The 72,089-nt window shown below is 45.7% G+C and overlaps 1 protein-coding gene across 1 annotated transcript; it reads right to left on the bottom strand.

Moving 5' to 3' along the window:
• Positions 1-1,024: 1,024 nt before the first annotated feature.
• TRM11 (tRNA modification 11 protein) lies at positions 1,025-59,246 on the bottom strand. The gene is made up of 6 exons (XM_087377155.1): positions 58,889-59,246; positions 58,440-58,651; positions 57,617-57,934; positions 19,360-19,434; positions 3,578-3,652; positions 1,025-1,907 (listed from the first exon to the last, which is right to left on the bottom strand). The coding sequence occupies exons 1-6, from the start codon at positions 59,121-59,123 to the stop codon at positions 1,353-1,355; spliced, it is 1,470 nt and encodes a 489-aa protein (XP_087233281.1). The 5' UTR covers positions 59,124-59,246; the 3' UTR covers positions 1,025-1,352.
• Positions 59,247-72,089: the final 12,843 nt, after the last annotated feature.

Consider the following 72,089-nt stretch of genomic DNA (forward strand, 5'->3'; position numbering starts at 1 on the left):
GCCAATGCATGCATACTCATACTCTCGACTCATCATCCAATCGATGGAGGATGGGCAACAGGAGCTGAAGAGACAATGCCTAATGTGCCTAGACCTAGCGCTACAACACTGACATTTGGTCTTTTCGCTCCTCCCCAGCAACCCCAACAAAAATCTTCTGGAGAATAGCTCTACCCAAATATAGAATCCAATGGGGCAAGACCCTCTTCCCAATCTCTAAAATGAAAGATCGTCATTGGATTCGCATACATTGAATTGTGGAGGATTCTAGTTGCTGGTTGGAGTTGCATGCAATTATAGGATTTTTGAACGGTCCTTGTCCCCTCGTGGATTTCTTGGAGGGTTGGGTGAGGAATATGAGGAATAGAAGGGGCGATGAACATCCAATAGCTCATAAAGTGTCATGAGATAGTATTTTGACATGACAAGAAAGAAAAGAGAACATAATTTTGAGCAAACAGCGTTGATTTTGATCTATAGGAGAAGCCTCTTTCATGTCTAGGTGGGGGAGGGGTGGAGCAGAGGATTTGAGGCACGTGCATAGGACCTTGCGAGCGCCTCCTAACTCTTTTTGCAGGTGCTGAAAGGGCGTCTCCTGGTCTACTACTAGTCGTTTTCTCATATACGATGCCATGGGCATGTATGTGGCTGTCCTCTGCAAAAACCGTGAAGGAGAAGAGTCACAAGGTTTTTGTTTTGACGTAAGTGTCACGTCAACATTTTTCCTAAAATTTTCAAGCTGATCTTTAACTGGGGGGATGTCTCCCTCGAAGTCTTGTCTCCATCTCCCTTGTTTGTTTATTCTATCTTGATATCATTGAGTAGCATTTTTCAAATCTGGATTTCCACATTAGTATATTTTTAGTTGTGTGTGCAATAAGGCTTGGAGCAAACATTCGACAATTCCAGTCGTAGTCAGAAGCATGCAGATTGGTTAATCCAGTCCAACAATATCAATTTAAACTGAGACGGACAAAAAAGATATAACAGATAAAAATAGGGATAAATTGCATCTCATCTACAGTGTAAATTGTGACTCTTCCCCCTACACGAATCTGGACAAAAATACACAACAGATGAAAATAGGGATACGATGCATCCCATCTACAGTGTAAATTGTGACTCTTCCCCATAAAAGATTCTTTTGTGATGAATTTCAGCATGATCCCATGACAATCTATAAAGCTGCAGAGATAGCCATGCAAAGAGGAGCTAACTGCAACACTCGCACAAATGATGGCCTCATAGTATCAAGTCCAGCTTTGTGGAACCTTTCCATGGATGAAAAGGATTGAAAAGAATGGTTGACACATCCCACCCAAAAAAATCGAGCCAAATCCAACAAGATATTGTCACACATATTTGCCCCTGTATTTTGGTCGAGAGTCGAGTTTACTACCTGGGGCTCCATTCACATAAATTTCCGCTTCTACAGAGGGAAACACAACAGAATGAAGACTTCCATCCTCTTCAAGCATTTGAGCATGCTTCTTCTTGAATTCCAGGTGCTTTTGACGGGCAGATAAAGCAATCTCCTCCGTATACCTTGATGTCTTCTCCATTGTCAGTAAGCATCTACTCCACCTACTACTTAATATCTGTTCACTGCTTGCAATGAGGGTCAAACATTTATGCTTAGGGAAATGGTCTTCATAGCATTCATCTCTGGAAACAGGAAAGAAAAATACCAATCTGCCACCCATCACCAGCAATCGAGAAGCCATGTCCAATAGATCATGGACACACTCAGCAAGCGTGTATGGAGCAGTAGAGGGGATGTGATCCTTCCTTTTGTCCTCGGGTATTACATAAGGCTCTTTACATCCTTTCAAGAGCTTTCTACCACCAGACTTCCTGCCTCCAGCTCGTACTCCATAAGGCGGATCACAAATGATTGCATCACATATCTAAGACATTGACAAAGACACCTACAAAGTTATATTCATTTCTCCTTGTACTCATAAATTTTTTTATTTCCACAGCACTGCCAACATCATGAGTCTATACATAGCTAAATATTCAAACTAGCAACATCATGAGTCTATACATAGCTAAATATTCAAACCAGCAACATCATGAATCTATGCACAGGCAAATCTTGACCAAGCCTACTCCTTGAGGTCTCAACACCCCCACCCTCCCACCCACCCACACCCACACCCACAGACACATACCCACCCACCCCCCCACACCCCCACATACATGCATATATATAGCTACAAAAAGGAACTGGAAGGAGGCAAGACGACACCCCCAACACATTAAGTTTTAACGATGACATGGAAAAAGCCTCTCCTATGTGGCCTCCAAGAAGTAGATGGCTCAGATTTAAAACATGCAATGTTGAGATACCTACAGTCCATTGTGCTCAAAATCCCAATCTCCTCATGATACCCGCCCACTCTACCCTTGTGCAGCCCTTCTCGAATTCAAGAGGACTATGAGAGGCTAAGGCTCTTTTGAGCCCAGTCAATAGCCTCCCCTAAATTGCATTTAACCATCTTAGTGTCATGCATCATATATGGAAAGAGAGGTCACCGAAACTAGAGACCTTAGCAAAGACCTTGTAGGCGCCGTGTCTAGGGATCTTCCCTACTGGACGTCAAATTTTTCCCCCTTTGGGAGTGAGGCATATCCATCCTTGTGATAGACAAAGAGGCATCAACCTAAGTCGAAGATCTCCAAGAATGCATCGTGGAGCAGGGTGCCAACCAAATCCTAGAAGCACCAAAAGAAGACAACGCCCCTCTCCTAAGTAATACACACTCGTAATGTGTTTAGGACCTCAAGCATTTTCCTATCTGGAAACTACGCCTACAACCTGGTCATCACCGCCTACGGAACCACTCAGGAAACCTAAGGCCACATTTCCTAAAACACAGCCTCTATGTGGGGCATAGAGGCCTCTTCTGGCGGTAGTCATATATCTAGATGAATCCAAGAACATGCCCTCTTCTGGCTGTAGAGTCATCTCCAAAATCTCTAGGGATTTGTGTGCATTTAGACCTCCTCATAGCATGGATGCTGGAGCTACATCCCTGCTGACCTAGAACTTGGTCTCAAAAAACTGGCATCATAAATTAACCTTCTAAGTAGGGATACACACATCTATATATTTAAGAAGAAACGCAACCCTGCCTCTCAACAACTAAACACGCGCATACACGTGCACGCACAAACACACAGATACATTTATGGATCAATGAATCCATACATTTAAGGATCAATGAACATGCTGAGCTTCCAAAATGAAAGGGATCCTAGATATAGCCACTGCTAGAACCACAGAGATAGCTACCTATGTACCATCCTTCTTATCCCTCACTATAACATTTTCAACAACAAAAACTCCACAAAAGATTCAAACAAGAAAGCTGATTGGCAAATGCAGCAGAGGGATGTGCACCCATTCTATTGTGATAGGTTTTCTTTGTTGCATACAGAAACTTGTCTATCAAGTGATGCAAGCACAGGTACTTAGATCACATCCATATTCATATATAGCAAGCTTCTGGGACAGGATGAAAGAAGGCACCAAACACAACAAACGGACAATATATTTTGCAGAACAGGATACCTCTTCCAAGCTTGAACGCCAAGGAGGAGCATTGTTGTCAGCCCGAATCAGACCAATCGGTTCAGGTAAGTGGTACTGCAAAAATGCAAACGTAAAGCTCTAATAATGCCATATGAATAGTGGGAGGCTAATCATACATCGCAGGACTATTTCCATTTCCTTCTTACATGAAAAGCAGAGCATTATACCAGAAATTTAACAGACTGATCGAGTGCAATTGCAAATCATTCCATCTGAACTGACCATCTACATCCCTATAGGCTGAGACAAACACCCATCCACATCCCTATAGGCTGAGACAAACACCCAACAGCAGAATCAAGAGTTTAGCACCATGACTCCTAAGGACCAATCAAATATCTCATAAAGCAAAGAGTTGGAAACAGTAAATCACACCAAGAGAGAGAACACAAAATCAGTAAGCAGACTATATAAGCATTGTTGAAGGCCTCAAGCCACCACCAATGGATAGCAGTTCTAGTGCCTTATTACAATAGTACATGCAGCCAAAGAAGGAAATTTGATATGAATGGGTGTCCTCCTTTTGCTAGAATTATTTGTTAAAGTGAACACACAGCTCACATACTCAACGCACACAATGTTGAGGAGAAAAGACACCAACCTGTTGGCTAAACAAAATGTACTGTCTTCTCTCTCATCTCTTCCAAAAAAAAAGATGTTTATGATACAACATATACTGAACCCGAATGTGGGTTACCCTAAATACATAAAGACTATTCACACGTGACCTAGGATCCCCCACATATGTACGTGGATGATGACCAATCCAATGATACATACTGCAACATTCCCCCGTCGTTGGAGGGTCTCTATATCACATAGAGATAGATTGGTTTAGAACATTTCAACCTTCTCACAAAGGCAACGTTTTTGTGAACAAATTACTGCCTGGTCCTCTAAATTGCCTGAACAGTTAATTCTTGCACTTGATGTCATATGAAATTTAGCAGATTTCAGTGTGCTTTACATCTCATGATCTTTGTCAAGGCAATGGCACTATAAATATCACAAAAGATCATGGTAGCACCATATTGGACTGTACCAAGATTCTCCAAGAGCCTCCATAGCCAAATTGCTTCACATGCACACCATGCCAAAGAAATGTACTCAGCCTTTGCTGTAGATAATGCCACGATTGCTTGCTTCTTGCTAGACCAAGACACAAAATAAGCATCCAGCATGAACCAAGACACACAATAAGCATCCAGCATGAATGTGTATCCTGAAATAGGCCATCTTTTGGGACCTCCTCCCCAATCTGCATCATAGAACCCCTTAAGTTGTGGTTCTGCACATGGGCTCTCTTTTAAACAGCCTATGATTCGATGTCCATTTGAGGTATCGGAAAATTCAGTTCACTTCAATCCAATGATCGACACATGGCTTTACCATGAATATGCTCACTCGCCCTTTTGTGTAGCAAATATCAAGCTATGTTGATGTCATCAAGTCGATGAGCTTATCAACCACTTGTTGGTATAATGTAGAATCTGAAAATGATGCACTTTCCAACTTTTGCATTTTGTGTCCGATCTCAATACGTGTACTCAGAGATATAGCAATGAACATTCCAAATTGCTCTAACATGGAGTCAATGTACCTTGTTTGGCTCAGAAATATGCCTTCCTCTATTTGTTCTATCTCGACACCCACAATGTAATCCCAAATCATGCATTTCAAATTGTCGGCGAACATTGATGTTGTTACTACCCGCTATGACATAGAGTGCAATGATTGTAAGAGCATCTGCAATTCTCTTTACATACACCCCATAATCAAGTTTACTTCTCATCACTTGGGTCTTGGAGACTCTGGTTGTATGGTGGTTCCCCCATTAGGTTCTTGCAGTGGGACCCAGGGGAGTGGGAATGGATTGATGAAGGGCACCGAGAGAAGAGCATCCTCTTCTTTCGTTACACAGTCAAAAATGCCAAGAGATTTCAGCTTAGCAATAGAGATTGGAGGCCCTCTAAAGCTCCTCAATGGGATAGTTTTCAGATTTCTGCAGAGGTGTGGAAAAACTTTTGGAGGAGGCTCAGGAAATCCCTCAGGAATAGAAAGATCACTCTCTTTTTTTAGCTTTCTATTCATGGAGGGATTGCTATGAACTTGTGGAGATCCAGGTTCGGGGCTGACCCTACTTGTCCTCGATGCCACGCGGCAGTTGAGCCAGTTCAACACTGCCTTTGGGAGTACAAACAGGCGAGGAAAATCTGGAAGGGTGTTGCCAGGATATTTAGCATATTTCATAGAGCACCCTTCTTCATGACTTGGGGTTCAGTGGCATAATTATCTCTTACTGGCCCTCAAGTGTTTTTCAAGGGACATGACTCAAACTCAGCCTTCATTATACCACGACACTCTGTGGAGTCATGTTCTCTCCAGGATGTTCCCTTCACTCCTTTCAGAGCTGCTCATGCCTCGGTAGACACATCATGGGAGATTCTTGCTAGCATTGCAGCTTGGCATATTTGGAGGGTCAGGTGTACAGAGGCGATGAGGCGTTCCCAAGTTCGCCCTTCCCAGTCTATGGCCAGCCTATGGACTGATACTACACACACACACATTCATGGCCATCTGGGCGAGCATGCAGGGATCCTCCAGAGCAACTACAGCCAAGAGAGATACTTTTTTAAGAGTTTGGAGCGGATCTCCTCTCTTCTGTGAGTCTTTTTCAGGGTCGAGGTGGCATTTTCAGCCTCCACCTTCGATTTTTGTTAGATCTTTTTGAGCTGGTTTTTTTTCCCATGCATGGCATGATGTACTCCCACATTAGAGCTTGCTCTTGCGGTTTTCATTCATACTTAATGAAGTAATCTTTTTGGGGGGAAAAAAAAATTTATATCTCATGAACCCTTGTTGCTTAAAATATGTGTCGATCTTGCTATATGAAGGCTCTGAAAACAATCCACTTTCCAAAGTGTGCATGTTGTGTCTGTTCTCAATAGGTGTACTCAGAGGTATAGTAGCCAACCTTCCAAAGTGCTCCAACATGGAGTCCATGTACCTTGTTTGGCTCAAAAATATGCCTTCCTTTGTTTATTCCATCTCAACACCCAAAATGTAATCCTAGCGAAGACCTTGGCCCTTCGTTTGAAGCCTATGCTGCCAGATATCATCAGAGCTACTCAAACAGGATTTGTCCAAGATAGGAGTATCTTGGATAATATCTTCACTTTTTGGGAGGCCACTCACTGGGCGAAGGAGAGTCAGCAAGAGATTGCAGTTCTCCTTCTCGATTTTGAGAAGGCCTATGACAGGGTGGACTAGGGTTTCTTGGAGGGCACTATGAGGAGGCTAGGCTTCAGTGATAGATGGATTTTATGGGTCTCCTCACTTTACTCTCACTCTTCTAGCAGGATGGTGGTCTGTGGAGGCAGAGGACCGGCTTTTCAGCTATCCAGATCGGTACGACAGGGATGCCCGCTTGCACCTTACCTTTTCCTTTTCGTAGCGGAGGCTATGGAATACCTTATGCAGGCTACCAGTCATGGTTCTTTGGACCTTCATCTGCCTATCCGGCACGAGCAGGAGCTTCTGGACACTGAGTTTGCTGATGATACGGCACTGATAGTCAGAGGAGATGCATATAGTCTTGCTACTGTTGCGGATGCAATTGACAAGTTCTGCCTAGCCTTAGGGAGACTTGTCAATTGGAACAAATCAAAAGGCATCTGGACTGGAGCTCAGCAGGATACCCCAGCATGGGGAGGAGACAGAGGCTTTGTATGGATACCCAAAGGCACCTCCACGAGATATCTAGGCTTCCAGGTTGGCATTGAGGTGTCCCTGACGCAACAGTTTGCCCCAGTTCTTGAGTATCCGGAGAAAGCTAGCCTACTGGAGTACGGCTAGACTCTCTTTGGCCGGTAGAGCGCTGGTACTCAACCAGGTTCTACTAGCGACTATGTGGTATGTTGTGTCATGTTGGTGCTTTCATGCTGACTCGATTCGTCAGGTGAGGAGATTGCTTCGGAATTTTCTGTGGAGTGGTGGGGATGGTTCTGAGGACACTAGGGCCAGAGTTTCATGGGATACTATCACTTTACCTTTCTCGCAGGGAGGACTTGGGGTTCTTGATCCGGAGATGCAGAGCAGAGCCCTTTTAGTCAAACTTCTTGTTAGAGGTTTGACTCCAGGAGATCATCCGTGGAAGCAGTTCCTACTGCATGGGATTCACCAGTGCACCCCCAGAGCAGCAGGTCAGTGGGCAGGTAGAGTCAGTTGGATCTTCCTGACGGACCAGCATTCTCAGCCTTCCTCACCATTTGTGAAAAGGCTTGTTCAGATATGGGATCTTCGACAGCACCTCATCAGAGCAGTTCCCTCCTCCAGAGAGGAAATTGCCCGACAGCCACTTTACCATAACCCCCTAGTTCGGTACCAGGGATCTTCCCTTGGTACAGAACTTAGGACTCCCTTGGCCAGATGGCATGCTCAGGGGGTTCTGACAGTCGGAGATTGGTTCAAGGAAGGTGTGGAAATGTCAGAGGAGGTGATCAGAGATAGACATGGGCCACTTGGACAGATTGCTACCACCAGATTACTGATCATGCGAGCTATTCCTCAAGAGTGGAGGGATGTACTTACAGATCCAGCCTATGTTGATCCCATTTCTACTTGGTCAGGTTGTTTTAGTGAGGCTGGGCTATGTATTGGAGTTCGCTTAGGACCGGCACCATTTATTTATTTTGAGACAGACTCCTCTCACAGATTGTATCCCACTCAGCCCCTGGATCTCGTCAAGAGCTTCTTTGGCAGAGAGCCAGGGTCATTGGTTGCCTGGGTAAGGAATGGGCCACAGATCCTTCCAGGTTGACGATTGCAGAGGATATTAGATGGAGACTTTGGATTTTTCAGGGTCGACCTCTTGTGGAGCTTGACTGGGACCCAGGTGAGTAGGCATGGCCTGCTCCGGTGTCAGGCGTTCGTCCTCTTTCTTTCTTCCAGTACTCGACGAGGGCAGGTTACAGGCTTCAGTAGAGAGACTCTCATCACATTCCATCTGCCTCCCAGCATTGGCACGCACAGGGACTTACTGCAGAGCTCTTGCTGAGCTACTGGACTCACTTTTGGGGCATCAGTAGAGCCAGGAAAGTCTCCTACTTTCTTTGGCTCACTATACATAGGGGCATACCTGTGGGTACTTGGCTCCAACAGATGGGTAGACCCTCCTTGTGTATGCGTTGTCAGCTTGCAGAGGAATCTAGCAAGCATTGTTTATGGAGTTGCACCAGCTCTAGAGTGGTATGGACAGGTATCTTTAGGTTGTTCTCATATGTTACATCTGAGTCCTTTCTGATGACGTGGGGCGCTGCTCTTTGGGGGAGAGGATCTGGAGCCTTTACTCTCTTTGAGTCAGACCCAGGAGACCTCGGTTTCTTCATGCAACGTCGCCAGAGATGGGGTCCCACGGAGGCCAGCATCATGGAGCCGCAGGATTTACTTTTGGTACCGATACCAGCACAGGATTCCATGCCTACTTCAGCTGTAGGGTCAGCCTGGGAGGTGATTTCCAGCATTACCTTATGGCGGATATGGTGTTCGCGATGTTCTTTTGTCCTTGGGGACCATTTATGCACGGAGGCTGACACTCTCGCTTCCATTTGGGCAGAGATTATCTTCACTCTTAGGAGTCAGTGGGAGAGGTGTACAGGCACCTCTTTGGCAGCTCGTGGGAGACTTTTATCCTTCATGAGGACATGGGACTGCTCTTTATTTTTTCACTTGACCCCTTTTGGGATGTCGTGGCATTTTAGACCACCTCCATGGCTTTTTTGCCACATTGTTGAGGCTAGGGATAGAGTACTTTCTCTCCCACCTATTGTATGATTTGTTTTGAATGGAATATATCACTCTTTATTTTAAAAAATCATGCATTTTAAACTGTTTGCGAAGATTGACTTTGACCTCCTTGATCAACTTCTTGTTACTACCGGCTATGATGAGATCATTCACATACAATGCAATCATTGTAAGAGCATCTGCATTTCTCAAGTTTACTTCTCATGAATCCTTGCCACTTAAAAAATATGTGTCAATCTTGTTGTACCAAACCCGTGGGGCTTGCTTAAGACCATAAAGTGCCTTCTTTAACTTGCACACTAAGTGCTTTCCACAAATCCTTTTGGTTTGCCACATATACACCTCTTCTAGCAATTCTCCATTAAGGAATGCAGACTTAACATCCATTGATATAAATGTAACCCATACTGCAAGCAAGAGAAAGAATAAGGTGGGTTCTCTTCATCCTTGTGACGAGTACAAAAGTCTTCCCATAGTCTTGTTGAGCATATCCTTTTGCCACCAATCTTGTCTTATACTTGTCTACACTCCCGTCAACTTCATGCTTGACCTTGTAGACCCATTTGCAGCCAATGACATTCTTCCCTTAGGTGGTTCCACCAACTCCCAAGCTCTATCTTTCAAAATGCCATTATATTCTCCTTCCATGGCATCAATCCATTCCTTGGAGTTTATTTCCTCTCATCGCTTCTGACATGTGTCACGCAACACCTAAAAACTATTTGCAGTCTTCTAGGTTTCATGTCTTTGACAATGCTCTCTACTTCAACTACTAATTTCTTTGCCCACCTCAACATATGCATGGATGATGTGGCTTCTTGATCATGTTGATCATGAGATGTATCCTTTAGCTCAGAATTTCTAAAATGTTTAGAAGATGCTCCCCCATTCTGTTGACTGCTCCTACTCCCACTTTTAGCATGTCATCAAATTCTATGGATGTCTGCAGACCTACATCTCTAGCATTGTAATTTGTCAACCACTTGTTTGTCTGCTCTTCCATTTGAATTCTCATAAACATGATGCAAAGTAGCTTGCTTTACCTTCTCGTCAAACACCACATCACATGAGGCAAACCTTTTATAAGCTGCAGAATTGTACAGCTTATAAGCTTTAAGGTAGTTGATCCAATCCCGGATGTTAGACGTTTGGCTTATGTCCACTCCAGCTTCCTCTAGTGTCATATCACGTAAAACATTAGGACACCGGTTCAATAAATAAACCGTTGTGCAAAATACTTCCGCCAAAAACTTATCAACATGTCCTTTGTTTGCATCATACTCCTTGCAACTCAACAATGGTGCACTCCCTTTCTCTGTCTTTCAACCTCTTCGAGATGGATAGAGCTCAACATTCTGTTTCAATTGTCCTTTCACCTACGATTGATGAATGGCACATTCAATCAATCCCCAACCGCTTCCACCGGCTGCTAAAATGTGCACATTCTCAAAAGACGAGTTAATGCAGCTTCAGAAAGATGTGGAATTGGAATCTTCCACCACTCTTTTCCCTCTCATCTATGGTTCTCACCCTTCAAGACTTCAAGCCAGAGATTGGATGCTTATGGCCTTACCCGCTAACCTTGCCCCATGCCTTAAGATGTTCGTTTATTGGGACAAGGGTTCTTCCAAGTGGTCTTGCATTCTCCAAAGGCTATGGGCACGGTTCTCAAAGCCAACCCACTATAGTTGGGTTATAGGAGGATCTTCTTGGCTCCTTTCAAGTTGGGCTTTGACCTAGTAGAAGAAGATAGTCACGGCACTTCACTCTTCATCAAGTTCCCCGGCCTTCTTCAAGTTTACCATCTGCTACTCGCTTTGATCGAAGAGCCGTTCGGAATTGTCAGTGAGATCCCCTCTCCCTGATTTACCCTCTTTAACAGCAAAGGCGGTCAGATCGGATGGGGTTCCTAGAGTTAGAGTTATCGTTGATTACCCTAACTTATCCAAAGATCTAATCATGCTCCAACACCCTAATGGTTCTTTCTTTTGGCAAAGACTCGAGATTGCGGAAAAACAAGACCAGTGTAGGACCTTTGGACATTTTGCTAGGGATTGCCCGAAAAAGAAAAAGAGGCCTAAAAAGCCTTCTGGTGCAGCTCCTCTGTGACCTCCTCAGACTATTCCTCCTTAGAGTGTTTCTCCAACACTGCCCTCCACCACTTGCAAATCAGGAGGGCCCCTCACACATCCCGACGCTAAAGGCTTTGGACATTCCAATTCTGGTTGTGGCTAGTGACTCTCACGATCCTCCTCAAGCTGTGACCACAATGGTACTTCAAGCTTCAACAATAGTGGTACCTGAGGTTACCCCCTGCTTACCTCAGGATGCTGCTCCAGACACTGCCCTGATTGCAGTTGCCCTCCCTGACCCTATTGCAAATCTTCATGGTCATGGTTCTTCCGAGCAGGCCCATCCTTCATCTGCGTCCTCCCTCATTGGATAGAGGGAAGGGGGTTGTGCCCACCATCTCTCTAGCTTGGCCTCAGGCATTTTACGTACCCAAACACCAAGCCCGATTTTCAAGAACTCCTTTAAGACCCTAGCAGATCTAGCTGACTTTCTTCATGAGGAATTCGTGCCCTTCACCTTTGGTGAGGCAAAGGTTGGTATTCCTCTTGATCCCAGGGTGGCTTCCTCCTCACTTGGACGAGTTCTTTTACCTGTAGATTTTCCTCTGCTTGGTCCTCTTCGAGTTGGAGGCCTTTCCCCACTACCGAGGGGTTTATTTCCGCCACTAGGTCGGGTAAGGTGTTCCATGCTACTTCCTCCCGCCGATGAGGATTGTTAGTTGGAGCATATAGAGCCTCGATGGTATACCACATCGCCACGATAGTCAGCTTCTCTGTACTCAGCTCCATCAAGGTGTTATAGGGGGCTCCATTGACATTTTTTTCATTCAGGAACACAAGTTGGATGCCAAAGATCGTGCTTAGTTAGGTAAATTGCTTTCAGGTCACACGTTTTGGTCAGTTGCCTTAGGCACTAGGGTGGGACATGCATTTCAGTTTCAGATTCTTTTCTCCCCCAAGTGGTTGGACACCATCATTCCCTCCATAGCTCAATGGATCATTCTCTTGATTGGAGGACATAAGGTGGGTTTCCTCAACCTTTATGCCCTTAACAATCCAGGGGACTGTATCCTTCTATGGAAGAAACTTCTTTTGGCCCCCATTGAAAATTCATGGGTCATAGGAGGTGACTTCAACATGGTGGAGCCAAGAAGGGGGGTAGAAAAGGAGGTATTCACTTATCACATCACCTCAGCCCTCTATGGCGTTTGGGACTCTAGCACTATACTTGGATCATTTACAAAGGGTCTCATGCATTCATTCCAAACGAGGGTTACAGAAATTTGGTGTCACAATGGAGACCAAGCACCTTATATTAAATTTTCGCGAAAGCAATTAGCTTACAATTGAAGCCCTTTCTTCTAGATCTCATCCTGACACACAGATGGAATTTGTGCATGGGAGAAGCTTTTTTTTTTTTTTAAGGCTTCGGATTGGGTATGTATAGCAGCTAGAAATTAGCCATTCTACTCTTGGATTTTCAAAAAGCCTATGAAAGGGTAGATAGAGGGCACCCTTCATCGTTTTGGATTCTTAGATGCATGGATTACAGATCAACCCACAACCAGGTGCTTATCAGAGGAATCAAGAGAGAGATTTCAGATTTTTGGATCAGTCCGTCAGGGATGCCCTCTCGCGCCTTTTCTTTTTCTCTTTGTGGTTGAAGCTATGAGCATTTTTCTCATATCACAAGCTCATATTTTTGAGCTGAAGCTTCCCCTAAGACATGAAGAGGAACTCTTAGAATATGAGTAGGCGGATGACACTGCTGTTTTTTTGGATGCCACTCCTCAAACACTCATTTCTTTCAAAGAGGCCTTGGATTTGTTTTGTACTGCAACTGTTGCACACATTAATTGGAGAACAAATCCAATTGGATTTGTTTTGTAGTGCAGCTGCTGCACACATTAATTGAAGAACAAATCCAATGGATTTTGGATCAATGATGAGGATACTCCAGATTGAGGATTTGATTTTGGATTTCATGGAGAGGGGTGTTCCCGTCAGATATTTAGGATGCCAGGTTGGTATGAGCATGTTATCACGGATGATTCGTGGTACGTCATCCGTTCCTCACCAGATTATTCAGGCTGAGTTTGGGTCACCCCCTTTACAGCTAGATGCTGCATTTGAGGTCATCACATATCTGTACCGAGTTAGGGAATATGGGGATTATACCTCGGGGCGTAGCAGGATACCATGGATAGCTCTATCCTCTTCTATGGCACTTGCAGCAGGAGGAGACCAGAGGTGCTGGTATGCACGTACAGAGCGATTGGGGCTCCACACGTATAGACTACCTCCCTTCCAGTACAACATGGATGCTCCATTTTCTCCCCTCTCATCACACAAGGTCAACCAGGTTATCCGTGAGGATCTACCACAGCTACACACATTTCGGACCTGGTTGGGACCGAGTGAACTCCCAGTGAAGCTTATCTTCTACAGAGATCACTTCTTACATATCACAGCGGAGGGTTTCATTGACCCACCAAGATACAAACAGATCCGAGGAATGAGCAGCCTTGAAGAGAGTGGCCGGAACATCCTCTAGAGAGCACGACTCCACAAGGTGTCGTCGGATGTGAAGAGCCCAAGAGGAGTCAAGTCTCTCAAAGAAGACCTGGGGCCCTGAAAGAGTGAGCCAAGCCACTAATTCCCAAGTCATGTAGAAAGGTAGGCGAATAAAAGTGCTGAGAAGTCTTGCCATCCCCTTCCATATGATTCTCGCCTATCTACAATCCCAAAGGCAGTGCTGTATTGTCTCCAGAGCAAAAAGGCAACGAGGGCAAGAAGGATCAGCTCCGAACCTGGATCTCGATTGGTTCACTACTATCCCACCATAAATAGAAAGCCAAAAGAAGAGAGTGATTTTTCTATTCCGGTGGGATTTCCAGAGCCTCTACCAAAAAATTTTCTGCAAGTCAGCAGAAATCTGAAAGTTCTCCCAATGAGGAGCTCTGGTAGGCCTCCAACCCCTACAGCTGAGGTGGAATTTCCTGGCATTACTGACCGTGTAATGAAAGAAGGGGATGCCCTTCTCTCGGTGCCCTTCATTTATCCATTCCCATTCCCTAGGGTCCCACTGCAAAAACTTAATTGGGACATCTCCATACAGCCACAGCCTCCATGAGCCCAGGGCGATGAGAAGCGGGTCAAGATCCAAGTACCACTGTGAAAGAAAGCCATGCTCCATGAAGCCCACTATCCTGACTGGCTGAAACAGTATCTCCAACAAGATATCGTATGTGGATCTGGACAGCCTGCCCCCCGAAGAAACATCAAAGACTAAGATATTGGCCATTTTGAGATTTGTTTGGATCACCAAATCGACACCCAATACCTGATGCTTCCAAAAGCATGAATTACTGCAAGAAGCTCCTTATAAACAGCATAGTTAGGTTTACCCTTTTAATCCTATGAATTTCATAAGCCACACTCATGTTCCAACAAATTTTGCTCTAATACATGCACTATATATTGGACATGAATGTGGACACCAAACATCTTGGAGCTACAATCAATAAAATGGCTCTCAAAACACTCAAAATAATATCCCTTTATTAATTACTTAGAGAGAATGAAGGGGGGGATTAAAAATGGTCTTTGGTTGATTAAGATATTTTAACGTTGCCCTTAAATTAATATTTTTTTAATATGTAGGTGCTTGACTTTCCTTGCTTGCCATTTTGTGCTTATTTTAGGCATGAATGCTTGCTTGTATTTTAATCTTTATCATTGACTCTCACACAACTAATCTTCTTCTAGCGATGTCATAAATATTCCTCATCCTTGTGAGCAATGCCAGATCATCCATTGAAACTGCACTCTTGTCATTCTTTATTGCACACCAAGGCTTTGTCTAAGACTTTCTGTGGTTGTTGGGCATTACAGAAACTATAGCCAATGCTAGGTCTTCCTTAATTCGACAACAAAAGCTTCCTTTTCTTCAAAATCCTATGCGCATGCTCTATCTTTCCTTGTCAAGTTATGCCACAGGTTTTGCTTTATGTACAATGTGAAGAATAAACCTTATATATAAAAAACACAACCCCAAAAATGATCTCATTTCATGTACAATTTTTTACATTTGGCCATCAAAAGATTACTCCCATCTTCATTTCTCCTTCTTAAAACATGCGTCCTAAGAATCAGAGCTCTGAAAGAAATAATTCATTTTTGTTCATATTTATGAAAATTGATGCTCCAAGTTAGAGAGCGAGGAGACATGCGGTCCTCATATATGATAAGAGCCTTGTCATGTTGTGTTCTCTGGATCCCAACAGACAATGATCTCTATAAAAGATGAGTTTTGCCGAAAGCTCGTAGAGTGTTGGCCAGGTCCTGTATATGTGCACATGGAGGAGATACTCTCTGATGACCTGGTTGATCTCATGATAGGGTGAGCGGAATGGATAGGATCTCAAGGCTATATTGAAATGATGGAGTCCTAGTTGCGAAATATCTGCATCTCCTAGCACACCAACTCCTCTAATCTATCACATGGAGTCCTAAGCTTGCAAAATATATGCATCTCCTAGCACACCAACATGTCAGAAAGAGTTGCAAGGTTTAGAATGAGTGTTGAGAAAGTGTTGCAAGGTCTAATCTCCCTCTGCCACATACCATAAATGAGGTCTAGGCCTACCAAGGTAGCCTACTCCATCTTAATGTCACGGTGCCAAAGTTCTTGACTCTATGGCAGTACGTGACCTCTGAAAAGTTGGATCAAGGCTCAAGCTATAAGGGGGTAGCTCCAACCTCTGCTAGTAGGACATGGTGTGGAATGATGACTTTTTGCAAATCATAGGTGCAAAAATAAAAACACTCGAGACCAGTCTACCTCTAATAGATCTAGGCCCAAAAGGGGCTGCCATACATCTCGGCTAGACGAACAAGAGAGTCAAAGAGGAGAAACTTGGTCCTACATCTTGGAAATGGATGGGAAGCAGTGATGCCCAAGTCTATTAGGTGTGGCATACCCTCTACTCACTCAAGCCTACATGGTTGGTCCCATTGTGAAGATCGGGCCTAAAAAGACAACTCCCACATATGTATCAGACGCAACAACTTCGATTAACGCCCCATCGAACGTGAATTGCTCTCAATCAATGGATCTCTGAAAGGACAATGGTGGGAACTCTGAATCTTAGAGTACACAGGACATATGAAAGCGGAGTGCTCCTCTAACTCAACCTCCTGTAGATCGCATAGAGTGCACATGCGGCCCCATCTAGGCATGCCCCCAACCAGTCTAGTCTCAATATATAATCAGTAGGAAGAAACATAGAACTACCTGATCGAGATCCTCATGGAGTTGGGAAGGTGGAATCCATGTGCAGCCTGGTGGGTCGATGAATATATGTAGGGAGTCATCTCTATAGAAGCTGAGCTTCACAGGAAGCTTGCTAGGTGCTAACCAGGTCGTGTATGTGTGTGGTTGTAGCAAAACCTCCCAAATGACCTAATTGGCCTCATGATAAGTGAGTGGGATAAGGGGGCCCCAAGGCTATACTGAAAAGGAAGTGGTCAGTCCATGTGCCGTCCAAGGTTCGCAAACCATCCGCTTGTAAAGGCATACCAACACCTCTAATCACCCTCAACTGCAAATGTCACAGATGTGGATAAGGCAGATATAGCCAGCCATGGTAGCCTGCGTCAGCCTTGGGTCAAGGAACCAAAATCTATGACTCGGTGGAGGTATGTGATCACCTAGAATGTTGCGTCAAGATGGAGTAGGGAAACCAGAAACTCAGCCAATATGATTTGGTGTAGGACTAACGGCTTATTGTGGATCATCCATGCTAGTAAAAAAACTTGGAGCCTCTCCACCGAGCCCAGTCCACCTTTGATAGATCAGGGCCCCAACATGGGCTGCCATACATACCGGCTGGACGGACCAAAGAAGAAAAAAGAAAAGACTTGGTCTAGGATCTTGGAAATGAGAGTGCAAGCACTGTCACTCAAGCTTGGCAAGCACAGCATACCCCCTTCTCAGTCATGACTACCCCAAAGATGTCCCAACTATACCCTAAGTATTGTCGATGCCTGAGTAATTGAGCCGTGGGATTGTGACAAAAGCCTTGAGGAAATCCACGAAGCAACTGTAAACCTTCTGTTTCCGTGCCCTGGCCTCCTTGATGACCCTCTTGAAGATGTGGTACATCATTGCGTGGTCTGCTCGAAAACATACCTGCCCAAACTCTGAATCCGTTGAGCTCCACAAACTGACTAACCTAAGTATCGACGGTTGAAGACCGTGACTGTTTGGATTTTGAAAAGCTATCAAGCACTAAAAAGCTCAAAAAGGCATAACCTAATGTGTCATACTCTTCCTGAATTCTAGTCAACAAACAATACCTAAGACCAGAAGGTTCATAAATCAATGACGGTAGTAACTAAACCTAGGCACTGTAAACAATGACAACCAGAACCCCTAGAGGCAAGAGAATCAATAGTTAAGAGTGTGTCTTTGTTACATTCGCAAAATGCTGAGCTACATTTCACAAGTATCCTATTCTCTGAGTCACATCACTGCAAAATCTCTCTCTAAAAAGGGTTTACTAACTTTTTCTTTACATAGACACTTACTTCTATATGAAAATAGAAAAAATCAGGATGCCTTCAGAAATTCTACAGAAAGCATCAAGGTTTCAGTAGCAGAGCAGTCTTCACTGCATTGGTTGAGTATTGCAAAAGAGCCAGTAGCTGTACGCACTCTTGTTTAGCCAGTAGCTGTACACTCATTGACACTCATTGGTAAGGGATGTAGTAACAGACCTTAGGCAAGACAAGTAGGTCTTTCTCATTTATCTGAAAGTCATAATAAAAATGCACATACCCTAACATTTAAATAACGAATCAGAGAAAGTTAACTTCATAAGACCTGATTTGGCATGGCCACCTCTGAAGACAAAAGATCTTCATTGTATGCATTGCTAAACCAAAAAAGATAGCCAGCCATTACTCTTTATCCTCACGATGCCCAGATCAACTCACTAGCTCTATGTACGCGATGCTATAGCATTTTCTTTTTCACAGAAAGAAGTAAAATAATCCATTCAAAACCAGTATTACAGCAGAAGTGGGAGAGTAGTCTCCATCCCAAGCCTCCACAAAAACAAAAAAACAAAAAAGGTCGTGAGGTGGGAGATAAAAGCGATCCCAAACCCTCACTACAGATCTCCAAAAAAAGAAAAAGACACCTCAAACAAACTTGCTCAGGCCTCCAAGAAGGGCGGAGAACCCGTATCATTCCAGGGCATGCCTGCTTTCCAACCCAAGCCAAAGCCTAAGACGAGGGAGCCATTTGGTAACTCAACCGATCGAGCTTGCTTGGAGGAATGCCAAAGCCTGAGACGAGGGAGCCATCAGGTACTCAAACCATCGTACCCGCTTGGAGGGAAAAGGGGAAGGGGGTGAACCAAACATAGAAGAGAAGGGACTTCACATCAGCAGCTGAGCTAGGTAACAATGAAACACTCCCCAAAACCACCAAATATAGTGACAAGAGTGGAGTTCCCTCCATTATCGCAGCCCAAGAGGAGCTGATTGGCTAGAGTGGAAAAGCCACCTCAAGATGACAAGGCCGAGCAAACCACTTGACATGCCAGGGCGAGCCATAGGAGAAAGGGAGACGGGGTAGGGGAGGGAGGGGCACCGCCCCAACTAAAGGAGAAGCTAGGAGGAGGCAGTGCGGCGGAGCAGCGTTAGGTAGGAAGCGGCACGATGGGGTAATGATTTAGCATTTTCCCTCCCTATTTGACCTTTCTTCTATGTAATAACAAGAGAAAGCAAGAGAGGAGTTCAACTTTTGTTTGCATGGGTTCTCCAGCCAGTCAGTTGAGATAATACTAATTTCCCTCATCATTAAAGTAGGGTTACCTGTTTGAAATTGCTCCACACATTGCAATTTGGACCACGTCCATCTCGTACCACTTTAATATCAATGTCTGCACCCTACGGCACAACAATAGCCAATTTCAAACTGAGTAGACACCAATATAGCTAAACTCACCAAATTCAAAAACCCCTATGTAAGCATCACCAACATCAAATAATCCACTATGTAACAAAGATTCATATAACGAAATTAAAATCCACTATGTAAGCATTACCAAAATCATTGGAGCTTGATAGACATGAAAACCTATTGCGATGATGGCAATTGTTACATTCATTTCAACCTCACTGCGGAAGATGGAATTCATGCCCAGCCTTAGGAAGTCTGTTAGAAATCAACCAACGGAGGGTACGCACAGCGGAAGACTGATAGAATAGCCCAGGAGCTCACAATGTGTGTGGTGTGGGTAGAATCACAAACTTCTTTACTTAATGGGCTTTTCATAGATGTACAGAACAGTAAATAGACAATGCTCAGAAGAGATATAGAACCAACAAAATATTTCCGTCCAATGGACACAGTACACAAAGGGCCAAAGTCCCACCAAACCATGGTCCTTTGTCCTCACCAAAAGATGTTGTCACACTACCACCGAGACACTCCTAGATCCCTGAGTCCGCGTGCTCCACCTCGAGCGTATGTAGACTCTGTCCGTGATCTCAACACCTTACTGCCCTGGTAGACAGCCAGGCTTCACCCCCAAGTGAGCTAAGTCTGTAGCACCTCTGGCCCTCCTTCGCCTCCTGGATGTAGGCCCAAGGATTAGGCATTTGCTGCTCCTTTCTGCTCCTCTGCTTGCTGAGCTGCTGGCTGTGATATGAGGCCCCAAGGGGGCCCTCTTATAGGGGCAGATGCCCCCACAAAACCCACCGATCAGCACCCTGCTGGCCGACTTTTCTGGCCCTTCAAGCGACCAACCAGCCCTTTTTTAATGGGGCTGTGGGGACCTCTTTTGGGGCTCTGTGCTGGACGACCTGGTTGGCCAGCCGACCAGCCAGCCTCAGCCGTATTTAAGGGCAGGGGACTGCCCCTTTGCAGCCCTCTCGTCTGCTCTACCTGGCCACCTGGGTGCCCTGCATACCTGCCCTCCTGCCAGGCCTGTTGCAGGTCATAGATCTGCCCACAACCCTGTCCATAGGCAGGCAACTTACCTCCTGCAGCACCCCGGCATGTGTCACCATCCACCAGTGCCTCATGGCCCATGTCCCAGGCCCCGGTCCTGCCCTGACATGCTGCGCATGTGCTGACGCCACTTTAGGTCCACTCCTATGAACATCCTCTAGACCTTTCCCCGCCAGATCTGCCCACCATGGAGTCCTTCCACTGCCAGGTATTCTGTGAGGTGTGCTGCCCTCATAGCAGCCTGTTTGCTGCCCATGTGGCAGCCCCACAATTCTCTTTTCTCTGGGCAGTTCTTGCCCTAGGTCTCCCTCCCCCATGGTCTCCTCATTTGGGGGCTTACATATGGGGAGGTGACCTTTCCAACAAAGTCATCAACAAACGCACTTCAACTAGAATCCCAACATGCACTATCCTGCAACTCCCAAGCCCAGTGGCCACCTTCTAAGTATGCATTGGTCCACTTAGGATACGTAGTGTACCTAGGAATTAGGATTACTACTGACTGTAGTCTATCCTAACTAGCCGGTAATACTACGCCTTTATAATAAATGTGACATTTCCTCCCCCTTAGAAGAGTTGACATCCTCGACAACCATGTTAAGAAACGGCTTTTTGAGTTTGCTTACACTGTCCTATGTAGCATTTTGTTTTGAACCATCTTTGCACTAGAATAACTATATGACGTGTACGTTGTCAAGATTCTTTTTAGCTCTAGAAGTTCAATTAATTCTATGAGAAGAAGCTCTCCTATCAGACTAATATCTTCAAGTAATCGCTTTTTTAAACAACTCACATGAAAGACTAGATGGACTCTACATCCTTCGGGTAAGGCTTATTTGTAGGCAAGCTCATGAATCCTCTAAATCATTGTGGAATGACCATAATACCTTGGAGACAACTTAGGAAATTCACCATATGTATAGTTTTAGAGACTCGGATACTTTCAATAAACTCATTCTCCTCCTTCAAATTCCACCTTACATCTGGGACATAACTTTTATCTCTATCTTGAGCTTTCTTAATACTTTCTTGGGCATGCCTCAAACCTCTAATACATATCATAGAGAAAGTCTTTTGGCCGCTTGTAACTTTCTCTCTCAAGCCTTATAGAATGGTGAAGCTCCACACACAAATCCATTACATCAACATAAATGGAATAAAACCTGGAACTTAATGCTTTTTACTATTATGAGCAAACTCATACTTATCTTTTCGTTAGCATATCCACCTCCGCCCTACAACACCCATCACAACAACATCTACACAACACATACCATGACGTCCAATTCAACTCTAGTTTATCCCTCAAGTACACCAACTTTCTTTCTACCCTACTCATAGATCTCAAGAACATTATGTGCCGAACACTTGGATTACCTTTTCCCTTCATGAGGCCGCTCTTTACTTTCCCACACACCACATGTTCCATCCACCTGCCACCTATTAGTTGAGTTCCCTGCAATAGCTGATATGATATGAATGTAAGGCATTGTGGCGCCAACTTGGATTCAAAACTAAGCATCATCTTTTGAGCCAAAGGAAGAGTACACATGAGTATTGCCATCTGGTCTACCAAAAGAAGCAAACATTCGTTCGCCAGAATGAGGACGAGTTACTAAACTATTACCCACAGAGTCATGACTTCTATATGTTCTCTGTAAATTAATAACCAGAGATATTTTCCATTTGTCTCTAATGGATGCAGCAAACCGCCTAGCTTAAGGTGTTCTGCATATCAATTTGGAGCTTCTGGAAATTGACAACATAACCATGGGCTTCCTTATTCATACTAGGCAAAGAAGAACTATCTTTTTAAAAGAGTACAAATCTTTTGAATCCCCAAGCATCCCGCACTTGGACTATCATGACACTCACATGACAATTGGCATATAGTGTCTTTATCATCAAGACTACAAATTCTGCTCTTATAGAGTAGATAATCATGTATTATGGTATACTTTTCCCATTTTTGTCCTTGCTCAATACCAACTACGGGCACTTCACCAACAATAAGCATATATACTTCATCTTAAAAAGTGCTACTGTTATCACCAACATCTGGTGTTCGTTGACCAATGCCAACTATTCCTGTTAAAACACTATTCGTGTTGAAACTATAGGATAGTGATCATCAATAGATGAGACCTCCATCGGGCTCCTTTCACTAACTACTTTCCAAATCTCAAAGTAAAGGTGATCATATTTATACTTACCCTTCAAGGAGTGTAGGAATTCATCATGAAACTGAGTTTAACTTAATTAAGGCATCCGACTCAGCACATTGACTATTGGATATCAAACTCTTGCACTAATTCAGCCCATTTGGCCTTCTGGCCTTGTAACTCTCGCTAACTACACAATTACTTGATACTCTCTTGATCAAAGAGAATCTCAAACTTAGCACCATACAAATAAAGCATCCATGTTTTCAAAGCATGGATGATAGCATAGAGTTCTTTCTCATATGCTGATGGATAACAAGATAAATAAGCCAACGATAATTTCAACATTATTAGAAATAGTTAAACAACCCACCTATATAGAGCCTGTTATAGCCAATTTTCCAACCGGTGGCAATGGTATAAATACCATTGGTAAACCCTCGTGCCACTGGGGTTTGCCTTTGCAGGTACAATCAAGCATTCAGTTGGGTTTATGCCTTGTTGAGCTGCTGGTTTTTTAGGGAAACTTTGAGATTGCAGCACATATCCCAGCACTGGATCTTTCTGGTGTATTTGATATCACGTATAAACATTCAAAGGCCTAATTTTCTTTTTTATCACGGGCATAGGCACATATTCTTCCTCCCAGCCAACCTCGATGGTAGCAAGCTCACACAATCTCTTACGTGAAAGTTCCTGCTTGTCAAATTCCAACGAGCCCCAATTCCCTAGATGGATCTAGTATGCCATATGTCTACATTTTAGGATACCTCCTAAATCCATCATTTACCCCTCTCTTAGAATATCATTGAAATCATTTGCCCCTTGGCACATTTAATGCATTTATACCCCTTAGCCTTAGATCCACCTAGTCTAGTTCCATATCACCCTCCCCAAGGACCTTGACTTTGATTCCTTTCTGATCCTTTACGTAAAGCCCAAACAAATATAATACAAATATTCATCCTTCAAAAGAAAAGATCTACTGACCCTTCCGAGGTCATGTCACCTCAACTTGAGCGTAACATTCCTTCCCTCTTCAAGCATCAGCGTCCTCAATGATAAAGTCTGGGAACACTCTCCGTAACTTGTATACGGATTCCCAAGTAGCTTCTGATAGAGGTAAACCATACCATGCAACCAACACCATGGGTATCTTCCAATTGCGTACTTGCATTGTTCCTCGGTCCAGGATTCTTGTTGGTTTGCGTCTTGCATTATTCTCTATCTCCTGAAACAAAACAACACCCTCGATTAGTGAGTCACCTGTATGTAAAAATTTCCTTAAACGAGAAACATGAAACACTGGGTGTACCTTACAACCTGTGGTAATTCTAATTTATAGGCTACCTTGCCTATTCTTTTTAGAATTAACCACGGCCCACAATATCGGGGTGATAACTTAGCACACTCTCCGGCAGTCAAAGACTTAGAGTGCGAAGGAACTCTGAGAAAAACTTTTTCTCCTTCCTTAAATTCTCTAACGGATCTGTTTTCATCCGCATACGCCTTAGCTCTATCCATAGCTTGGCGGATGTTAGCTCTCGCAAGTGCTAGCATCTCCCGCATCTGAACCACAAAGTTCGCGGCTCTAGGCACTTTCTGAGGTACTCCAACTGTAGTTGGATTCGCTGGTCTATAACCATAGTTCAGCTCAAACGGACTGAACCCTGTAGAGGAATGTTTTCTATCATTGTAGGCAAATTCTAACAATGGCAACTACTTATCCCACATATGTTGCCTCAATGACACATATGCTCTAAGCATATCGTCTAAAATTTGGTTGATTCTTTCCGTCTAACCATCCGTTTCTAGATGATCCCCACTACTCATTCCCAACTCGGTCCTTAGTGTCTCAAACACTGCAGTCCAAAAATGACTGGTAAAATTGACATCCCTATCTAACACTATGGATTTGGGTAATCCATGCAAACGAAATATATGTTTAATAAACAAATCCGCCACTTGCAGGGCACTAACAAGCTCTCTAGTTGCAATGAAGTGAGCCATCTTGGTAAGACGATTAACTATCACAAAGATAGAATCATATCCACCTTGTGTCGTAGGCAAACCTACAATAAAGTCCATGGAAATGCTCTCCCACTTACCTAGTGATATTTCCAAAGGCTGTAAAAGTCCGGGTGGCTTCACCCGCTCTGCCTTACTTACCTGACACAAAAAACAACGTGTCACATATTCATGAATATGTTTTTTCATTTTTGGCCAAAAAAAATCTCGTCTCATGAGATCATATGTTTTCTCGACTCCTGGATGTCCCGCACATGGGCTATCATGGCATTGTTGAATGACTCTCTACCTGAGATCATTCTAATTAAGTACTACTACCTTGCCATTTCTTTTCAGAATACCATCTCTTATGGTACATCTTGCATAAGTTTGGCCTTTTTTGGATGCCAGGTCAACCTTTTCCCCGGGTTTGAATACATGAGCCTTAGGCCAAATGCTCTGGACAAACTCGTCCACCTTTTGAGTTTCTCTTATCTCACTCATTAGAGCACTTTCTAATACCGTGAAACTCATATTATGCATAATGCGTGACAAAGCATCAACAACCTTATTATCCTTCCCTCTTCGGTACCGAATCGTCAAGTTAAACTCCTGCATGAGTTCTGCCCACCTAGCTTGGCAGCCTCTCAATATTCCGAAATAGTATCGCCATTGACTGATCTGACCTCAGATAAAGTATCTTTTATATGGGGGCAGTTTTAACACCATAAAGCAAGCTGTGGTCTCAGGACCGGTGTTAAAAATAGTTGATCCTTAGAAACCATTTTTCCTTGAAATCGATGCAAGTGGCATTGCGGTAGGAGCAGTTCTCCTCCAAGAGAAAAGGCCAGTAGCTTTTCAAAGCAAGCAGCTTTCTCCCTCTCAACGAAATTGGCCAACTCATGAATTGGAGTTGTATGCGGTTATCCATGCTCTGAAAACATGGAGACATTATTTATATGGATCATAGTTTTATGTTGATGTTGATCATGATACTCTGAAACATTTTTGTAAACAACCTGACTCCTTTAATATGCCTTCGATAAAATTGAACAAATCCCAAGAATGATCACAAAGCGGTCAAACTCTGAGGGATAGGCCAGTTTTCAGAATAGTCCCACAGAACCCACTCTTTATGTCCGTGGGAGTGGATCTGATTTTTTAGTGCTGATTTTATATGTGGATGATATGCTCATCACGGGCCCAAATACTCAGCAAATCGCAGCTTTCAAGGCTGATTTGCAGCAGATTTTTGACATGTCAGACATGGGACGGCTCCATTATTATTTGGGCATTCAGTTTGCTCATGTTGAGAGGGGTATCATGATGTCTCAGTCCAAGTATATTGGACAGCTCCTTGATCGTTTTCAGTTTGAGGATTGCAAGCCAATCTCTACTCCAGTGGACCCTGGCTTCAAATTCTCAGCCCATGATGGGAGCCCACCATGCGATATCACTCTTTATCAGCAGGCTGTTGGATGCCTTATTTATTTATGTCACACCAGACCTGACTTGCAGTATGCAGTATCTCAACTCAGCAAATTCATGCACATGCCCAGTTCACAGCATTGGCAAGCAGTGAAGAGAGTCTTCCGATATCTCAGAGGCACTCAGGATTTAGCCCTCTTCTATGGTGATCAGGGTTCACTTACCATGCATGCTTACACGGATAGTGACTGGGCAGGATGTTCCGAAACCAGAGTGTCACAAACTGGCAATTGTTTTTTGCTTGGCAATTCATGTATCTCTTGGCTCAGCAAGAAGCAACCAACAGTTGCCACGTCTAGCTGTGAGGCTGAGTACAAGGCAGCTTTCACCGCTACAGTAGAGTGTGTTTGGCTTCGACAATTACTTACAGATCTTGGTATTCGCCAGACATCCTCCACTATTGTCTACACTGACAGCCAGGGTGCTTTGGCCATTGCGCGTAACCCAGTGTTTCATGCACGTACCAAGCATATTGAAGTTCACTATCATTATGTTCGGGAGCGATTGTCAGCAGGAGACATAGAGTTGTCCTATCTTCCCACAGAGGACAACATAGCAGATATGTTTACAAAGGCACTTCCTCGTCCCAAGTTCGAAGTCTTTCGATAGGCTTTACACTTGGTTCCCTTTGTTACATGATCTGACATCCCTTGTACGTTCATAGGTGGCTATATCCTTTTGAATGAACATGTGCCACCATGACTAGAAAATACAGGTATTCTGAGACGTTTCCAGAGTACTTCAGCCCATCCCATGGAGGGGGGTTTGTAGGCCATCCTCTAGTGGTTCTAGTGATGCCCTATAGGCCATGGTATGTGCCTTGTAGGCATAAATAAAGACACTTATAGTGTTAGTGTCTTTTAGGCCACATAGGACACTTAGTCCTATGTGACACCTAGGACACTTAGTCCTAGGTGTAGGTACTTGTACCTTGTATTATTTAGTTTTGGATAATCAAAGTGTGACGTGACGGGTGTTCTTCTACGACCTTTTGCTATCTACACTCTTTCCTCTTTCGTACGATCCATCAGCCCCCACCACCTTCTCTGCACAAAGGCGCCATCTGATGCAGCCTCTAGAACTCCGGGTACTTGGCCTTTTTCTCTCTGATCTCTGCCCCCATGGCAGCCATAGTGCTGCCCATGTGGCCTTCTCTCAGGACCAAGGTCCACCTCCCCCATGCTCTCCTCATATGGGGGCTTATAGATAGGAAGGTGACCTTTCCAACACCCCCTCTCACCAACACATCTAGGCCCAACGCCAACACGTCGATGACGATGATGCTCCAATAACTCCTTGGTCGTAGTCCTCTGGAACATTTCGATGCACCTTCCGTAGACCAAAACTCTGTATGCACCTAACTGAACTCGAGTCACCTTCCTTCTCGCAAGGGCACTATCCTCCAGTCGTGGAAGTCGATTCCCAAGAGCTTATGAATCAAGGTCATCATCAACAGGGTCCCTGCCTTCAAGCTCCCACACCTATGAGCCTCCTACTTGGGCTCTGATACCATGTTAGAAATCGACCGACAAAGGGTACGCACAGTGGAAGACTGATAGAATAGCCCACGAGCTCACACAGTGTGTGGGAAGTGGAATCACAAACTTCTTTAACTTATGTGCATCACATAGATGTGCAAACTCATCAATAGACAATGATCCAGCCAAATATGGAAGCTACCAAAACAAAAAATATCCGTCCAAAACTATGGACACAACAAAAGAGAGATAGATCCAAAGTCCCACCACAGCGTGGTACTTTGATCTAACCACAAGGTACTTCTACTATCTGCCGGATATCTCTAGACTCAAGCCCACGTGCTCCACCTCGAGCTTATGTGTACTCTCTGTCCTGAATGACCCTCTCCACCTTACTGCCTGTGTATCAGCCTAGGTGGGCAGCACCTTTGCTGAGTTAGGTCTGCAGCTCTCCAGCCCCTGTGTCCTCCTGAATGTAGGCTCATAGGTTGCTGGTCTGCTGCTCCTGCTGCTCCCTGAAGTGCTGCTGCAATGATGAGTGGGGCCTTATTGCCTCTTTATATAGGACCAAGGCTTGCTCCAAAAACCGACCAGTCAGAATCATTCTGGCCGACCAGCTGCAGGTCCAGCCCTTTAAGGGCTCTCAAAACGGGGCCCTAGGCCTTCTTTTCTATGCAAGGGCCCAGCCCCTTTGCTGGTCTGTTGGGCCAAGCTGGTTGGCTAGCCCAACCGACCTGGTTGGATCAGCCCAATCAGCCACTATAAGAGGGCAAGGGGCCAGTCCCACTTTGCTGCTTTCTCTTCCCCTTCTGTCCAGCTGGTCCTGCCCCTATCCAGGCGTGTTCCAGCCCTCAGAACCCGCTCTCTCTTGTAGGCACCTTTCTGCCAGGATGCCCGCCATCTTGCTGCTCATCAGTAGCCTCCTGCCAGGTCAGATCCAGGGCATGATGCCCCTGCCACCTTCTCTGCACAAAGGTGCCATCTGATGATGCAGGCTCTGGAGGCTCCGGGTGCTTGGCCTTTTTCTCTCTGATCTCTGCCTGTTAAAAATCTCACCTCCCCATTTGTAAGCCCCCATATGAGGAGAGCATGGGGGGGGTGAACCTGGTGTCTGAGAGATGGCCACATGGGCAGCATCATGGCTGCCATGAGGGCAGGGATCAGATGGAGGTAAGAGAGAAGAAGTGGTTGCCACATGGACAGCAGCAAGGCTTTCATGTGGGCAGCACTGTTCAAAGCAAGCCAAAGAAAAGAACCTGGCTGTCAGGAGCAGATCCATGGAGGACTGTCTTGCTGGAGCAGATCACGGATGACATCAGCAGTAGTATGGAACAGTACGGAGCTGAGGCGCACACATGTGGGCAGAACAGGGTGCTAGCAAGGGGCGTAACAGAACGGGGCAGACCAGCAAAGGGAGTCGGCTATATGAAGAGGCTGGTTGGGCTGGTTGGAGCCAGCCAACTAGGCTTTATGTAGAGCAGCCCAAGGGGGCTGGGACCCTGCCTTAAAGTGAGGGCTAAAGCCCTAGGAGTGTGCCCTAGTTATGATAGCCCTTTAGGGCGGTTTTACAGCAGCCTGGTCGGCCTGTTTGGGTCGGCCAGATTGAGGCTGCTTGTCGGTTTTTTGGAGCAGGCCTTGGGCCTATATAAGGAGGCCATTGTGCCTCACTCACATAATTATCCAACAGTTAAGCAGAAACAGGAGCAGACAAGAGCAGCCTGAAGCCACTCCCTTGGGCCTCATACTGGAGGTGAAGGAGAGTTGAAGGTGTGCTGCAGACTGAGCTTTCTAGCGGCTGAACCTTGGCTGTCTTCTACAGCAGCAAGGTGTTGTGAGGTGGAGCATGCGGGCTCAAGTCTAGAGATATCTGGCAGATAGTAGAAGTACGTGGTGGTAAGATCAAAGGACTACGCTCTGGTGGGACTTTGGATCTATCTCTCTCCGAGTGCAATTCCATTGGCTATCCAGATGCAATCACACTGCACCCCAGCTGCACTCTCTTTGAGTGGTTTCCAGATGGCATTCACAAAGCTTTTCAAAGCTCCAAAATAAAATCAGCAAAGTACCCAACCAAAGAATGACTCATGTAGCACTGCCTGGGCACCTATGAGCCAAGAAAGAGGCAGCACACGAGGCCAACCAATAGCTTATGGCAAAAAGAAATTGGAGCAGCAAAATCACAACTCAAGCCCTAAAAACTCGAGCCAAGTCCTCAATCGCCAAGAGGACATAGTAGCCAATGCCCAATTGCACTCTCAGCCAAAGAGGAGTGCAAAAGCATGAAGAAAGAGCATTTACAAGAGCCGACCAGCAAGAATTCCACTGAAAAATGCGAAAAGAAGCACTTCTGTCGCGAAGAAATGGGAGTTCTTGGGCTCAAAAGAAGCGTGCTTCGGAGAAGAATGCATTGAGAAGGTTTTGGAGAAGTTTCATTGCCGGAAAGTCCTCCAAAACTGAGAAAAACCGGTCAACCAGCGCGTGGGACCACTTGAAATTCAACAGAAAGCTGTAGCTTTGCAAGAGGAGAGGCCCAGGAGGCGGTAGAAGCAAAAAGGTCCAGAAAAAGCCACTTTTGCAAATTCGACCAACAAAAGAAGTGCTCAGCTCTGCCCGTTCTACCAAACGCACGGAGGGAAAAGCATATCACTACAAAGGGGAGGCAGAGGGGAAGCCATCGGGCCAAACGGAAGTCGAGGAATCCAAACGGGTGAGGAGTTATGAGGAAAAACGGAATTCAGCTGAAGGAGGCTGAAAAACCAGTCCAAAATCTCAACAAAGGAGAAGATGAGAGAGAAAACCACACATGTGAAGTTTAGAAGGCCCAGGAAGGTCCAGGAATGACAAAGGAGCATGTAGAAGGCACTAGAGCCACCTAGAACTCTAGGGGGGCCACTGAAGGTACATGGCCCTCTAGGGGCCCATTAAAAATGCCACATCATCGTTTCCCAACAACCACTCTTTTAATTCCTTGGAATGCCTTTGGGCCTAGGGATTAATTACGCTTATGTGCTAGGCACCATGCCGCGTTTAATTACACATTATTAAGCCCACGCTTGGACTTTTAAAACCAAAGTTGTCACAGTCTTATAGTACATTAAAGTACTTAGAATTTCACGCCCCCGTGACATACCCCTCTCTTGAAACAGCAAACCACAGTTTGCTGCCCCAAAACACAAGAGCGAGCATGAAATATAGCATAAAAGAGTATACAAGAAAGCCGCAGCTATAGTATACAGAGACAGTGAAAATATGGCTAGGAGAGGCATGCATCCATCCATATACACTGCTCAAAATCTATGTGATCCTCGGCAATCAATAGTCAGGATGCATCAATATCATGAAGTCTCACAGCAGAAATACTATCAGCTCAGTATCTCGGATGAAACATACAGTGTCATCAAGCGACCTCATGAAATCACGGTGAGCCCATCTGTACTGAGGGAGTGGAGGTGCTACCCCCCTCTCGAACACCAGGTAATGCTCCAGACGCTCGCTCTGCTGAACTACCTGTAGGAGCCCGGCACTGCAGTCGACTCTAATTGGAAAGCATCAAGGTAAAGCTGCAATATCCCAGGTGAATCTGCCAGTTCACTTTCCTCCATCTATTTCGCATCAAGTGATGGGTAATTTTGAAATTTTACCAAGTAGCGACGGATAACTTTACCCTTGAGCTTTCTATCTCTGTGTGCCAGAATCCACTCTGGGACCAGAAGTTCATCCTGTTCTTTCACTTCAGGCTGCACCTCATCAAGTAAATCCTCGGGAATATCTCCATGATATTGCTTTAATAAGCTCACATGAAAGGCATTATGTATCTTCCAATGCGGAGGCAACTTCAGTCTGTAAGCTACCTCGTTTATCTTTTCAGAAACCTAGAAAGGACCATAGTAACGCATGTTCAGCTTTGTGTACAACCTTTCCTTGCCTTTCTTATTTTTCAGCCTTGCCTTCTGAAAACGCAGCAAAACCCAATCACCTTCTGTGAATACCAATTCCCTGCGGTGCTTATCTACTGCTCTTTTCTGCTTGTCCTAAGTTCTTTGCAAGGCATATTTGATCTTCTTGTAAGCCTCTTCAAGGCTTTCCACAAAACGATCAGCTTCGAAGATTTTCTCTTTTGTATGCAAAATAGGAGGTATCTTCCTGGCACCTTTCACTATTTCAAAAGGTGCTTTACCTGTGGATGTGTGCACCGTATTATTGTAAGCATATTCCAGCAAAGGCAAATAATGCTCCCATTTGCTTTTGTGGTCTGAGACATAGCATTTAAACATATCCAAGATGGTAGAGTTTTCCTGCTCCGATTGTCCATCAAACTGAGGGTGAAAAGATGACGAAAAATTCAGCGTAGTGCCCATATTTTCAAACAGTCCTCTCCAAAAGAGGCTGGTCATCCTCGGATCTCTATCACTGATTATGGATTCAGGCATCCCATGATACTTGAAGACATGCTGCAAAAACAATTTGGCCATTTGATCTGCTGTAATTTTCACCCAGGCGACCCGGGTTTAAATCCCGGCAATGGAACCAATGAAACCGGCCTCTAATCACTCAGAGGGCAGTGGAACTAAACCTTTAATCACTTCAGCACTTATTTACAGCTCACAAAGCATATATCACAACCATTAACCATTGCATGATCACCATTTGGCATTTACCCATTTGTTCACAAACAAAACCACTGAAAAAGGGATGGAGACTAGAATGCCCCTGCTCAACAGACATAGACAAGTGCACCCGATTGGCCCCAAACACCGTGGCGCCCCTTTCGGTATTTCTTTATATTTCACAAAGAAATGATTACAAGTTGCATCTGGGAGACCTTCCCTGCAACTGAGCACGCAGCCCCAACTCACTAAGCCTTCACAAGGCTTTCAAGCATAGAACACCATCACATAAGTGCACTTAACCCAAAGGCTCAATCCAAAGGCATTCTCTTTTCCGAGTGCAATTCCATTGGCTGTCCAGATGCAATCACACTGCACCCCAGCTGCACTCTCTTTGAGTGGTTTCCAGATGGCATTCACAAAGCTTTTCAAAGCTCCAAAATAAAATCAGCAAAGTACCCAACCAAAGAATGACTCATGTAGCACTGCCTGGGCACCTGTGAGCCAAGAAAGAGGCGGCACACGAGGCCAACCAATAGCTTATGGCAAAAAGAAATTGGAGCAGCAAAATCACAACTCACCAAGCCCTGAAAACTCGAACCAAGTCCTCAATCGCCAAGAGGACATAGTAGCCAATGCCCAATTGCATTCTCAGCCAAAGAGGAGTGCAAAAGGATGAAGAAAGAGCATTTACAAGAGCCGACCAGCAAGAATTCCACTGAAAAATGCGAAAAGAAGCACTTCTGTCGCGAAGAAATGGGAGTTCTTGGGCTCAAAAGAAGCGTGCTTCAGAGAGGAATGCATTGAGAAGGTTTTGGAGAAGTTTCATCGCCGGAAAGTCCTCCAAAACTGAGAAAAACCAGTCAACCAGCGCGTGGGACCACTCGAAATTCAACAGAAAGCTGTAGCTTTGCAAGAGGAGAGGCCCAGGAGGCGGTAGAAGCAAAAAGGTCCAGAAAAAGCCACTTTTGCAAATTCGACCAGCAAAAGAAGTGCTCAGCTCTGCCCGTTCTACCAAACGCACGGAGGGGAAAGCATATCACTACGAAGGGGAGGCAGAGGGGAAGCCATCGGGCCAAACGAAAGTCAAGGAATCCAAACGGGTGAGGAGTTATGAGGAAAAACGGAATTCAGCTGAAGGAGGCTGAAAAACCAGTCCAAAATCTCAACAAAGGGAGAAGATCAGAGAGAAAACCACACATGTGAAGTTTAGAAGGCCCAGGAAGGTCCAGAAATGGCAAAGGAGCATGTAGAAGGCACTAGAGCCACCTGGAACTCTAGGGGGGCCACTAAAGGTACATGGCCCTCTAGGGGGCCCATTAAAAATGCCACATTATCATTTCCCAACAACCACTCTTTTAATTCCTTGGAATGCCTTTGGGCCTAGGGATTAATTATGCTTATGTGCTAGGCACCATGCTGCGTTTAATTACACATTATTAAGCCCACGCTTGGACTTTTAAAACCAAAGTTGTCACGGTCTTGTAGTACATTAAAGTACTGAGAATTTCACACCCCCGTGACATCTCTTGTTATCACGAATGATCCGCAGTAAGCCATCGGTTCCCCATCAGATCATTCAGGCTGAGTTCAGGGCATCTCCACTGTAGTTAGATGCGGCATTCCAGACTATACTTATCTCTACCTCGTGCGAGACTTTGGCTCCTATACTGCATGGTGACGCAAACTACCTTGGTTGGCGATGTCCTCTTCTAGGGCATTAGCAGCTCAGGGTGATCAGAGATGTTGGTATGCACACACATGTAGATGGTTCGAGAGACTGGGTTTCCATATAGACACGTTGCCCCTTTTCAGTATAGAATTGACGCCCCATTTGTCCATTTCTGAGCAACGAGGTCAACCCAATCATCCGAGAGGATCTTTTATAGATACGCATTCAAGACCTAGTTGGCAACGACAGATCTCCCTGTGAAGCTCAACTTCTATAGAGACCACTACTTATGCATCTCCAAGGAGGGTTTCATTGACCCGTCAGGGTACACTCAGATCCACCTACCACACTTGCTTAGGATTGCAATTGGGCAGTTCCGTGTTTCGTCGCACCGACTCCGTATCGAGAGTGGACGAGCAAAGGGGATCCCCAGAGAAAGTTGTATCTGCACACTATGTGACCGGCATGAGATCCAGTCAAAGGAGCACTTCGTTTTCCAGTGCCCAACCTACTACGAGATCCGTGGATGATACCCTTACCTCTTCAGAGAAACTTTGGGCCCCTTTCCAGACTTCTCTCATACCCAGACCAGAGGTGCCTCGCCACTTTCATTCATGAGGCGGTCCGAGCGTCTCATCAGATCACAAAGACAGGGGCGAGAGGCCTTATCAAACCCATCTCAGAGTGTGATCTTCAAGCCAGAGCATATTGCCCCCCTGATCACACATACAGGCGAGGCAGAGACCCCAAGACCGAGACACGGCACATTCGACAGAGGACAAACGCACATATCACACTAGCTAACATCTCATCTATGTTTAGCAAACTCGAGATACGGCCGACAGGGGTTACTGTGGCGCTAGACCCACTACCAGGAGGTCACAACAGACTACACTTCCAAACAGTAGACAGCGATCTATCACGGGCTTTTTGCCTGCATAGCCTAGTCCGTCATCAAGTCTACTTTGACGTTTCATGCCATTGTGTGCTGTATTGTATTGTATTGTATTGGATTAGACTATATCTGCTATGATGATGATGTTAGTGAGGCCTATGTGTTACGCTCTAGCCGAGGTAGCATGACCTCGGAAGAATCAGTCGACATTTCCCTTAAAGGATCTATCTCTGTAATATATGTGTTTGCGCTTCATGTAAATGATCGGGAGGGATTTAATATCAAGGTCCTAGGTGAGGGCTGATAGCACCAGACTAGATAGATCTAAGACCAAGGGCCTAGTGCTAGGATTGTGCCTAGGGGCAAGGGATTTAATGCATCCCAAGAGAGGGGTGAAATGTTGCATTAGGAAGGCCCTATATGGATGACATGTGGCATCTAGATCTATCTAGGGAATTGGGGCTTGCTGAGGCTAGAGAGAGAAGAGAAGATAATGATTCATGTGGATTTTGTAACGTAGATCTCTATCTGCTAGTTAGCCTTAGCGAGATATGGCTGGGAGGAAATAAATGGTGCTACTCCCATGATCGAAGTAGAGGATGAACAGAGTGAGTTTGTGATAATTGGTATCAGAGCTGTAAGGTTGACGGAAAAAAAAAAATCTAGAAGGGATCTGTGAGTTTGGACGAGAAGTCCAATGTGAGCGTGAATTGAAAGACCTGCGGAGGAAATTGACGGGCAGGTTTTGCGCTCTAGGCTGACAGCTTATCACAGGAGCATAGGGGTTTGAACGTCGCTCTTCTCTGTGTGCCAGTCACAAGGACGATGCAATAGCTAGTGCTCAAGGAACCTGCTTGCACTAGAGAAAGTCGTCGAGGCCTTAATTTGCAGTGCAACAATGAACGTCACTTAGCGGGTCGATGGCAGTCTTGCGGGATGTGCGATGGTTGATAAGCCACACAAGTTTTGTGACGGAAGACCAGAGCTTAAGGAAGGGCGAAGGGATGGACGAAGCGTGATCTAACGACGAACGAGCATGACCACCAAACAATTGCTATCAGTGAACTACCTTATGGGTTACCTCCAGAGCGGAAAGTTCAACATAAGATTGAACTGATCCCGGGGGCAGAACCTATAAATAGACCTCCTTATAGAATGAGTTTTGCTGAAGAGGCGGAGGTGCGTAGACAACTGGAAGAATACCTCAAGTTGGGACAGATTCAACCAAGTTTCTCACCTTTTGCTTCGCCAGTGATATTAAAGAGGAAAAAGGATGATACGTTTCGCCTCTGTATAGATTACAGAGCATTGAATAATATCACTGTTAAGCACAGGTATCCGATGGCTCGGATTGATGATTTGCTAGATGCATTACACGGAGCCGTGATTTTCAGCAAGATAGATCTTAAGTGCGGCTATCATCAAATCCGGATTAGAGCCGAGGATGTGCATAAAACCGCTTTCAGAAGCAGATTTGGTCATTATGAGTTTTTGGTAATGCCCTTCGGACTTACCAATGCTCCAGCGACCTTCGTCATGCTTATGAACGATTTACTACGTCCGTATATCGGAAAGTTCGTAGTACATTTTATTGACGACATCCTGATATTCAGTAAAAGTGTTACTGAACATCGTGAACACTTAAGGATAGTGTTCAGTACTTTGAGGAAAGCCAGTAGTCTTTATGTGAATAAAAAGAAAACTATACTGTGTATGGTTAGGCTTGAGTATTTAGGGTTCATAATTACTCCACAGGGGGTAGAAATGGATCCGAAGAAAGTGGCTGCGATACTAACTTGGCCAATCCCTCAGAGTCTGACCGCGTTGCGATCATTCTTGGGATTTGTCCAGTTTTATAGAAGGTATATCAAAGGATATTCCGGAATAGTATCGCCATTGACTGATCTGACCTCAGATAAAGTACCTTTTGTTTGGGGACAGAATCAACAGGAAAGTTTTAACACCATAAAACAAGCTGTGGTCTCAGGACCGGTGTTAAAAATAGTTGATCCCCAGAAACCGTTGTTCCTAGAAACCGATGCAAGTGGCATTGCGGTAGGAGCAGCTCTCCTTCAAGAGGGAAGGCCAGTAGCCTTTGAAAGCAAGAAGCTTTCTCCCTCTCAAAGGAATTGGCCAACTCATGAATTGGAGTTGTATGCTGTTATCCATGCTTTGAAAACATGGAGGCATTATCTGTATGGTTCAAAGTTTTATGTGGATGTAGATCATGATACTCTGAAACATTTTTGTAAACAACCTGACTTGAGGGGCCGCCAAGCTAGGTGGGCAGAGCTCATGCAGGAGTTTAATTTGACGATTCGGTACCGAAGAGGAAAAGACAATAAGGTTGCTGATGCGTTGTCTCGCATTATACACAACCTGAGTTTCACGGTATTAGAGAGTGCTCTAATGACCGAGATCAGAGAAACTCAAAAGGTGGACGAGTTGTCCAGAGCTTATGGCCTAAGGCTCATGTGTTAAAACCCGGGGAAAATGAAATGGATGACCTGGCATCCAGGAAAGGCCAAACTTAAGCAAGATATGCCATAAGGGATGGTATGCTAGTTAGAAATGGCAAGGTTGTAGTACCTGGTCAGAATGATCTCAGGCAGAGAGTCATTCGACAATGCCATGATAGCCCGTGTGCGGGACATCCAGGTGTCGAGAAGACATATGATCTCGTGAAGCGAGATTTCTTTTGGCCAAAGATGAAAAAGCATATTCATGAGTATGTGACACGGTGTTTCTCGTGTCAGGTAAGTAAGGCCGAGCGGGTGAAGCCACCCGGACTTTTACAGCCCTTGGAAATACCACTAAGTAAGTGGGAGAGTATTTCCATGGATTTTATTGTAGGGCTACCTGCAACACAAGGAGGGTATAATTCTATCCTTGTGGTGGTTGATCGTCTAACCAAGATGGCTCACTTCATTCCGACTAGAGAGTCTGTTAGTGCCCTGCAAGTGGCGGATTTGTTCATTAGACATATATTTCGTCTGCATGGATTGCCTAGATCCATAGTGTCCGACAGAGATGTTAGATTTACCGGTCATTTTTGGACAGCGGTATTTGAGACACTAAGGACTGAGTTGGGAATGAGTAGTGGGGATCATCCTGAGACGGATGGTCAGACGGAGAGAGTCAACCAGACTTTAGAGGATATGCTGAGAGCATATGTGTCATTGAGGCAACATACATGGGACAAGTGGTTGCCATTGTTGGAGTTTGCCTACAATGATAGGAAGCATTCATCTACTGGGTTCAGTCCGTTTGAGCTGAACTATGGTTATAGACCAGCCAATCCAACTATAGTTGGAGTACCTCAGAAAGTGCCTAGTGCCGCGAACTTTGTAGTTCAGATGCGGGAGATGCTAGCACTTGCGAGAGCTAATATCCGCCAGGCTATGGATAGGGCCAAGGTGTATGCGGATGAAAATCGGTCTATAAGAGTATTTGAAGAAGGAGAAAAAGTTTTTCTCAGAATTCCTTCGCACTCGAAGTCGTTGACTTCAGGAGAGTGTGTTAAGTTATCACCTCGATACTGTGGGCCGTGGTTAATTCTAAAGAGAATAGGCAGTGTAGCCTATAAATTAGAATTGCCACAGGGGTGTAAGGTGCACCCGGTTTTTCATGTTTCGCGCTTAAAGAAATTTTTACATACAGGTGACTCACTAATCGAAGGTGTGGTTTTGTTTCAGGAGATAGAGGATATTGCAAGGCGCAAATCAACAAGAATCCTGGACCGAGGAACAATGCAAATACGAAATCGAAAGATACCCACGGTGTTGGTTGCATGGCATGGTCAGCCTCTATCCGAAGCTACCTGGGAATCCGTATATCAGTTGCGGAGAGTGTTCCCAGACTTTATCATCGAGGACGCTGATGTCTGAAGAGGGAAGGAATGTTACGCTCTAGCCGAGGTAGCATGACCTCGGAAGAATCAGTCGACATTTCCCTTAAAGGATCTATCTCTGTAATATATGTGTTTGCGCTTCATGTAAATGATTGGGAGGGATTTAATGTCAAGGTCCTAGGTGAGGGCTGATAGCACCAGACTAGATAGATCTAAGACCAAGGGCCTAGTGCTAAGATTGTGCCTAGGGGCAAGGGATTTAATGCATCCCAAGAGAGGGGTGAAATGTTGCATTAGGAAGGCCCTATATGGATGACATGTGGCATCTAGATCTATCTAGGGAATTGGGGCTTGCTGAGGCTAGAGAGAGAAGAGAAGATAATGATTCATGTGGATTTTGTAACGTAGATCTCTATCTGCTAGTTAGCCTTAGCGAGATATGGCTGGGAGAAAATAAATGGTGCTACTCCCGTGATCGAAGTAGAGGACGAACAGAGTGAGTTTGTGATAGTGAGGCCTATGACTCTGGTGACATTGATGATGATGACATTGACTATGTCCTACACAGTTTTATTGCATGGGTTTAAGATGCTCACTTAATAGCTCCACCCATTTGCTCATTGTATCAGGTTTTCCATCAGTCTCATAGACCAGTCAGTGTTTAGTAGACTTTAATAAACTCTGTGTGTGTGTGTGTGTGTGTGTGTGTGTGTGTGCAAGGCATCAACTTAGTTGAGCACACAAAGTACGTCGCCAACCAATAGACAGACAGCCACGCCCTATTGTTTGCACTGTTCTTGAGCCCCATATTAGGGCTAGTCTTCCTCAAGGGATCTCCCATATTTGTAGGAGAGGATCTTATCTCAACACAACAAGTCCTGGGAGCATGCAGATCACCGCACAACATTTAAGTACTCTACTCAAACAATATACCTGCATTACAAAGACAATTTCTTTACACCAAGGGGACAACGTACTCAGCCTTGTCTTCTAGAGCCGATTCTAAGATTTGTGATGCATGCAGTTGCTTCCATATGGACAAGCTCAGATTATTTACAATCCACTCCTCGTTCAGAGAGGCTATGCACACTATGCCATCAGGGCACAATAGAGTCTGAGCAACCCTCCTTTTTGGAATGTGATGCCTACTCAAGCGTCAGAGAGAATTTCAAGACTATCATCTCACAACATTTGAGCATTGTTGGTTTCCTCTCCCAACATGGCCGTTGCTATCATAGATGTATTGGCTTTTGTTACGGTCCCACAGGTCATATTCAACCTTAATGGAAGTTAAAACAACAATCATCATCATCATCATCATCATCCTCCTCTCTCTCTCTCTCTCTCTCTCTCTCTCTCTCTCTCGACAGTGTCCCGTCACCCCATAGCTTCACGTACCGAGATGAGCCAATGGAGATAGTGCAGTCTTACACATATCTGAGGGTAGTGTTCCCCGGACTAGGTTTCACTATGCTTACACGGTTGATCCATTTTCCCGACCAGAATTGTGTTGGGCTCTATCTAATTGAGATGCGACGACAGAGAGACACACTGATGCGACAGACCAGAGAGCAACAGGGAGCGATGCCACAGGTCCCCGAGATCGACAGAGCACAGACACGTGTTACAGATTTCTATGCATCTGAGTCAGCTACTGGGGTGGATGAGGGAGAGGAGCTTGATGAGATGAGAGCATCATGGATCAGCAGTGAGAGCATCCGCCACGATGGTGTGAGAGGCACACACCCCACATGCTACACAGGGAGTGACCAAAGCATGCACGATCGAGGTCCGGTTCATTTCAGCCTTCCTTAGAGGAGACCGCCAGAGACGAGGTGTCACTTTGGACGTAGCCCACCGGATACAGAGATCGAGGAGACCACGCCCTCCACCGCATCGAGAGACAGCTCAACAAATGCAAATACGAGAGCTCCTTACATCCCATCAGAAAGCCACCACGGTACCTGGATATATGGAGCCTGGGCATGTACTAGGAGCTTTAACTCTGAGCACCTGATACTCTTATGCTTTTTTTCTACTCTGCTATTTTGCTTATTAGTTTAGCACTTTAGCTTTCAGCAAGGGCCTTAGTGAGCCCTTTGCTTCAGCCCACAGCGGCTTGTATGAGTTACTTTTGGTTTTATACTTTTATCTTATAGGCCCGTGAGGCCTCCTGCAGACATTAATACACCTTTCCTTTCATGTTTTCTCTCTCTGTCTTCCCACAGCGTGAGACGACCAGACACACAGATACGAGACATTTTTGCAGCCCAAGGAGAGCCACCATGGCACCGGAATATGTCTTCTAATTCCTACTCTATGACTGAGTCTAGCTGTTAGTCCCTACTTTTGGACTTGGAGATTATTTTTTGTATTTCTGATTTTAGTCTAGTATGGTACACAACAAAGGGTCTTAGTGTGCCCTTTGCCTCAGCCCTTTGTGGCTTATATCAGCATGTGTTAATTTGATATTGTACTTTGTCTCATAGGCCCACGAGGCCTTTTGAAGACATTAATACATCTTTCTTCCTTTCTCTCTCCCACCCCCAACGTGGCATTTGAGCATTGGTGGTTTCCTCTCCCAACGTGGCCATACCTATTATAGATGTATTGGCTTTTGTTATGGTCCAATAGGTCATATTCGGCCTTAATGGATGTTAAAACAATCATCATCATCTCTCTCTCTTGGGAAGACCAAGGTTATGATCTTCAACACCTTACACGTAGTACTCCATCGACATAGCTTCACTTACCGAGGTGAGCCAATGGAGATAGTACAGCCTTACACATACTTGGGGGCATTCTTCATAGGCTTTGTTGGAGTTGCATGGAGACAAGATGGAGAGAGCAAGATGATGAAAAGGGAGAGAGTTTATTCATGAGAGATATGCCCAATATATAGGCACAAGTTACATCCAAGAGTGACATCATATGTGAGCTCAAGAGAGCATCTCTAGATCCACAATTATCTCTCAATCACACACCACACTTGTATATTCACTCAATCACACCTACTGACCGACACATCATCAGTCACACCTACACACACCATGTGTTCACACACTCACAACCATAGACCTTATGACCCTAGGTATGATCCCATCACATCAATTTGTCCTTCATTCCCCCCCACAAATTAATGACCTCATTCCTCAGCAGTAGTACATGCAATGCTCCATGGCTTGCCCACCATCATGTGGCAACACACATGGCCCCAACCTGTTACTCACTCCTAGGACTCTTGGTTTACAACTGGGAGATAGACAATGACTATGCATGGGAATACCCTTAGATCCAACAAGGTAAAACATAAGGCTAACGGAATATGGTCTTGAAGTAAAATCACCTTTTGGAACAGCTCCTGTGAGCTTCCCCTCCCTACCGCAGCTCGCTCTACCTCCCCCTTGCTCCTCCCCCCCCCCCGCCGCGACCACCTCCACTCCCTTCCCTCCCCCTCCGCCCTCGCCCCCCGCCCCCCTCCCCCTCACCCGCCGGTCACCCCACCCCGCTGCGCCCTCCCCTCGCCTCGCCTCGCTCTCGTCCCCCCCCCTCGCTGCTCTCTCTCGCCCTCCGCTCCGCTCCATCCCGCCCCCCTCACTGCTCTCCCGCCCCGCCCCGCCGCTCCATCTCCCCTCACCCCCGCCGCCTTCACTCCCCCTTCCCCCTCGCTCCTTCTCACCTCACCCTCGCCGCTTCCTCCTCACGCCTCCACTCCCCCTTCCCCTCGTCGCAGCCGCTCTCTCACCCCCCCTCCGCTCTCATCCACTCCGCCCTCTCCGCCCCACCTCGCTTCACCCCACCCCCCCCCTCGCTTCGCCTCACCCCCTCCCTCCCCCGCTCTCACCCACCCGCCGACCCCTCTCACTTCACCCGCCCCCCCCGCCTCCATTCCGCTCTCCCCGCCCCCCGCCTCCATTCCGCTCTCCGCCCCCGCCACCCCCCCCCCGCCCTCCCGCGCCCCCCCGTTTTTTCCCCGCACCCCGCTCCCTTCACCCCGCCCTCCGTTCCGACCCCCCCGCCCCCTCACCTCGCCTCACCCGCCTCACCCCCAGGCTCCACCCCCCGCTTCGTCCCCCCTTTTTTGGGGTGGCAGCCTGTTCATACTCCTCATCGGAAGCTTGCAGTTAGTCTTGGCGGTATGGCGGCCCCTCGCCCGGATCCGGAGGCCCAGTCGGACTCTCCCTCTCCAGATGCCTACCGCGTTATCCTGACAGAGCGACAATCATCTCGTGTTCAGGAGGTTGCCATTGACTTTGCGCATACCTCTGTTTACGGTAGAGTCATTGGTCACTCCCCCTCCAGGGTAGCCATCAGGGACTGGCTCCAGTCCACTCTCCTGCTAGAGGATGGGCATATTGAGGAGGTGGCCCTTATGGGAAGGGGCATCTTCTGGCTCAAACTCTCCACTGAGAAAGCTGCGAGCAACCTGATTGCCAGTTCCCCCACCTCGGTGGATGGGAAGATTATCATGATAGTCCCGTGGTACCGTGGATTCAGCGCAGCGGAGTTCGATGCTCGGTTCCGCATACCTCGACACCCAGTGACACTGGTTTTTCCAGGGCTTGCTGCAGAGTTGCGCCCGATTGTCAGGGACTTGGGCTCCCATTTTGGCTGGGTTATGCACGACACCTTTGCCGACGCGGTGACCACGGCAGGAGCCCCCCGAGTCCGAGTGGCTGTGGCGGATCCTGCGACTCTCCCTGCGGTGATCGAGATTGTGACAGGTGCCGGCAGCATCACCCAGAGCATGATAGTCACCGGACAGCCAGGTCAGTGCCTGCGGTGCCACGGCTTTGGGCACTTGGCGGCTGCTTGTCCACATTTCGCCAGCTCGTCTCGACCCCCCCCGCCCCCGCCCCCGACCCCTCCGCCTCCACCCCCACCCCCTGGACAGCCACGCTAGGAGCCGGGACAGCAGGAGTCTGGCCCAGAGGTAGTGGGCGGTTGGACTGAGGTTAAAAGGAAAAGGGGAAAGAACAAGAAGACTTCGGATAAAGGCAAGGAGGCAGAGGTTACCCTTCCTGCAGCAGCACCCCAGAGACCTGTCAGGCAGCCGCCCCAGGGGTCTGGGAGAGCTTCTTCCTCGACGGCAGCCCGCCCTCCACAGCCTCAGTTCCCCCTCTCTCCCGTTCCCCCGCCCCTTTCCTCCCCGCCCCAGCCCCCTCCCCAGTCTCCCCCCCCCCCCCCCCGTCGCCCGACCCGCAGCTTCAGTCCCCGCCTCCTCTTCCTCAGTCTTCTCTTCCTCCCTCTCAGCCCCAGTTCCAGTTGCACCCCCATCCCCCCCCCCCCTGGTCCCCCTCGCCTCTCCCGCAGAGTTAGCTGCACCACCGGCTTTCCAGCCGAGTGCAGCCCCCGCTCCACCTCCTCCACCCTCTCCGCCAGTCGCCTCCGTGGAGTCAGAGCTGCCTGTCCCTCAGCCTCCTCCCTCTCCCCCCTCGTTGGCAGGACACCCGGAGTCTACACCACCAGTGGAGCAGGTTCCCCTTCCCGCTAGCCCCTCAGTGGCAGACTCAGTTGGGTCTCAGCTCCAGGAGAGAGAGCTTCCTCGAGACTTTTACAGATCTGGCCCCTGGGACTACCTGGATGTGGCCGACCTTGGGACCTTCCCGGCTTGTCTCGACATCAGTATTTTCCTGCTCCGCAAAGGGGCGGATGGGAGGATTGGTGCCTTGGCTCCCAGGGATGGCCCTAGCTTCGCATTCACGTTCCTCAGCGATGGCACCGAGACCTGGACAGACGACTCGGTTTGGGAGGCTCTCAGAGAGCAGACACACGCCCAGGTGTGCTCCTGGATAGGCCCGTCCGGTGGGCAGCTCCTCGAGACTCAGTGGTCCGAGGGCGATGTGCGCTTGCGGTGGCGTTGCGCCGCCAAACGCTTCCGACTGATTGTGATCCTCCGACCTCCCCTGTCATGGCCTCTCCCCCAGGATGTCAGAGCTTGGTCCCAGCAGAAACTCCGAACCTTCTATGGGATGACCTCTTCAGAGATCTCGAGCTGGATCGAGAAAGCTTTTGCTCATGGCACCAAAGGCCTCTCGCCTTTGCTGAAGGTGTTGAAGAACGGGCAGGACGACCCCGTCTCCCCCTCCAAACCTTCTCATAAGCGGCAGCGCCTCCATTCCGATATGTCTGGTTCTTCTTCGACTTCGACCGCGAGCAGACAGCTGTTCGCAGCCCCCCATCCCTCTCCATGAGCTTACACCTCGTATCCTGGAATGTGAACGGGTTTCACTCTTCTGGCACCCGTGGTCCCAGGAAGCTCATGCTGCGGCAGGAACTTCAGCCTGCAGTGATTGGTCGTTTGGATGTACTTTTGCTCCAGGAGCACAAGCTTTCTGCGGCTCATTCCCGTAGCTGCGGGAAGGTTCTCCCTGGACGGTCCTACACTTATTGGGAGCCCTCGATCGGCGCTCAGGGGAGGAGTGGGGGTGTTTGTACTTCCGTGTGCGAGCAGTTAGCCCAGGGAGTTTTCGGTCACGGCACGTTGATTCCTGGCCGAGCCCTTTGGGTAGGCCTGGACTTGGAGGGGTCCAAAATAGGCATCCTCAACATTTATGCCCCCACAGACCTCCGTTGCAGAGCCACCTTCTGGAGGACACTTACAGGGATTCTTCCGGACATGGATTCCTGGATTGTTGGAGGAGACTTCAACAACCTGGAGACCTTGGAGGACCAGCAGGGCAGAGGTCCGGAGTTCACAGGTATGGCCCAGGCAGAGCAGTCAGCTTGGGACTCTTTCATCTTCGAGACGGGAGGGAGGGACAGTTGGAGAGACCCGTCCTTCCGGCGTTGGCACGGGAGTCTGGACTTCTCTTGGGGCTTCCGCAGGGAAGGAGGCAGACTCCTGGAGAGGCTTGATAGATTTTATGTCAGTGATTGGGCCATCAGCAGAGGCGGCCAGGCGGGTATAGTTCCAGGGACGACACTCTCCGATCATGCGCCTGTGCTCCTCTCCTTAGATTCGGCAATCCAGACCCTCCCCTCCCGATCATGCAGGATTCCCGACTCCATCTTCTCGAGAGTGGACGTGCGCAGCAGCATATGCAGTCTTTGGGACAGAGATTGGGGGGAGGGCGTGGATCTGGTAGACTCAGTCGCACAGGCTCTGCAGGAGTCTAGCCAGATCTGCCAGCTCGCAGCTTTACAGGTTCGACAGGATTGGTGGGGCAGAGAGAGAGCTCTTCGGAGGGACCTCGCCTCCATTCAGCGACTCCAGCAGGCTTCCCCGGGTTCGGAGGAGCTACGGATCCAGGCCCTTCGAGCCAGAGCCCTCCTGGAGGAGATATTCCAGCGTCGTTCCGAGTTTTCCTTTCACGCCTCTCGCTCCTTTTGGGCCCGAAAGGGTGACCGGATGTGTAGGGAGTTCTTCAGGACGCATGGCCAGAGAGCTGCAGGTGATCAGCTTCGGAGTCTCAGGACAGCGGATGGTCACATCGTTACGGATCCGGGAGAGGTCCTGGGGTTGGCCACTGACTTTTACAGGACCCTCTTCCAGCAGGAGCCGCTTGCCCCTCGTGCCAGTCGTGCCCGTGAGGAGGTGTGGAGGCACATTCCATCCCTGGTCCAGCCTAGCATGCAGGCGACGTTGATGGCGCCGTTCACCTCGGATGAGATGTTGGAGGCCTTGATGGCTATTGACGGACAGAAGTGCCCAGGTGAGGATGGGCTATCCCGAGCTTTCTTTACCTCCTTCTGGGACCAGATCCATCAGCCCCTCCTTGCAGCTCTGCAGGGGATTTTCAGCAGCGGTCGGATGCCAGAGAGCCTCTCCTCGGGACTGATTTGCCTCATCCCGAAGGGAGGAGATAGACAGGAGATTCGCCAGTGGCGACCGATCACTCTCCTTACCTCTGCCTACAAAATCCTCGCCAAGATGATCAGTGCCAGAGTTCGGCCTCTACTCCCAGACCTCGTCCATGACACTCAGACAGGCTTTGTCCAGGATCGCAGTATCCTGGATAACGTCTTCACCTTTTCAGAGGCGGCGGAGTGGGCTCAGCACAGCGGATCTCACCTTGCCATTCTACTTCTCGATTTCGAGAAGGCCTATGATCGCGTAGATTGGTCCTTTTTGGAGGGGACTCTGGAGCGGCTAGGTTTCCCGGCAGGTTGGATTCAGGGTATCTCAGCTTTGTACAGGTCAGCGTCTAGCAGAGTTATCATTGGAGGCAGGTTGGGCGAGCGCTTTAGCTTGGAGAGATCAGTACGCCAGGGCTGCCCCCTGGCTCCTTACTTGTTTCTCTTCTTCGCTGAGGCCATGACTTACTACCTTCGGGCGAGGTCCACAGGGCTCAGGGGTATTCGCCTTCCACTCCGGGAGGACACGGAGCTCTTGGACTCGGAGTACGCAGATGATACAGCCCTTTATGTCCAGGACGACGAGCGGATGCTAGAGAGGGTGCGGATGGCCCTGGAGGTGTTCTGTTCGGCCGCTGGGGCGAAAATCAATTGGAACAAATCCGTTGGTTTTCTCACAGACCCTGGGGCGTGCTCTCAGTGGGGGCGATTTCTGGGCTTCAGATGGATTCCACGTGGACAGACAGCTAGATACCTTGGCTTCCAGGTTGGCCTAGACATCACACCAGCTCAGCAGTTTCTCCCGGTGCTAGATTCCATCCGACGGAAGCTGGCTTTCTGGAGCACTGCTAAGCTCTCTCTTGCAGGTCGTGCCTTGGTAGTCAACCAGGTCCTCCTAGCCACGGCTTGGTATGTGGCTTCCTGCTGGTGCTTCTCGAGATCCAGCGCGGCACAGCTCAGGAGGTTGGTTCGGAACTTCCTTTGGTCTGGGGAGGATGGTCATAGAGATATCAGAGCCAGGGTTGCGTGGCAGACAGTCATTCTTCCACAGGCTGAGGGTGGCCTGGGGGTCATTGATCCAGAGCTTCAGAGTCAGGCCTTGTTAGGCAAGCTTGTCATTCGCGGTTTGACCCCAGGGGGGCAGACGTGGAAGACGCTACTTCAGCAGGGAGTCGGCTCCTGTGTCCCGCGCCGAGGCGGAGATTGGCTACCGTCCTTCAGGTGGATCTTCACCTCCGCCCCGCTCACTCAGCCCCGCTCCCCTCTCGTTCGTAGCCTCCTCATGGTTTGGAGGCGGCTCCGTCTCAGTCTCATTCAGTCCCCTCCCAGCTGTCAGGAGGAGATCGATCGCCAGCCGCTTATCTGGAACAGTCAGGTCAGAGATGCCGAGGGCCTTCAGTTGGGGGAGAGATCACATATCAGGTGGGACGGTTGGATGAGGGGGCCAGCCCGATCCCTCCGTGTTTGGAGGGATACGTACAGACATCTAGAGATGGCAGATCTTGCAGACGCAGCTGGAGGTGCACGTGGAGCCCAGGCGAGACGCACGGAGATCGACGGAGCGATCCCAGCGGCTTGGTTGGCCCCACCTGAGTCCCAGATCATCATGCCTGGTGACACCCGATGGCTGGGACAGTTCACCCCCCGTGGCATTCCACTGGTGATCGCAGGACGTTTGGATGACTCTTCTATTTCCTTCTTCGCGGTTTCTGGGGAGGGACGACTCAGGACAGAGGGTGCGCTCATCGACCCCCTACTCCCGTGGCAGAGGGTTCGGATCGTAGGCCTCTTGGGGAAGGTCTGGCGTACCGACCCTAGCATCGAGCAGGACCAGATGCAGCTCTGGCGTCTTTGGCTTTGGGAGGGGCGGGCATTGGCAGAGCTTGATTGGGACCCAGGAGAGTGGTGGTGGCCAGAGATTGTGACAGGTCAGGGGCCGACCTCTTTCTTCGCCTACAGTACGACTTTGGGCAGGCGAGTTCTCGGGAGGATGCAGAGCCGCCCCCCCACCCAGCGACCCAGCTGGTACGCACAGGGTCTCTCCAGGTTCTTTTTACAAGCATTCTGGAAGGCCTTGTGGGAGAGTTGGCGGCCACGGAAGATCTCATACTTCCTGTGGCTTCTCGCCCACAAAGGTCTTCCAGTGGGGAGCTGGTTGAGGCAGATAGGCCAGGACGGATGCTGCCAGATTTGCCATGCGGATGAGGAGACACCAAAGCACTGCCTGTGGAGCTGCACTCGCGCCCAGGAAGTGTGGAGGTGGACTTTTGGGATTCTTACTCGCGCAGCACCAGAGCTAGGATTGATCACTTGGGGCGCGTTCTGTTGGTGCAGCACTGCACCTGGTCTTCATCACCTTTTTGAGGCATGTCAGCAGGACCCCACTTTCCTTATCACACAGGGGACGTGGGGACCGCTCGAGGGTATCCCACAGCACCTAGCAGAGGCTGATACAGGAGTTCGGGAGAGGCAGCCAGTCTGGGAGATTATTAGCAGCATTACAGGGTGGCACATCTGGACCTCGCGCTGCGCGCAGATCCTCGGTGGCACCTCCTTATCGATTGCCCAGATCATGGCGGAGATTTGGAGTGAGATTATTCATACCCTCAGAGGCCAGTGGGACCAGATTCAAGGAGACTCCCGGGCCGGTCAGGAGAAGCGGAGACGCTTCCTCCGGACTTGGGACACACAGGGCCTCTTCTTCGAGCAGACTACGCAGGGCCTTCGGTGGCACTACTCACCACCCCGATGGCTGTTCGCTCATACTCGTTTTCTCCCTCCGTGAGAGGATGGTTTTCTATTTTGCTACTTGTTAGGGCTGTGTCTGATTTGTGAACGCAGCCCGTCAGCTATAAGCTGACCCCTTGTATCTTGTTCTCAAAGTAATATAATTAGCACTGTTTTTTCGGAAAAAAAAAAAACATAAGGCTAACAATCATTTGAGGGGGACATCCCAAGGCAGAGAACCCTTATTGACAGCACACACAAAAATTCTAAATTGAAGATGTGGGGAAATTCCCCCCTTTGATGGCATATATCGTCCTTTTCCTCCTTCTCTTCCAGGCTACCATAGTGTGAGGTACATTGTCATTGGAGAGGTTCTTGGTGTAGCCCTTCTTTTTGTAACTCCTTTGCTTTTTTATCTTTCTTGCATCCTTCTTCTTCATACCTTCTCTCTTAATGAGGTATGCTACCAAATGAGTAGCTTCAAGCAAGTTGACTTCAAGTACATGATCACATGCATCCCATATGCCCTCACATAAATCAAATATGAAGAGGGTCTTACCACTTGTTAGTAAAACAAGGGCAGTGTCTACTCTTGTACATAGAAGCTCATGACTGTATGGCATAATGCAATCATCCAAATGTAAATACATCTCATATATCCATGATAAGCATAATTTCCAAAGTGTTAGTGACATTTGGAGACTTGAAATCTGAATGAATCTCAGTCAACATATAGATTTGCGAGTCCAACAAACTAAAATAGATAATAAACATCATAGTTGACTAGTCAATTGACTGGAATAGTCAAACTTTGACTGAACTTCTTCCAAAAGACAACCAGGAGAAGATGAAGAAGATGAAGGAGGTGATGACACGTGGCACACGTGGATAGAAGCTCAAGGAGGATCATACAGCTCTGATACCATATGTTGGAGTAGCATGGAGACAAGATGGAGAGAGTAAGATGATGAAAAGCGAGAGAGTTTATTCATGAGAGATATGCCCAATATATAGGCACAAGTTACATCCAAGAGTGACATCATATGTGAGCTCAAGAGAGCATCTCGAGATCCACAATTATCTCTCAATCACACACCACACTCCTATATTCACTCAATCACACCTACTGACTGACACATCATCAGTCACACCTAACTTAGGCACACCTACACACACCATGTGTTCACACACTCACAACCATAGACCTTATGACCCTAGGTATGATCCCATTACATCAATTTGTCCTTCAAGCTTTAGGGTTTATCATGGTCTCGTTGGCCCTTGCTGAGTCATCTCATACCATTCACACACAAGCTTGTCTATAGCAAGGGGAGAGACAAAAGCCTGAAACATCTGCTCCTTAAAGTCTTCCCATGTGTTGATAGGGATTCCCTCCTGTTGGAGGTGGATACCTATACCAAGTATGTGCATAGTCTTCCAAATGCAATACAGCAAACCTGATTTTGCTTTGATCATTCTTAGAATATAACATGAAATAATCCTTCATTTTACTCAGCCACTCTTCAAGCTCATTAGAGGTACAAGATTGACCCTTAAGCTTGGACAAAACAATCTTATCCTTAGCATCCTTGTCCTAATGAGTGGGTCCTTTGGGTTTCAACAGATTTAACAATTTGCATATATTGAAGGAAGGGCATAACTAACCTGAGATCTGCTGGTAGAGTTTTATACTCATTGAACCTTTGGCAAAGACCATCGACTTCAGAACTGACACCCTTAAAAGCATTGCCTCTTGGTCGTTCCCTGCTCCTATGAGCTGTCACACCACTAGAATGGTATGCTGTCGTGGCACTCTGACCAAGGATTGTTGGTCCAATCATAAAGGCAAAGCTAAGGACCAAGATATGGAGTCAGACTCATCTTCCAATCACTCAGGGGGTTCCAAGGCAGCAGGTAGTGCCCGAAATCATCGGACGATACCAGCCTTCTAACAGTAGGATTCTCTCCCCCCAAGGGTCACAGCCACAGAGGGCATGTGGGCAGCAGTGCGGTCTGATAACAGCCCCTATCAGTTCAAAGTCTGGCAGGTAGAAGCAAGGCTGTGGTGCTACGGACCAGATGTGTTCAAGGTTCATTGCTATATGTCGTAGAGACTATGGACACAGTGTGTACCAGCGTTCGTTGTCCAAGGTTCCTAGCCGTGATGTGTTCACCAGGGGAGATTTGGACGTAGTTTATTCCACATCTCATACACGTGGTACTCAGTGCAGACTAGTATGGGAACTCATAGCTGAGAAAATCTCCTTTGATGTTCGAGGTGGCATCTTGCTTTGAGGTAGGCTATCAGGTGCTCTCTCTGACATGAATCCAATAGGCTCACTGCTGGAGGGTCCATGGTTGCATCTTCATCGGCTTGCTTCTTCATATCATTGTGCTCATGATGAGCTGCAGAGAGGGTGCTTGGCATCTCATAGTGAGAGAGGGGGGCTTTATTGTGGGTGTGCCCGCCCGGAGAGGATAGGATAGGTGAGGCCTGCTTAGGCCTGGCTATGCTGGCTGATAGGGCTGAGTTGGGAGTCCAAACTGGGCCCCAACCCGGGGGGGGTACCAGACCTGATTGGTCGGGTCAACCTAACATAACCCAACCCTAGTTGGGTCGGGTCAATTGACTTGCTGGTCAGGTGAGGGCCGACCTGCTGGTCGGTCCAATGGCCAGCCCTACTAGCCGACCAGGCTGGCGGGGGGCCTATAAAAGGCTCCCCCCTACTCCACTCTTGGTGTCTCACAAAGGGCTCTCTTGGAGCATTCCCTCTCTCCCTAACCAGCCCCCTGTTACACTCAAGTTGAGGCAACATGACCTCGGAAGGGTCAGTCGACATTTTCCTTTAAAGGATCAATGTTTGTATTATATTTGTTTGGGCTTCACGTAAATTATCAAAAATGAATCAAGGTCAAGGTCCTTGGTGAGGGTGACATGGCACAAGACTAGGTGGATCTAAGGCTAAGGGGTCTAAATGCATTAAATGTGCCAAGGGGCAAATGATTTCAATGATATCCCAAGAGAGGGGTAAATGATGCATTGAGGAGATGCCCTCAAATGTAGACATGGTGGCATACTAGATCCATCTAGGGATTTGGGGCTCGGTGGAATTTGCAAGCATGAGCCTTCACCTTGTTGGCTATTTTGAGTTTGCTACCACCGAGGTTGGCTGGGAGGAAATTCTGTGTGCCTGCCCCATGATAGACTATTAAACTGATGATGTGAAGCAAGTTAAAGATAGTGATCGTTATATTTTGGTATTAGAGCGCAATGTTTGGTGATTGTCGTGGTTTGAAGCTGCACATCGAATTGACAGACTAACGATGAATTGAGATTGGAGGGATTTGGTGTTATCTTTCGTCATTGATTTGAAGGCGTGGAAGACGAGATTACAGGAGCCTGTGAGCACAGGCTAGATTTGCAATTGTATATATCGTGATTCCGTTGGTAGTCGGGGCTAGTACTTACGTACAGTAGTTTGGTGGTAAGCGGTGCGCTGACGATTCTTGCCTTTGTACGGTGCTAGAGAGAGTCCGTGAGCAATTCATATAATTATGTCTGGTAATTCAATCGATGTGACCTATGGGTTGACGGTGGTGATTAGGCAAGATCGCGGGAGCACACAGTCTATTAGATGGCGTCGTGACTGGCTAGCAGAGCTTTGGGTAATACCAAAGGCTGGAGCGGAACATCATATGGTTGTTGGCGTTCGAATCATGGGTCAATTACTTCGCAAAGTTTGTGCGTTACAATAGTCAAATGACTTTGCTAGTTGTGGGCTCGGCTATTGGACCTGGTAGTCCGCAGAGCTATGTGCAATAGACTTAGCTTCAGCTCTTCATCTCTCTAGAAGCTGAAAACCCCTCATCAATTGCAGCTGGCTCACTGTTTGCCATACAAGATCGCTGCATGACAGATTATAAATACAGATTGGGAGTGGCTTACAGGGACTAGTTGATCTCTTCATGCAGCTGAAATATGACCAGGGAGCTTTCTATGCCCTTTAAGTTTTGTTGGGGTATATGCTAGTTTATTTGCCCTCGGGTGTTTGAGTTATTTGAGATTGCAGATATTTCCCTAGTATAGGGAAAAGATATTCATCTGAGTTCTCAGCTATTTTCAGTTGATGGTTACGCCTGTTTAGACACCTTTTGTGGTTATGAGATTGAAAAGCAGTTTGTAAATACAGTTTTAGGCGGTGTTTTATTTATATATATATACATTTATTTATTTATTTATTTATTTATTTATTATTATTTTTTTTTAATAAACAACCATCGACCTAAATGGAAGTTGAAAAAGAAGCTTCTAGGGTGGATCTCGTAGAATCGGGAGTTCAGCCAACCCCGCAGGTGTCGCGCCCAGCAGGCCATACACTATCTGGTAGAATTGCATTATTGGAGGATGCCTTGCAGCAGATTTTAGCGCAACAGTTACAAGCAAATAAAGGGCAATCCGAGCTCAGGAAAATGGTTCATAGTATGTCTACTAGACCATCTCGTGAAGAGGAGGGTAAAGCTTCAATGGAGCCTGAATCCAGTGTTCATACGGTCGAGCCTAGGAGGGCTAAGGTGCCTAATATTGCCAATTATAGGGCAAAAAAGTATTCTGGTCGGATGTTTGACCGTAGTTCCGATATCATAGAGACCTGGTTACACAAATGGGACGAGGCCTTCGCCATTTGTGAAATTAGGAATGATATGAAGAAAATCCGTGAGGCCACCCATATGTTTAATGAGGCAACGGATCGGTGGTGGATAAAACAGCAGAAAGATGGAGTGCCATCCACTACTTGGGAGGGGTTTAAAAAAGAATTTAAAAAACACTTCTTACCTGCTGACGAAGCATCCCGAGCTTAGAATCAGTATCGAAACCTTCGTCAAAGAAATTTATCAATCGCAGAATACACTGATAAGTTTAGAGAAAGTGTAATGAAAGTTTATGAACCTCTACCTCAGTCAATCCAGGCAAAAGCTTTTATCTTTGGACTGAATGATCAAATCAAGATGGAAGTTCAGGCCAAGTATGCGAACACGCTAGATGAATCAATTGCCATAGCCCTGAACTATGAGGATGCCAAAGGAAACAGACCAAGTGGGTTTGTGCAGGTTGGGACTCAGTATGAGTACCCGAAGAAAACTGGGTTTAACAAGAAGTGGATTAGCAAAGAGAGTGCCTCACAGCCTAGTGGTCAAACCAAGCAGGCGAAGCCAGTTGAGACTCCTAAACCAAGCACCACCATTGGAATGAAAAGAAAAGTAACACCAATGGCAGCCTGGGCTTGGTCAAAGTCTTCTTTGAACCCAAAGCAAAGAGAAAAAGCGAGGAGAGAAGGCTTGTGTTTTGGATGCCTTCAGCCTCATCAGTGGAAAGATTGTCCACGAAATGAGGATCATCGGATGGCTGAGATATTGATCTCAGAATGCGACGTGGAAATGGAGGGAAGTCGCAGACCAAAACAGATGCAAATTCAGCTATCGGGATCTTCTCAAAGGTCAGTACCTGTTTTGTTATCTGTGTTTGTTGCTAAGCTAGTAACTAGTGCACCTAATAATGTCATGTCAAAGCCCACAGCAACGGGGTATACAGCCTTTAACGATACGGAGTTAATTAAGATGAAAGGGCAAGTAGCCAATCATGATGTCATTGTGTTGTTTGACTCAGCGTCAACGCACAATGTAAAACTCCAAGCTTGTAAAGAGGCTGAAATTAAAGACTAGCCCATCTGACTATGCATATACAGTCAGAATGGCAGACGGAAGTTCAACTGAAGTATGGGACCAAAGGGTTACCCAGTTGGAACTTCGAATTCATGACTATACTGAGAAGCTTGATTTTGAAATGACAAAGCTTGCTCACGCAAACATAGCCTTGGGTAAGGCTTGGCATTCTAGAAAGAATCCAGCCATAGATTGGAAAAAGCACATTTATCAATTCAAGATGAATGATGTGCTGTATGTCTTACGAGGTGAAAAAGATATACCTCAAGGACCATTGGTTTCCGTAATGGAAGTTCGAATTTCTTTGTACAGCATCAGTAGAGCCGATTGATGGTCCTTCGGCTAGCACTGATGTTACCCAAAATGGAGAGATGGTCAAGCTAGCTGATCAAATAGCAGAGGAGTTCTCTGATTGTTTTAGGGATGAGTTACCTTATGGGTTACCTCCAGAGTGGAATATTCAGCATAAGATTGAACTAATCCCGAGGGTAGAACCTGTAAATAGACCTCCCTATAGGTTAAGTTTTACAGAAGAAGCGGAGGTACGAAGACTACTGGAAGAATACCTCAAGCTGGGGCAGATTCAACCCGGTTTCTCACCTTTTGCTTCATCAGTGATATTTATTAAAAAAAGAAAGATGATACTTTTCGCCTCTATATAGATTACAGAGCATTGAATAATATTACTATTAAGCACAGGTATCCAATGGCTCGGATCAATGATTTGCTAGATGCGTTACATGGGGCCGTAATTTTCAGTAAGATAGATCTTAAATGTGGCTACCATCAAATCCATATTAGAGCCGGGATGTGCATAAAACCGCTTTTAGAAGCATGTTTGGACATTATGAGTTTTTGGTAATGCCGTTTGAACTTACCAATGCTCCAGCTACATTCGTCATGCTTATGAACGGTTTACTACGTCCGTATATCGGAAAGTTTGTAGTACATTTTATTGACGATATTCTTGTGTTCAGCAAAAGTATTGCTGAGCATCACGAACACTTAAGAATAGTGTTCAATACTTTGAGGAAAGCCAGTCTTTATGTAAATAAAAAGAAAACTATATTGTGTATGGTAAGACTTGAATATTTAGGATTCATTATTACTCCTGAGGGGGTAGAAATGGATCCAAAGAAAGTGGCTGCAATACTGACTTGGCCTATCCCTCAGAGTTTGACCGCTTTGCGATCATTCTTGGGATTTGTCCAATTTTATCGAAGGCATATCAAAGGATATTCCGAAATAGTATCGCCATTGACTGATCTGACCTCAGATAAAGTACCTTTTATATGGGGACAGAATCAACAGGAAAGTTTTAACACCATAAAACAAGCTATGATCTCAGGACCGATGTTAAAAATAGTTTATCTCCACAAACCGTTTGAAACCAATGCAAGTGGCATTGCGGTAGGAGCAATTCTCCTCCAAGAGGGAAGGCTAGTAGCCTTTGAAAGCAAGAAGCTTTCTCCCTCTCAGGACGCTGATACCTGAAGAGGGAAGGAATGGTACGCTCAAGTTGAGGCAATATGACCTCGGAAGGGTCAGTCGACATTTTCCTTTAAAGGATCAATGTTTGTATTATATTTTTTTGGGCTTCACGTAAATGATCAAGGTCAAGGTCCTTGGTGAGGGTGACATGGCACAAGACTAGGTGGATCTAAGGCTAAGGGGTCTAAATGCATTAAATGTGCCAAGGGGCAAATGATTTTAATGATATCCCAGGAGAGGGGTAAATGATGCATTGAGGAGATGCCCTCAAATGTAGACATGTGGCATACTAGATCCATCTAGGGATTTGGGGCTCGGTGGAATTTGCAAGCATGAGCCTTCACATTGTTGGCTATTCTGAGTTTGCTACCACCGAGGTTGGCTGGGAGGAAATTCTGTGTGCCTGCCCCGCGATAGACTGTTAAACTGATGATGTGAAGCGAGTTAAAGATAGTGACCGTTATACCCCCCTTGGCTGTGATTGTATTTCTGGATCTATATGCATATACCTTTGTAAGACTAGAATATATCCAATCGTACAAATGTAGATTTTGTGTTGTTCTAATGTCCAAAATTCTACAAAGAAAATAAAAGAGAAAATGAAAGAGAAGAAAAATGAAAGGATCTATACACAGCTCTATTGCCTATCTCTAGTGTCTCTCTCTCTCTCTTTCTTTCTGCACATGCACACTCTCACAGTATACAGTTGCTATTCCTATCTCTGGTGTCTGTTTCTCTCTCTCTTTTCAGAACACTTCCACACATGCACCACTCTCGCAGTTTTCTTGGTAAACTTTTTTCACCTGCTGCACCAGCCACTGATGCCAACTGCCCATGCTATATCGATCGCCTGAAGAATACCTACTCCAATAAACCAGCCATCATATCACTTCAGATTTTGGCAATCGATCTGTCAAAGACCTCATCAGAGGTATCCATGAGAGAACTCATGGTCTCTTTAACTAAAAGGCAGCCATAGAGTTAAATGATTTGCTAAAATAGCCATTTTTATTGAGCTTCTTACAAAAGAAATTAGCATTTTTTGTAGAAAAGGAAACCAAATTGGACGAAACTTGAGTGAAATACAAGGTGCTGTGAGCAGACAAATCAACTTTCCACTAACTCTCACAGATAAATCAAGTTTTCAATGACTCTTAAACAATTAGAAGCAAGAGGCAAAGTTTTACAGGCCAAACCATCATTTTTTACCAAAAACCTTACCAGTGTGAGTGCCCCAAAATGTGCTGCAGCTACAAGTACACTGCCAGTCCCAACAAAAGGATCATAAACAAGCTTCCCAGGTTTTACTAGAGCTTGGTTGGCCATGAGAAAAGCAACCTCTGCATCCATTGCTGTTGGCCCAAGGTAATTGCGCTTGCTTAACTCATACTTGGCTAATAGACCCCTATCAGCTCCAGCAATCTCACGCCCAAAAAAAAAGGTTTTTTGCTCGACTGGTGGAAGGCCATTGTTCACAATATGACTGTCTGTTTCCAGCAACCAGAACTTGTGCTGTGGGTTTTTCAATTTTACCTTGCCCTGAAGCATGCAAAACACATCATGAGACAACAATCCATCAGCTTTCGATTGCTGCGTATACATAGGTCCACAACAAACCTGAAAGATTGCATTCCTAAGGTCTGTGTGATGTCTCCTTAGAGATTACAACTTCTTCAAAAACAATTACTCGTCTACTTAACGTCAAAAAACCACAAGCACTCCTATCCACGCCTTACAATCCATCAGAGAAAAGGAAAGCCCTTTCTTGAAGCTTTTTGCTCACACAGACTATTTTTTCCAATCATCCAGAGGCCTTATACAACTTCTTGATACGCATTGCAAACAAAAGCATTATGCCAACCGCATGATGGCCTGTTCTGATCCTAAAAAGAAGGGTATGGCAGATCAAAGGTAGCACCGCAAATGCTCCTCATCGTTTCAGTATGGTCTCAGATGAGAGAAAGACATAAACTACCGTTTAAAAACACATCCAAAAAGGCCAATGCTGCAATATTTAGTAGGGACCTATCAGAATCAGACTGACCTGGAAAGGGATGTAATGAAAGCTCTCAATGCGGTGTGTCTGCTCTTGAAGGCTCAGAACCTTCCCAAAGCAGTCAATTACTATCTTAAAGGTACTATCAGCGGCTAGATATGGAGCCTTCCTAACTTCAGGGTAGCTTTCAATGGCTGCTTGCAATTCTTCAAAAGAACTGCCCATTCCCCACACTTCAAAAATGCCTTTTACCAAAAGACCTACACAAGGCAATATGGTGACAAAAGTGAGTCGAATAAGTCAACAATATGCTTTTTTACACAGAAATTCTAGGAGTCTTATTCCATTATGTTTTACGTTTGAAGACTGCAAAAGGTGTTGAGATTTTTATCTGATGGATACGGATGGTTTCTCAGTAAAGAGAGCCAGCAATGGACGGTTGGTCGTCTGGGAGAAGAGACTTATAGACGTTTAGTCGCCTGGGAGCACAGACTTACTCCGATGGGCGATGTTCCGTGCAATTTCTTCAGAAGGGAGGTTCACAAAATAGTAAGGGGAATCTGGATGAATGCTCTCAGGCTGCTTCCAATTGAGATGCCGATGATGATCATCAGCATTATAATGATGCTTGTGCTGATGATGATCACCTGACTGAAAAAGCTGAGCAAGTGATTCCACTTCGGGTAACCTGTAATCTAGCAACCGGTGCAAAAAGTAGCACAGGTACCACATTTTGTTTACGGCAGTTCCTGCTTTCAATCCAAATTTGTTACTAGTGATGACTGCAGGCCAACAGATAACTACTTCCAAAGAATAGCCTTTTTCTCTTGCAAGACTACCCTAGGTTTTTGGGTGCATCGTTTGAGGGTTTTGGTAGCAAAAATTCAAATTTTGTAACCTTACAGCATTTGGAAGATAAATTTTGGTCCTTCAACAAAAATTTGGCAAACTCGGAATGGGTTTTCTATAGCCACTAAAAAGTACATTAAATGGCGGTTTTATATGCACCTCTTGGGTGATTCTGAAGAGGGTTTTTGGCTTAGATCGGTGGCCTCGAGGCGGGGGGGGCGGACTTTTTGTTAGCACTACTGGTATTGAGCTAGTCAAAGCTCTACCACCATGAAGGCCCTACATGTCACAAGGTGCCCTAAAGTTGAAGATCCGATAAGCATTGGCATAGAACACAAAACTATAGTGTCTCACGCATAGAGGCAGGAATAGAAGCCCACAAAGTCGTACATGTGGCACATCCTCAAGTCTTCCATACAATGACAACCAATTGGGCTACTTACCATAACAAAATTTTGAACCAAAAAGGGTTCTGCAAGAGAGCCGTTTTTGTGGAGATATGGCAAATAAGTGAATAAATCTGATTATAGATTTGAGTTGTGGAGGTTGGTATGTGACATGACATGTATCTCCTAATTTTTTATTCAAATGGTCCAAAGTTTGATGCAATTCTCCCACTCCCCTTTCACGTTTTTGAAGTGTAACCAACTTTTCAAACCAAATTTCTCAACTAGACCTGAACCAAAACTCTTGAAACACCCTTCCCATTCAGCTACTACCTTCCTTCCATCTCCCACATTTTCCCTTTCTCTCTCCCTCAATTTTCAGTGCTCTCTCCATAATAACCTCATCTTTCTTTTGAGCACGAACTTTCTTTGTGCCTCCTCACCTCACCAGAGTCTCACCATTCCTCACCTTTGCAATGAGTTTCCTCCCTCTCCATCTTTATTGTTTCAAAAAAATTTCCTCCCTCTCCATCTTTATTATTTAAAAAAAATTACACTTCTAAGCAAGATGTGACCCACTTGCTTAATGAGTGTATCTTCTTCAAAATCTTACCATTTCTTCCCTCATCTACCTTTTCCCTCTATGTTGAACCCGTCTCAAAGATTCAACTAAGGGCAAAAGCAAATTTTTTGACCAAAGAGCAAAGCGAGCGAACTGAGCTACCACAATCAAAAAGCAATTGGGCAAAGACCAAGACAACGTGGGAAGTAGTACCAATGACCCAGTCCCCGTAGATGGCACTGCATGACAAAGCTAGGCAGTGCTATGCAACAAGACAAGGCAACGAAGGGCTCTGATTGTCAGAGTTTCCAAAGCCTATCACTACAGCTAAGGGGCCAAACTCTAAGGAAGAGTCTCATGATGATGGCTTTGGCTGTCAATGACTAAAACCCAAAGAAGAGTCAGATGACGAGGGCTCCAGAACATCAATGATCTATGCATGACAAAGAGAGAGATGATGATGAACATAGGATTTGCGAAGGCGAAAGGTATCAGAAGGTTCGACATGATGTAACAGCACTTATGCCCTTCCGATGAGGAGGTCCAAGCAGTTGTAAATCTGATAGGTAGTACCCATCAAAATGTCATAAGAGGTCATGTATTTAAAGTTCTAGAGTACTAGGAGTTAAGATCATTCTTACTACCAAGGCATAGACTGTGGCCTTTGAGTTAGTGGCATATGATTACTCATTTTGGTTAAGAAATAGAAAAGGTGTATTTCCAATTTATGTGCATACATCCTCTTTCTCTCTGTTCATCATTCACTTTCTAAGTTGTGTTTTCCCCCTTGCCCCATGCTATGTATTTGTTGCACATTGTTTTGCCTCACTCGGTGATGCCCTACTGGTTTGCCGGAATTGGCAATTGCCCTACACACCCAGAACAAAACAAAGGGCAATGGGAAAAACCATAGCACTTGCACATACTACTATGATTTGGCATTAACATTTGGCAATCTTGTTTGGGAATTCGAAGTGGTTTGCACTGGAGAAACCGGTGGAGTAAAGCAAACCAACAAGCAGTGAAAGTTAAAAATGACAAATGCAAGGACAGGATGTCAACTAAGATACCAACAACAAAGAGACGTGTGGATCACCAAAATTGAAGCTCTAACAAGGAGACTCTGGACAATAGCCGAAGAAGATGAATCCTTGATCAAAGGAAGTGAGTGGGATGTGATCACTGTTGCCATTTTTTTTAGATCTAGGGAATATAATACATTGCATTTGGGTAACTTGTCAAACCAGATCTTTCGAGAAATTCTACCAAATTTGGTGGCCAAACAAATCTACAATTTCAAACTTTGATGGATATCACATAATTTCCTTCTTCAACATGACCATAAAACCACTCCGACTACTATTTTGCTTGTAATGAATGTATCTTGGACTATATAGGCCAAATTAGCTCCACACAGACTTACAACTAAGTGCTCATTGAAAACTCCACTTCTTCATCGTCTCATAAACCAAAAGTTGACAATATTTGATATGGTTTAGGGTGTGTAAAATATTAGGTTATACTTCAAAAAATTTGGACTAGATAAGGAGTCTAGATAAGGCCATGAGGGATCCTTCCTAGTTTAACTTTCACCCACAGCTAATGTCAAACAAACACAGGAAGAGGGGAGAAAACAAGAGAGTTAGGGTGTGTACAATATTAGGTTACACTTCAAAAAAATTGGACTAGAAAAGGAGTCTAGATAAGGCCATGAGGGATCCTTCATAGTTCACCTTTCAGCCACAGCTAATGTCAAACAAACACAGGAAGAGGGGAGAAACCAAGAGAGTTAGGACCCCACCTCTATCAAATTCAAGTGAGTTTTGGCAAGAACAAGGAAGCAGATCCTCACAACCACCACAAGGGTGAAGACTAAACCGCACAAAACAGGACGAAATGGATAGGTTTTGAGCCATCGAGCCCACCATGGGGCACCGAGATAGGTTTTGAGCCATTGAGCCCATCATGGGGCACCGAGACAACAAGAGGACCAAAAATATGAATGAAATTCCAAAAATTCGAGGACACTAGGGAGGGAATCCCGATCCCTTCTGCAAATTTTTTTTGAAAAACTGCAATTTTGCAAGTTGACATGGAGGAAGAGTACTTGATTTACTTCCCCACCACATTCATGAACAAAGCCATTGAGTGGTACAATCAATATTCGATGAGCAATTTGCCACATGGGGTAGGTTGAAATCTATATTTAGCAAAAGGAAGATGTATTGTTGAAGCTTAAATGACTCAATCAATTAAAAGGTAAAACAATGTAGCTCCTAGTTGATGAGTGGCCTCGCTCATGGCACCGAGTTACGCAACATGGAGATAACTTATCCAAATACGATGTATCACAATAGAGTGATTGTGGTTGAGAAGGGGAACATGGAATCCCAAAAAATTAAGAAAGTGCTTGTCTAAGAAGTGGATAGAGATGTAGAAGACGAAGATGAATTAGTGATAAAAAAAGACACCAAGGTTGAGAAGAAGGAGCTAAATAAGCTTCTAAGGTAAATGGGAATTAGAGGCACAATAAAAATTGTGAGACCTAGTGCCACAAGTGCAAAGTTGACAACCATGCGGCTAATGAGTGTTGGTCAAGAAATTGTTGCAATGTTTGCAATCACACAGGCCACATGACCAAAGACTCTTAGTTTAACAAGCACAAATGAATGGCAAACATTCACCAAGTGGAATACGACACAAGAAGACCTTGTCAACGGGCCCCATCAAAGAGCGCCAACACAACATCCTACTGCTACAGCAAGGAAGGCTGGCTAAGAAAATTAGCCGTGACCTCAAGCAAGAAGAACCCCTAATCAAAGTGCAAGAGTCATTAGGTCGGCAACCCATGAATGAGAGGCAAAATGAACAAATGAATGAAGATAACAAATTTGGGAGCAAAGACAAACTTGAAGGATTGATAGAACAGAAATAAATCAACTCAATTAAGGAGAAGTTTTGGGAACTGAATGTAACCATATCCATCGTTCAACCAGATGGAGCTTGCTCCCTACTCTGTGAAATTCTTCAAAGTCCAATCGTCAGACCAAGTATTAGTAGCACCAATCCTCACAACAAGGACTGACGAGGTGGCCGAAATTGGTGATATGTGATCAAAATATTGATCTATGATTAAAAGTGCCCATGATCGACGCCAACGCATAGAATCACAATGATCTATGATTAAAATTGGTGATTAAAATAGTGATCTATGATTAAAGGTGCCCCTGGTTGACGTCAAAGTACAAAATCATGGGAGTGCTCATTAATCATCACTAAAGAACTATGAAAGAGGCTAAAATTAAAATTCTTAAAGCCTTCGCCATGCAAAATTTGTATGGCAAATCAAAGGTGAGTGATGCCCATGGGAGTGAGCTCAAGGATGTCTGCATCAAGATCGATGGATCTACTTTGGAGTCATATTAATTGTGGTCAAAATGGAAAGCAAAGAAGGATACTCGATGTTGACAACCATGGTTGAAGGCTACCAAGGTTCTCCAATGATGTAGGAGGAAAGACCCTCACAGTCGCCTATCGATTGAAAGGACATGCAAATACATATATAGAAAATCTATTCACCCTCAACATTGTGCCCATTGCCAAACAACCGTTGCAATGCGGATGGCAATGAAAAGGTTGTGGAAGATGAGGAGTTGTACATGATCTTTCCAAATGGCTTCACTAAAGACAAAGAAAAACAAGGGAAAGCTCAAGAGAAACTTGTCAATTGAATCAATTGAATCAACTGAATCAGTGGCAATGGAAGAATTAGTGAAGGAAATGAATAGGAGAAATAGATGTAGGTCCAGATCTACAAGCTTCCCAATGAAGGAATCCTATTTAATACTCTTTAATGAGTACAAAAATGTATTCACCTTGGAATATGGATCCCACCAAACTTGATTCAACACTAAATCCCCCTCATTCTTGATGCAAAATGCATTCAACAATAGTGATACCAAATGTATCCCAACTATGGTAAGTTCGTTAAGGTAGAGATCGACTAATTTCTCAAGGCATCTCAAAGCAGATGGTTATTTCCAAGCAATAGTGTACCAAAGAAGAATGGCAAGTTTTGTAGTCTCGATGGTGAGTCACGTGGTGCTCAGATGTTGGAAGTGTGCCGATGGAGCCTTCTACTCCAAGCTACTCCTTGTGGGAACCATGGAAGCACAAACGGTCCATAGTTGTCACCCAAATGGCTCTCGGAGTTGTTGCAAGAGTGAATCCACATGAGAAGAAGGGGGAGAAAGGATGGGAGAAGGGATAGGAAGAGGGAGAGGGGATGGGGAGAAGAAGGGGGAGAAGGGATGGGGCAAGAGAAGGGGAAGCGGCATGAGTGTCAAGGCAAGAAGCCAAAAAAACAAAAGACACAACTCTTGGAAAAAGAGAGAATAGAAGCTCCTCAAAACTTGCATCAATAGCTGAAAAGTCAAAATGTTGGCCTTTTATACATGTCACTTTTTGAAGGGAGGGCCAACCCTATGCTCTCATTCTCTTCCTACCTCTTCTACTCTATTGTTCCTAGTATTTACAATCCTCTTGGGCTGCTACGGCTTCAAGAAAACTCCTAACAAAATCCATGAACACATAGCGCATATTTACAAGAGTACGCGGGAAGATGCAAAAATGTGACAATGTCAAAGAGAGAAACATTCATATAATCTTCTCTTCTCTTGATTATCGACATCCAAAGCATCCTTCTTTGATGTATAATAGCCATATTACGTCATTTTCCCCATTCACAAAGCCCGATCCCTTGTTTTTATAAGTGCATCATGCATGAGCATCAAAAAACGAGGTGGGCTTTGCAAATGGGGCAAATGATGTTGGATGGATATGATACTTTAAATGGGCCTTAAAATAATTACATTTAAGGCCCTTTCAAAGTATCATAACCATCAAACATCCTTTGCACCATTTACAAATCCCAATCCCTTTTATAAGTGTGTAATGCATGATGACCAGAAACAAGGAGTTGGGATTTGCAAATGGGTAAAATGATGTTGGATGGGAATGATACTTTTCATGAGCCTCAAACTAGGTGGGTTTAAGGATTGTGCAAAGTATCATGGCCATCGGGTCCCATTTGCATGGTCAAGAATGAACATTTCATGTTTTTGCCCATGCATCCTCTATAGAGGATTACCAAAGAGCGAGCAAGGAAAAGCGAGCGAGCCCAATTAAGCGAGCGTGATTAAACAACATGCAAGTGAGCAGCCCCTGAACCACTATATGATTAATCAAATTTCATTGGAGAGAGGAGTCATGCCCCAAAATGATATTGCTTCCCTCCTTCCTTCTCATGCTATCACATTAGACTCACTATGGAGAGAGATTCAATAGTGTATGCATTAATTAACATTCTACCATTAAAGTTACAACGTTCTAGTTTTGTAGGCAAGGATATTAAAATTTTCCTCTTAACAGATTCGTGTTTGCAAGTTATGGAGCCTTTATTCAGATTACCATCTTGTGAAATGATTACCATTTTCATGGAAAAGAAACAGGATATTATGAACCATGTCATGGAGCCTTTATGAAGATAATTGTGACGGCGTCATCTAACTCGCCACCTTTCAAAGACATAATTTTTTCACGTCTTCTCTTCTTTTGTCATCTCTTCCTTCTATCAACATCTTCTCTTCTGTTGCCATGTCCTCTTCTATCAACCTCTTTTCTTCTATTTCCATCTCTTGTGCTTCCATTTGCTCTTCTGATGCCACCTCTTCTCTGGCAATGTCATTTTTAATCACACTCTTCTACTGCCTACATCTTCTTTTGTAAATGAAGAGCCGCTACCTATTCTAGAGATCCGTCTTCTTTTGCGCTTGCAAATTGATGAAATTGTTCTCGTAGTGGGTGGCGCCAATCCTTTGGTGTTCATTTGTGCATCTAAAACATGCCGGCATCAAACAAACACATAGTGGTACTGAATACGAGATTTGAAAAAGAACTAACATTGCACACAAGTTTTACATTACATATCATGCCTGCCATGCTTATATGATTACATATTCCATACATGCATCATGAAGACAAATATCAGGCTACACATATCCTTCCTCCCCATACTTGGTATCTTCCTCCATACACCCATCCAAAGAAAAGGAGTAGCCTACACATCATATTAAATACCTTTCTCTCCTTACTTTCACACTGAAATCCTTATGGAGAGACAACAACATAGGAGCAGGTAGAATATAGCCAAAACCTGCTCATACTCTACATGTACATATCATGCCTTCCATGTTTGCAGAAGTACATCTTCCAAACATCTGATCCAAAAAATGGAAGGCATGCAGAGCAAAAAAGCACATTACATCTATTGCATCTTCTACTATTCACATTAAAGGCTGACATATCTTGCCTCTAATGCTTGCAGAAGTATATCCTTACTTCGATTACAAAAACATAGAAGGATCCCTACCTCTATAATCCGCATGTTCAGCAAAGAACAACAGAATGTCTTTCACATCATCTAGTCTATGGAAGATGGATTTCTTTTTCCAGCCAGTGCTTGAAACAACTCAATCTTAGTCAACGCTGCTTGATGCATAAACAGATGCACTGTATCACTCAATCCCAGCACTACAATGAACACAAAGTATATGTGCTTGCAAGGCATATAAGGAGTTTTACTTATCTCCCTTTGAGTGAAATCAAGACATGTACAACGTGGGAATTCTGAAATTGAGACACAGTATGTTAGCCCCTTGGAAATTGAACCTGATGTACGAATGTGGAAAAGATGCACCTCATTTGGAATAATAGTGCTCTCTCTTACAACCTCCCCATTCTCTGCAACTGCCTTGCTTATCCTTTCTTTAAATTCTTTATTCAACCTAGTTCTCCATGACACAAGCTTTCCATCACGACGAGATGGGCGCACATGGCTTGGCGTACTGATTTTTTGCATACGAGATGGGAAGCTCATGACACCAATAGTATCATCAGTCTCAAATACAAATCCTGCCCTTACTAGGGTCTCCCTCATCCATAGTAATTGATGTCCCACATGCAACCTTCCACACACCTAGAGAGTTTCCAGGAACACCTTGAATGGAATTATCCACCTTCCATGTATGGGTCACAGTACTATTGCAAAACCAAACAAATTGTTCTGTCAATCCATTGGAATGTTGCCTTCTTCCCTTAAAGCAAGGCGCTGGCACACCATTGCTTGCACTTCTACCAAGTGCATTGATCATTGCCCCACACCGTCTCCGACTTTCTGTCAAGTAACCAAAGCATGTGACAACACTATGTGCTTCAGTTCTCCTAATTGCCCAATTGGCATCATAAATGTTTGCCTCTCTACAAACTACTTGGTTTGTAGGATTTAAAAAATCAAGTTGTCGTCTTTTTCCAATCACTCTCTTTGTAGTGACAGTGATGTATTCAGGGCGATGACTATCAAGTGCATGGACCTCAGTTGAACATGTAGAACTCCTCTTTCTTCTCATACTTATCGGTTCTGTCATCGGTCTATCCATCTCTGGAGAGTGTAACCCAGCCTCTTCAATCACAGTGTGTGACAAATCAACAAGCCTATTTCTATCTCCTTTACTAGATCCACCACCATCAAGTATTCTTTGTCGTAGAACATCCAAATTTGGACCTGTACCCAAGTGTTTTCCATTCAAAAAGGCATTATAGTGAGCACTCTGAAGGACACTCATTGCAAGATCTGCAACACAAGCTTCATACAATGTTATGTGTCTTGCATACCCATGTGCTGCTCTCATGCTAGAGTGTTTTGTCTGCGAAAGATTTACTGTAGGAACAAACCCAGAATTTTGCTCTTGCTGCAAAAACATTCCCCCCCATTGGTTGACTCTAACATCCCACCAAGCCAACCATGTGTGGAGTGCTGGCAACTCACCCTCTTTCACATGCAATGGAGACCAATACAAGGTCAATGTTCTCTTGCATTGGTCTGCAGAAGCAGCTGTTGTTGCCTCCCTCCATTTCCTACATAGAACCTTATGCTCCTCCTGAAATTGTGGCTTAATGCATCTTTTGGTATGCTCAACCATGCTCATCTCCCAGTGAAAACCACAAGTCCTTTCTTTACCCTCCATTACATTTTCAGGCCCACCATTGTAAACTGTGCGGATAGCAAGCCAATTTGCTCCTGCTCCATCTGCCATGAATCCTCGGAATTCAGGTGGTTCAAAACCATTCTTCTCCATCTGACTATTCAAAAGCTTCCAGAATTGCACTTGTGCATGGGTATCTTCCACCTTGAATTCACATATAGCTATTGTTAAGAGTTCCCTTATGTAAGGGTCATACACATGAGCACCCATAGTTGACCATCCTTTTACTCGATGGACGTGGTCAAAATGCACCCATTGTGATCCAAGGCTACCTCCTGGCCGCATTCGATTCACCAAATCAACCCTTGATCCTGGACCAATGGTCGACATTTTGAAAATATGTGGTTGTTGTTCATCTTGCAACTGCCCAGGAAACAAGATACTTTGCACATATGGATATCTGCATCTCTTTTTCAAACCCAGTATTGAATCCATTTCACCATCTCCTCCTCTAGCATCACATCTTGCACTCTGCACTAATCTCTGAAGCCTTCTCCTTTGTGTCATTGGTGTGATTATATCCAAAACCTCTTCACATTGTTGGTAATCTAGAGGTTCCATAGCAACCCCCTCCTTTGCAAGCAACATATCCATCATAAGGTCTTGTGTAACTGAGACCTCAATATTTTTGCAAGATGAATTTGCATTTAGCCTAGCACGCATTGAAACAAGATCATCCACTTGCAATTCCTTTGCACGACTTTTTCCTTTCTCAACATGATGGTCATGGAACCCAACATGCACATCACATCTTGTCGTCTTCGCTCTTTCATGAGGCAAGCAATAATATATGATAGCACTGCATTGATAAACACACTCTGGGATTTCTAAACAATGCTTGCAGACAATTGATCCCAAGGTTGGATCAATTGGACCAGGCATAGGTGGCTTCCTAAGCTTTCCCTTCCATTGTGTATCATTTAGAACTCCCATTCGTTCAAGGTAAGGACAATGAACGTTACAGCATCTCAAGTATCCAGAACATCTACTCATCCTTACAATTCCATTGAAAAAGTCTTGTGAACATGTTGAATATTTTGCCCATACATGACCATCGGCATTTTGTTCCATTCCAGACATTGGAGATCCATCAGGCAAAGGGGGGAGTTCAAAGACAACATACCCATCATAAGTTTTAGGCAGTTCAACAACCTTCTCAACTCTAACTGCAGAAGTTAATGCAACATGCAAAGAACTATTCAAAGGCATCTTCTTTATAAGTGAAATAACACTATTCACTTCAGCATTTTGAAAGTCACTATGAGAATCTTTCCTTCTTATCACCTCAACTCTGAAGGTTAAATGTTGTTTTCCATTGATCTTGTACCCTTTTTGACCGTCCTCCAAGTCCACCAAGGGAAGCACTATGGCAATGTCATCCACTCCGATTTCTTGATGTAGACTAATCTCCTCATCCGCAAGGTGAAAGTGTTCCTTGAGATCTTCTAGGGAGACCTCCAATAAAGGAGTGTCGTAACGAATGGACAATGTTTCTGATTCTCCAAAGCAAATGAACACAGATGCAGGCATGTTTTAGATGCACAAATGAACACCAAAGGATTGGCGCCACCCACTACGAGAACAATTTCATCAATTTGCAAGCGCAAAAGAAGACGGATCTCTAGAATAGGTAGCGGCTCTTCATTTACAAAAGAAGATGTAGGCAGTAGAAGAGTGTGATTAAAAATGACATTGCCAGAGAAGAGGTGGCATCAGAAGAGCAAATGGAAGCACAAGAGATGGAAATAGAAGAAAAGAGGTTGATAGAAGAGGACATGGCAGTGGAAGAGAAGATGTTGATAGAAGGAAGAGATGACAAAAGAAGAGAAGACGTGAAAAAATTATGTCTTTGAAAGGTGGCGAGTTAGATGACGCCGTCACAATTATCTTCATAAAGGCTCCATGACATGGTTCATAATATCCTGTTTCTTTTCCATGAAAATGGTAATCATTTCACAAGATGGTAATCTGAATAAAGGCTCCATAACTTGCAAACACGAATCTGTTAAGAGGAAAAATTTAATATCCTTGCCTACAAAACTAGAACGTTGTAACTTTAATGGTAGAATGTTAATTAATGCATACATTTATGCATGAAATGCTAGTCATGTAAGAATGATGTAGGTGAATTGCTCTGACGCTCTGAAGTGTTGAATTTGTTGTAAGAGATATGATTGTCTTCTGAAAGCTTAGTTGGATCAATGAGACAGGGACTGAACAAGAGAATATGTTTAAGAATAGATTCAATATGAACCGTTACCTTCTGTCCATATGAACAGAATCAAGTATAGTCAAGATCTAGTGAAGATTTAGTAATAAATCCTTCCTTGACTCAATAGCTAAATATGGAAGCGGGGCGACTGAAGGTTGGGTGCAGAAGGCAGAATAGCTTCTCTTCTCCCCTCGACTTCTCTTCTCTTCTCCCCTCGACTTTGCCATCACCCTCGACTTCGCCTTCTCTTCTCTTCCCTCGACTTCGCCATCGACTTTGCCTTCTCCTCCTTCGCCTTCTCTTCCCTCGACTTCGCCATCACCCTCGACTTCGCCATCTCTTCCTCCTTCGCCTTCTCTTCCCTCGACTTTGCCTTCTCTTCTCTTCCCTCGACTTCGCCATCGACTTTGCCTTCTCCTCCTTCGCCTTCTCTTCCCTCGACTTCGCCTCCTTTGCCTTCTCTTCGCCATCACCCTCGACTTCTCGTTTCCTCCCTCCCTCCCTCCCTCCCTCCTTTCTGATCGTTTCCTCCCTCCTTGGCTCTCTCGTTTTCTCCTTGGCTCTCTCGTTTCCTCCTTGGCTCTGATCGTTTCCTCCTTGGCTCTCTCGTTTCCTTGGCTTTCTCGTTTCCTCCCTTCTCGTTGGCTCGCCTTCGCCTTCTCCTTGGCCTTCGCCTTCTCGTTTCCTCCCTTCTCCTTGGCCTTCGCCTTCTCGTTGAAGGTTGCAGAGATTTTTGCAGAGATTTTCGCAGCCTTCGCCTTCGCAATCACCTTTGCCATCGCTCTTAGCCATCACCTTCGCCATCACCTTCGCCATCGCTCTTAGCCATCACCTTCGCCATCACCTTCGCCATCGCCTTCTGTTTTACGCTCTCCTTTATTTTACTCGCCTTCGCCATCGCTCTTAGCCATCACCTTCGCCATTGCCTTATTTTACGCTCTCCTTTATTTTACTTGCCTTTGCCATCGCCATCTCTCATGCAGCTCTCGCCTTCGCCTTTATTTTACTTCGCCTTCGCCATCTCTTATGCAGCTCTCCTTGCCTTCTCTCATGTAGCTCGCCTTCACCTTCGCTTTCTGCCTTCGCCATAGCTCCTTCTGCCTTCTACCTTTTGCCTTCGCCTTCGCCATCTGCCTCCTCGCCACCACCCTCGCCTTCGCCACCACCCTCGCCTTCACCATCTGCCTCGCCATCTGCCACCCTCGCCTTTGCCATTTGCCTCCTCGCCACCACCCTCGCCTTCGCCTTCTCCCTCAGAGTCAAAAGCTTCTCCTCCCCTGACCCTTGCTTCTACAACCGCTGCTCACAAAGCTCACAATGCCTCTCTGCTGCGAGCCCGAATCATCCCATCCACAATTACCGTCTTCTGGTGACGCGTGAACATAGTACCGATCACGATTTCTCACAAACTCACCCTGTGAGTTTGTGAGTCTCCCTCCTCGCCATCGCTCCTTTTCTTCTCCCTCCTCGCCTTCGCCATCGCCATCGCTTACTCCCTCCTCTCTTCTCCTTCCATGCTCTGCCTTCTGCTTCCACGCTCCACCTTCCTCCCAACGTCGCCTCCACCTTCCACGCTCCACTCACCTC

The sequence above is a fragment of the Dipteris shenzhenensis genome, chromosome 7, assembly GCF_047967505.1.
Source record: "Dipteris shenzhenensis isolate YYH24624 ecotype China chromosome 7, Dip_SZ_1.0, whole genome shotgun sequence".
Taxonomy (NCBI): domain Eukaryota; kingdom Viridiplantae; phylum Streptophyta; class Polypodiopsida; order Gleicheniales; family Dipteridaceae; genus Dipteris; species Dipteris shenzhenensis.

What these genes read in the sequence shown, in the direction of transcription:
- TRM11 (XM_087377155.1), bottom strand. Translation starts at nt 59,123, where the DNA reads ATGTGGTACCTGTGCTACTTTTTGCACCGGTTGCTAGATTACAGGTTA. An exon ending in ATTTTGGGGCACTCACACTG is followed by an intron (nt 19,435 to 57,616) that starts GTAAGGTTTTTG and finishes GTTGTGCCGTAG; the next exon opens with GGTGCAGACATTGATATTAA. An exon ending in GGCGTTCAAGCTTGGAAGAG is followed by an intron (nt 1,908 to 3,577) that starts GTATCCTGTTCT and finishes TCAATGTCTTAG; the next exon opens with ATATGTGATGCAATCATTTG.